A 72089-nucleotide genomic window follows, 5' to 3' on the forward strand; every position below is an offset into this window, starting at 1 on the left:
CACATGTTAGTCCCATAATCAAAGCTCATGTCCATGAATATCATATGGCATTGTGTATACTTTTAGTCCCTAGTATAGGGAGTTCCAGTTTGTGTAGCAGTAAGAACTAGGTTCCATGATCTTAGAAACTCAGAACTCAAGTTATGTAGCTTATGACTCATGCATTCATATTTTACAGTGTGCTCAGTTTCTATGAATCATGCTACACTACTAATGATCAGCTAAATTTTGATTATGTCATGTATATCCTTAGTTAAGATCTCTTGATAAATCCATGATATTAACATTGTATTCCTCATGCCTCAGTTAAGTGTCAAGTTCTGTATAATGTCCATTCATGATTCAGGTCCTCATGTTTTAATCTTTCAATGAACTCTCCTTATGAAATGATGTAGTGATAAGGAATGACCTAGATGGGAGAGAGTTAATATTTCATGTTAAGGAAAACTTATTGCATACTTGTCTTACACAAGGCTGTAGTTATAAAGATAGGCTTGAATGCCATGTTGGTGAGTAAGCGAATAAATGCAATTCACGTAGTAAATGGCTAGTAGGAGGTAGTATTTAGTCATTGAATGAAATCAAAATTATTCAAGTGATGGTAAGTTATGAAATATGAAGAGTATTGAATTCATGTCTCAAACTAGTACAACAGTGTTCTGTGTGCATTTTCTAGATTTGAGTATGCTTGAACATATAGGGAGAATCCATCCAGCTCATACCCTAGTAGGTAGAGTTATCAGTACCCATGTGAATATTTTCAGTAGCCTCAAGTGAAATGTTGTGGTGAAGTAGAAATTTACGGTTGAGGCAATATTTTCAGTGCATAAGGCTTAGTAACTCTATCTCAGATAATATTTCATAGGGCTTGCTCTATATATTATAGAATTGTAGCCACGTGGTGATTCTTATTTAGATGTCCTATTCAGACCATAATAAAATTCATTGCTCCGTAAAGTCATTAGAACTTTATAGGAAGTGTGTCAAGGAAAAGATCCATTCAAATATAGGTTTTCAACATGAGTTAGTCCGTAAAGACAGTAATTTAGTTTAGCAGTCAGGTGGACAAGTTCGTATAGTTTCTCATCTTTCCACTCAATCATCCTATCTGAAGTGTTACGATTATGACCATTCCAAGATGCAGCATCTTGATAGTTTCAAGTTCAACTCAGTTCATGTATCATGCCTCAGTTTTAGATCCCAGATATTCAGTCATGATTCAGTTCATAGGTTTCCCGTGCATCGTCTTAGTTTTTCCATAGTATCTCAGCCAAGTCAGCATTCTTTGGGGGATATAATGTCCCAAGGGGGAGATGTCCTATAACCCTCGAGCTTTCATATCCTAAATCTTCCAGTTTCTTTTCACATCGCGAGATCCAATTTGGAGTAATAGGTACTCATAAGTTGACTCTCTCATTCCGATCTCACTTGTATGACCATTCCCATGTCATGGCATGTATCTAAGGAATTAGCTCAATTTATGATATTCAGTTCATGTATCATAGTTCAGACTTAGTTATGTTCTCATGTTCCCATTCATGCAGGTTCTTTAAATGATATTTGGTTCATCAGTATTCTCAGCTTAAGGAAATATTCTTTCTTAGATTTGCTCAGTTCCATATCAAGTTACGGTTATAAACTTGGTATTCTTTACCGTTGCATATCATCTTCATATTCAGTCATACATTCATGAATCAGTTCAATCATGTACTCATGCATCAGATATGTATGTTCAGTATGAAAACTCAGCTTAGAAATTGCTTCAGTCATGTATTCCATTCATTAGATATGCATGTTTAGTGTATAAACTCAGTCCATCAGTATTTCTCAGTTTAATCAGTCTCATTCAAGGATGAATATTCCCAAGGGGGATATATTGTAATACCCCGTATTTCCCTACCATAACTTAACTCTCAGTATATGAGTAATCCTATATAAATTTTTCTAACTACTATATAATTTTAGTTTAGAGCTTACCATTAAGTAGGAAAGTCATTCATCTTTCCAACGATATTAAATTCACCCAAATCCGATACTCGAGTGAAGAGTTAGAGCCATTTTTGTAAGACAGTACGCCAACTGGCACTTCACCGCATCATAAAGATAAGCCAAACAGCATTCGTCAGTTTTCAGTGGAGCTTCACTCTAATGTCCCAGTTCAAAATTATCTAATTCCAGTGAAGCTCTGTGATTGTACCGAATCACGTCATAGGCCAAATTCCTAGTTGTCCTTTTTAAACAGTTTCTAGTGGAATTCTAGTAGCGTGGCGCGATGGTGGAGCATCGTGCCAAGTTCCTAAATTGGGAATTTTCATTGACAATTTTTAAATATTTTCCAGGGGTTATTAGGTATTCTTCCATAACCCAAATCATCCTTTAACACGAAATTTACCCCTAGTTAACCTAGTGACATCATTATTTACTCATTCTTCTCTAGATTAAAAACATTCTCTCTCAAAGGGGCAAAACACTAGCTTCAAGAAATCAAGAACAAACTCAATAATTCCTCCAAGAACCTTCAAGAATTAATGTACCCAGGTATGTTAGGTGTTCATTCATGGGTTCCTTTCACCCATGAATTCTATGAAACCTTTTTAAACATACAAGATCTCAAATTTATGAACTTCATGCTTGAAAATGATTGTGTTTATCTCCATGATAGTAGTTGGGTTTCAATTCATGATTAACTATAAGTTTCTATGAAATTCAAATAGTTATGTGATGAATTATATAAATTGCAAGCTAAACCCTTGTATTTGTAATTGAGTATTATATTCATGTTGTTCATATGTTGGCCATTACCATGTGAAGTAATTCATATTCCCCAAGTGTTTGCTAAAATGCCTAGGTGAAGTAAATATTGGAATCATGTCATTCATTGTATGGTCCCAATCATTTATAAGCTTATGCCCTACAAGTGTTTGATAAAATGTCTCTATAAATAAACTATGAACAAGTGGACATTGTTATACTTTTCAAGATCATGGCATGCATTACTTTCATACTATTGAGTCCTGGGGGTATTCAATACCTACAAATATAGTTTTTTACCTAGAGCTACAGTAGTTATCGAGTAGTCTCAGTCCTGCCACAAACCAGTAGTACTCAGTCAGTTATAGAATTCAGTATCACTCTAGTTCAGCTCAATATAATCAGTTCAGTGTCTTTTTAGTTGGGAGTAAGATTCACCAGCGAGTGAATTCAATAATGGGGCCTAACCTGCTAGTAGAGGGTGTGGTCTGTAGAAGAAGTCCTTGCATTCTAGAACACATAGCCATCCTAGGTTAAGATATCAACTTGCCAGTTGAGGGTTGATGAGGTATTTTAACCTTCTAGTTAAGGGTTCCACCATTCTCATTAGAGTACCTACCAGATAAGGGTAATTCTTTAGCTTGTCTTTACCCGTGGCACAATACTAACACCCTTCCAGCTGGAGTTACAAGTTGGACCCCATTTATTTTACTGGGAGAATGTCAGTTAGATGATTACTACCCACAATATCAGTTTCAGTCTCAGTATAGAACTCAGTTCAGTTCTACAGAATTAGGACTATCAAATACAGTCTATAGATTTCAGTAACTCAGTTATTAGTAATCTCAGATATCAGTTACTCAATTATCAAAACTCAGAAATCAGTTTCAGTAAAAGCTCAGTTATAGTATACATGTAAACACACAGTATTTCAGACTCAGTATCTACAGTATTTTAAGTTATCCATGAACTCTTATATTCAGTTACTCTATATCTTCATCTAATTATTCTTCTTGCATATGAACCCTTGCATTCAGCCTTACCTCATCTAGCAAACCATTATATTCTATATACTGATGCATACTCTTTCTTTGTGCTATGACGTCTCATATCATAGGTTCGGACGCTCAGGTTCTTAACCCCACATAGATAAATTTAGTTAGCATCAACAGATCCAGTAGTGAGTCCTCATCTATCGAGGATGTGATTTTATTTTAGTTTTTTTAGTATCTTCAGTATTTCAGTAGTCGAAGTTAGTTGGGGGCTTGTCCCATAAACTCTATATTCAGACAGTTCAGTTAGAGAACTTTCAGACTAGACTAGGTCAGACAGTATTTAGATTTCAGATGTTTTATCAGATGTTATTATTTACTAGTATTTTAGATTTTGAACCTTATGGCATTTCAGCCTATTTTCTACATTAATACAATATTATTATTCAGTACTCATAGAAGATACCAGTCATGGGTTAGCTTGTGGTCCATCAGGATCTAAGCATCCTGAGCATCCAGGATACACACTCGGGGCGTTACATCTTGATTTGATCCTTTTGATTTAGGTTGGCCTTTTCAAAGTCAATAAGATCTCCTATGACTTCATCATAGGTCATATTATTTATGATTATACTTTCAAGGGCCACAACCTTAGAAAGCCATAGAGGAGGCAAGCTCCAGAGAACTTTGGTGATCTAATCTACTATAAGGTAAGTTTTTCCTGCAACTTTAAGTTCCAGAATTTTGCCGTATCTGGAAAATGTTTCTTCAATAGACTCACTATATTTCATCTTTCAAAGTTCATAGTCATAGACCGATAAACTTACAAGTGTTTGTTTTACCTTATCAGTCCCTTCTTAGGTCACTTCTAGTTTATCCCATATTTTCTTAGCAGATTCACAACACGAAATTTTTTTGTACTCTTCACCGTTGATAGCATTGTAAAGAAAAGTTTTTTCCCTTAAGTTAATTTGAATAATTTCCATTTGTTCATCAGTATAGTTCTCCAGGGTGGGAGTACTGTCATTAGAAGCTTTACCATTCTCAGGTTTCTTTCCATTTTTGTCTTGATTGGTAGAGATAAGTGGAAGATCACCTAGTTTGATCACTGTTTAGATTTAGGCATCATAAGATTTGATGAAGGTTTCCATCCTTATCTTTTAAAGAGAAAAGTATTTTCCATTGAAGTGAGGAGGATTGGTTTGCGGTGTCCCTTATGAAAATAGAGCTCCAGCAACAAATTAGGCTATGATCTTTCTTCATTGTTGTTAAGAAAATAATAAGAGTCTTTGCTCTAAAATTAATTGAAAGTAGTAAGAGAGGGGTAAATTACTCTTTTTTTTGAATTATCAGTCAACTTATTCAGACAGATAGCAGACTATTGAGAAAGTAAAGTAATGTTCAGTAAATATTGGATTGAAAGAGATTATACTACTTTGTAAATCAAATCAAAGTACAAAGATTGAGTAAAGATTTTTTCTATGACTCACTCTCTTTTTCTTTCTTTCTCATTTTAATACAATGCCTCACCAACTATGTATTTCTCTTCTCTCTTTTTGAATGCACAGTAAACCTCAAGAGAATATAATTCTTGAATAAATTAGAGAAAAGAACTAGAGATGGTTGAGACAAAAGTATATCTCTTCTTTTGTCTTTCAATACTTTAAACAGCAGTTATTGGACTACTACTAGTTGTTGGAAGATTAAATGCAACCGAAAAGGTTGGTTCCTTGAAAATGAGATAAAAAAGATTTGATTTTTAAGATTAAAATAAATCTATAAAAAAAAATAAAGGAGGCATGGATAATCTACACAACGAAATAGAAAATGATATTTCCTTCCTTTGCTGAAGATAATGCATTAAATGAAGAGGAGGGTTAATTTGTTTTTTCCTTTAGAAGTTGATACTCCTCCTTTTTCAATGTTATAAGCCAAGAGTCTTGATTAATTTTTTTCCTTAATTCCTTCAATAATATCATCCATTAAAATAAAACGTTATCATAGGGTACTAATAATAGACTCTTGTTCCCTCTGTTGAACCCCGATGTTTGTAATAAATTTTTGCAGTGTTGAAAATAAATTGCAAGTAAAAAAAATAATTTTAACTAAATTAATCTTGTGAGTACACTGTTTTTGTTCTATTGATTCTTCTCTCCTATGTTTTTCTATGATTCAAGGGCTTTTCGTGGTATGTTCCTCGAATTCTTCTCCCTTAAGCTTTTTCTGAGATTCGAGGGCCTTCCGTTGTGCATTTCTCAAATATAGGATGATTTGAACCTCCTAGAAATATGTTTGGATCTCCAAAAATGTTGGACAAAAATTCATCTTATTGAGTTGATCTTCGGGCAGGACTCCGTTGACTACTCCTTTAAAGAAATATGTAGTTGATGTATATAGTTTTTCCAATGCTTGTTGAATGACCTCACTAAATTATGTCACCCTCATATTTATAGTTGTAAGAGATAGGCAGTCCAACTGTAAATAACCTCTTCTGTCTTCTTCTGATTGGTCTATCAAATTATCAAACTTACCACAAATACTGTGTGTTAAGGTTTCTTCTGATTGGCCATAATTATGTCATTTGAGACACTTGGCAATGTTTCATTGGCTATTAAACTTGACTTCACTTTCCACATTCTTGAATAAATGGACTCGTCTTGTTGGTCTTTAATTTGACTAGGATCCCACATCACTTGACACGTGGTGTGAATTTGGGGTTTAAGGTGAGATGGACCTTGATAAGGAATAAAATAAAATTAGTATTTTTACAAGACAAAATAATTTTAGACAAGAAAATATAGATCAAATTTAAATTTTATATGAATTTGATCTAATAAATTTTACATGTCTACAAATGCCCCCTACTTCAAGGCTTGTTGAGGTGTTTGACTTGTTGGATTTTTTAGAGACAAGATTTGATGTATTCATAGAGATTTTTTTGTATGTATGCACATAATTTAATCCTCCCAAAACATTCAACTATGACAAGAATAAAATTTAACCAAACTCTTCAATTGTGTCTTAATTTCCTTATTGACGTTCTAAAGCCAACAAATTAATACACACCTGAGGCTTCTTTTTTAGAAAGACTTGACCATTTCTTTTTCAAAATCTGACTCCTCCAAGTCATGATCATCTGAGTAGAATAACATAAATCCATTGATTAGAAGTGTAAATTCTATTTAAAACTAAATATATCCAAATCACGTATGATCCAGACATTAGTCTTTTATTAAATTATAATGATTCAATAATGATGTTATCCCTTTTCAAAAAAGGATTAGGAATTTGACTTACTTTTGACACTTAGGCGTCCAAGTCCTTCTTGAAGATAACTTGTTCAACAGATTTCTATTTAATATCAAACTTGAGTGCTTCAGAGTCTATAAAAAAGACATCGTTGCCTCATTAAGTCATTGTTATGCATCTTGACACACAATACAAGTCACGTTCTTCTCCTCTTTTGTTGTGATCTTTCACAATTAAATTTTCAGGTAGTTTGGAGCGTTTGTGGAAAAAATTCATAATGCATTATGGGAGGGTCTAAATCATAAATGACATGCAAAGATAGAAAGTAGACTCATGAGGCTACGTTGTACACAAAAACCATGCTCACATTCTCTCCAAATCTGCCCAAGTATCCATCCAAAATCAGGTTTTTAGCTTTGGTTCGTCACTATTTTGTTTGTTTTGTGCAACCTCACAGAATTTTTTATATCTTGGCTTAAGAACATCAAAATCAGGAGTCATTTTATGTGTTGGAAACTAGACTCGTAGAGCTACATATCAACCATAAATAACAAAAAGATTACACCTGAATCATCCCAGATATTGCCCGAACACTAGTATTCTAATCTTGGTTTGCTAATTTTATCTGTTTTGTGCAGCGTCACGAAAAATTATGTATCTTGACATAGGAGTATCAGAATCAAGAACAATTTTTTTCATTACAAAGTAGATTCAGAGAACTATGCATTACATGGGAACCATAATCATATTACATCTGAATCATCCAGTTATTGATTTGAAACCAGCTTTTGAATTCTGATTCGTCTGTTTTATTAGCTTTGTGTGGCTTCATGAGAAGTCTTGTATCTCGAATTAGGATTATTGAAATATTGAGAGGCTTATGGTGTTAGAATGTAGACTCATATAGATTCATTGTACATGAAAAGCAGATTTAGATAATTACTATATTTTCTTAGATAAATTTATGAAATTCAAGCTTATATATTGTGATAATTTGTTTTTATCACATTTGCACGCTTCATGAATTCCATCTTCTACTTTAAGTTTTGGGTTGCATCACTTATGTAATTTTTGAAGGCCGGACTCGAGAAATAATCAAAGCACTACAAGTCTTTCCTTTGTTAAGAAGACTTTATTTCTTGGGAGATAATAAAGAGTCCTATTTATTTCAAGATGATATCTGTAAAGGACTCCGAATATGCATTCAAGCTTCATGATTTTCTTTCTTTTGCTCTTTCATTTGTTTCCTAACTTTACTTAACATTTATTTTCTTGCAAATTTTCAAATCCAACGAGGGGCACCTATGTCTATGAGGTAAGCTATCTAAAAGTTTTTCAACAGCTTTATGTTGTTGGAATATCTCTCTCCGGTCTGATAGGTAGTATTACCCCAATGTAGACTTGTCCTAGGCTTTAAACCCATTACTTTCTATGATCTCTCAACTCCCTCTCTAGATAGGCCTTTTATAAGTAAATTCGATACATTATCCTTTGAATTCCATAGACAATAGTGATAGTCCACTAGAGAGTAATTTTATAACGGTATTATGTTTTCACTTGATACGATGAGATTTACCATTGTACATCATGCTCTTTGCCCTACCTATTGTTATTTCACTGTCATAGTGTATACATACTGGTGCCAAAGGTTTGGGCCAATAAGGAATATCTTTCAAGAAATTTTGGACTCATTCAACTTCTTCGTCGGCTTTATCTAATGCGTAAATTTAGATTCCATTGTAGAGCAGGCAATACATTTCTGTTGGACGATTTCTAAGAGACTTCTCCTCTACCTAAAGTAAGTACACATCCACTCCTGTATTTTACTTCATTCAATCTGGTAATCTAGTTTGCATCACTATATACTTCAATTATCATTGGATATTTATTATAATGCAAATTATATCCTTAAGTATGCTTTAGATACCCCAAAACTCATTTTATTATCATACAATGAGTTTGATTGGGATTACTCGTGTACCAACTCAACTTACTAATAGCATATGCTATATCTGGTCACGTGCAATTCTTGATATACATCAAGTTTTCCAACACTCTTACATAGTCCAATTGTGAGTCACTTTCACCTTCATTCTTTTAAAGTGCAGATATCACATCTAATGTAGTCTTGGTAATATTGAAACCTAACTACATGAACTTGTCAAGTACCTTTTTAATATAATATGACTGGGACAAAGTCAACCCTTGTGGAGTTTTATGGATTCTTATCCCTAAGATCACATCCAAAACTCAAAGGTCTTTTCTATCAAACTTGCTCTCAATCATTCATTTTATAGTATTTATATCAGAAATGTCTCTACTGATGATCAACATATCATACACATACAAATAAACAATGACCTTACAATTTGAAGTATCTTTAATGCAAACACATTTATCACATTCCTTTATCTTGAAGCCATTTGTCAACATGGTTTGGTCAAAGTTTGCATGTCACTGTTTGGGTGTTTGTTTTAGTCCTTAATGTGACTTACCAAGTTTGTAAACTTTCTTTTCTTTACTAGGAACTACAAAAGCCTCAAGTTTTTCCATGTAAATTTGTTCCTCAAATTTTACATTTAATAATATTGTTTTCACATTCATTTAATGGATTTTAAGACCATATACCATCGCTAAGGCAACTAACATCCGTATGGACATTATATTTGTTATAGGCAAGTGTGTATTAAAATAATTAAGGCCTTCTTTTTCTTTAAATCCTTTTACTACATGTCTTGCCTTGTATTTATCAATAGTACCATTAGTTTTCATTTTCCTTATAAAGATCCATTTAGAACCAAAAGGTTTATTTCCTAGAGAAAGATCAACTAATTCTAAGTGTGGTTGCTAAATATTGAATCAATATCACTACTGAGTACCTCTTTCCAAAAGATGAATCTGAAGACGACTTCTCTTCTTTAAAAATTTGAGGCTCATTTTCTAAAGAAATATTAAAAAATCTAATCCAAAGGAAGTTGACGATCTTTATGTGTACTACATCTTGGATTCTCATCAATATGTACATTCTCACTTGTTTAATCTTATGGTCATTTAGACCCCCCACTAGACTGCTCACGCCTAGTTTTATACAAATAAATATGTTCAAAGAACTCAACATTATCTAATTTAATTATTGTATTATCATTGATATCAGAATTTTAGAATTTATAAACTAAAAACCGACATGATTTACTACTTTTAGCATATCCAAGGGCCATGCAGTTCATAATTTTTGGTCCTATTTTTACCCTTGTATGCATAGAAATCTGGACTTTCTCTAGACACCCCCACACTTTGAAATATTCAAGTTAGGTTTTCTTCCTTTCCATTTTTCATATGGAATTGAATATGTCTTACTATAGGGCACTCTATTGAGTATTCGGTTAGCTGTAAGGATAACTTCTCCCCACAAGTTTTGTAGTAAATCTGAACTTATGAGTAAAACATTCATCAATTCCTTTGATATGCAACTTTTCCTTCTTTCAATCTTATTTGATTTAGGTTAATACATAGCAGTAGTTCGATAGACAATTCCATTTTTCTACACAAATCTCTGCAAAAGGAGATTCATATTATCCACCCCTATCATTTTGATCTTTTTATCCAACTAGTTTTCAACTTCTATTTTATATAGTTTAAGCACATCTATTGCTTCATGCTTACCATTTAGAAAATAAACATAACAATATCTAGTTTAATCGTCATTAAAAGTATAAAATACTATTTTCCACCACAAGATGATGTTGACTTCATATCACAAATGTTTTAATGGATTAAGTCTAAGGGATAGGAATTCCTTTCAAAAGACTTATTCGGATTCTTTGCATACTTCGATTCCACACACGTTTGATACTTTGATTTATTGTGCTTAAAGTTAGGCAAAACTTCTAAGTTAATTAGATTTTGTAATATTTTGTAATTGATATGTCCTAAATGTTTATGCCACAATTTATTTTTCTCAAGCAAGTATGAAGAAGCCTCATCGTTCATTATTTCAATAGTAATTACATCAAGTTTGACAAGGCTCTCATTGTGTTAGCCCTTTCCTGTATATTTGTTCATCTTTCTTATTACACTTTTCAAAAAAAACACTTAAACTTGATTTAGTGAGAAGTGTTGTCCATACGAAGTTCTTCCTTATGTAAAAACATGGAGAACTTTGTTGAGAGTCAATAACATGCCAAAAGTCATTTTTAGGAATATCTTTCCACTTGCTTCAACCTCTCTGTGGCATTATTTCACGTGAATATCACTTCTTTGGGACCAGCGGTATCATAAATAGCAAAAGTTTTTTTTTATGCACAAACATGTCTAGTAGCTCCTGAATTAAACTACCATTCATTTGGATATCCAACTAGATTGCTTTCAGTTATCATAGCACATAGATTTTCAATCTTTACAGTTGTTTCCAACATGCTTATCTGATCACTTTTCTTATTCTATTCAAAACTTGACTATTTAGAGCTTTACGGCTTACATCACTATAATTGTAGCACTTGCCTTTAAATGTTTTCTTGTTCTGCTATATCTTTTGTCCAGAAGACTTCTTCCTCTTCTTATTTTGTGGAGCATCATCCTTAACAGGATTTTCAATCATCATTGATGATTTCTCATTTAATTCATTATCCTCTTTTATCTTGGGAAGACTCACAATATCTTTTAAATTAGACAATTAATTTTGAGTCATTATTATTTTTTGAAATATAAGGATCTATACTGGTGAACATTTGCATGACATCATTTGCTTTCATTCTGTGAAGTTCACACCAAAATATGTTTTGATTTCTTTGTCGTTTTCATTGCTAGAGAAATATCTGAACGACTTAATATCGCAACATTGGTTAGAGTTGGGACAACAACATTTACAATCGAATAAATTTGTTGATCAATTTCATTCATCATTTTCCTGTCAATTTTTGACATACACTTTAGTATTTCAAAATACTAATAATAAAGACTTTAATCTTTAACTAACTTATTTCTAGTCAATAATGATATTTTTATATCTTCAAATCACCAACCGAATGAACTTTGAAACCTGATAAAGATTTTTATACTTCAAATCAGAATCAAATTCAAACATAGTGAAAACCCATAGGTTTTAAACTCTGTAATTCAATACAGAGAGTTTACCAAATTAGTGAAGTTTTTATATTTTCTAGCCGAGGGAGTAGAAATCAAAAGATCTTAGTCTCCACAAAATTCGACCCAATAATGATTAATCAAGTACTTGACTTTTAAATGGTGATAATTTTTTTTCTTTTCACCAAAATTACATATTTTTATTCCTAATTTCCTTAAAATTGCTAGTTTTCTTTAGTTTAGTGAAATTTGTATTTTTCAACAGAAACTTCAAACACATGTTCAATTAATCATATGAGCAATCAAATGAAGTCTACACTTTATATTTATAACTTTGAACTTTTAGCAATAAGTTCAACTTCAAAGTACTTTCTAGAAAATAGCAAAACCAAATGTTAAGGACTTCAACATAAGTTCAACCAACTTACGAACTATTAAAATAGAGTTTCAAGAACTTTAAACACAAGTTCAAACAATTGAAGAAATATCAATATGACGTTCAAACTATTTTCTCGAAAAATAGTAAAACCATCTTTAAGAAAAAAGAGATGTAATAACAAATTCATGTTAATAGAATTCACCGTGTGTCCTTAAGGAAATTCTTCCCCTCAAGTATCCAAGGTTGTTAAATATATCCTCCTACGATAAAACAAGTAACTTTTAAAGAATAGTGTTACCTTATATTCTATCGAACTATGAACACACTCAACGAGAGAAAATCACACTTGAGTTTTTTCAAGAGAAAAAATCATTTTTTTATTCAAAGTTTTATGACTATATCTGAGGAAAAATTTCGGTTTGTATAGTCATCAAGTTGTTTCTTCACAAAGAGAAGTAATTGTTCAGAAAGGTGCATCCTTTCATAAAGGTGCAACTCTTCGAAAAAGGTGTAACTTTTTAGAAAAGTCACAACCTTTTGGAAAGTTCATAACCATCTATTACGAAAAGGTATCTATTCAAATTGCATCCTTTCTCTTGATATCTTACTAGAAAAGAACCTATTCATTTTCCATTCACACATCTTAAAAACACAACAGATGGAACATGAAGTGACAAGGCAAACAAGTTTTTTATCGAGAAAGAATATATATTAATGGGAGAAGACTTGCCAAAGGTGAATTGGAGACTTACATTTTACAATTTTTATCATCCCAAGTTGATATTCTTTTGGAAATTAATGATTATGGATAGGTTTTTACTAGAGAATGACTTATGCAGTGGGGTATAATAGATTCAGCTAGTTATCCCTTGTGTGATCAAGAGACTAAGAGTAATAACCACCTATGTTTTTCTTATTCATACTCATAAAATATTTGGAATAAAATATACGGTGTAAGGGTATTCCCTGAAGGGTCAATACTTGATGAGAGGAGAAGCAATGTGTCATTACATACGCAAATGTACAAAGTACACAAAAAGCAATATACTGAATATACCTAGCCAATGGAAGATCCAGGATTTTCCCTCAGGAGTTTTAAAAAGGAAAAGTATTTTAAGTCTTTCAGCATTGATTTTGTGTTTTAAATTATTATAGCATTTTCTTATTAGCAGAAGTTGTTGTATGCCTATACATGTAGAAGAGAATTCAAAAAAAAAATAAGCCTCATATTTTTTATTCCAGTAGTTCAAAATTAATAAATGTATAGATATATTGATTTTCTACAAAATTATACAACATATTTTTTTGTCTAAGAAGTTTGAGTGAACCCTCTGGCACCCATGTAGATCCGCCCGTATACCTAGCAAGTGTTGTATATCTTATATGGCATGAGAAGAATGTCAGGGTGTTCTTACAAAGTCAAGAGAAAGATTTTCTTTAGTTTAATTTTTGAATTTTATTAGTTATCCATAAAAAATGTGTCTTTACATTAGATGGACCAACCCACTATTATTTAAAACAACTGAGAATGGACCACTACATTTTTAAATATACTTGGCCCAATCCCAATTGCTGTTACATATAAAAATGTCTAAGGGTTTCCTAATATCATCTTCACTCTTCACCATCGCATACCCAATCACTTCAGCTGTGAAATGTTATCGTTTATTGTGAGTAACTTAAAAATCTTCATATATCTTCTGTGGGTTATCAATCAAGTGATATGGACTAAAGCTGCTCATGTGTTTATCAGCACTTAAAAGTTGGTGGCTCCACTTCTGGTATGTTTTTAGTTTTTTCTTATCCACTATTAATAGACTCATTTCTTATTTCTAGGTGTGTTCTTCGGTGGATGGGATGAAGCTCTAATTTTTTGATATGTTGAGGGTCTCAGGTTCCTAGATTATACTTTTGATATGAGTAAGCACTTACTTCTCTCCTTCAATTTCCTTTTCAGCTTCTATGCTTCTTTACCCTACTTATGTTGATCTTTATTGTAGTCTTTGCTGGGATGGAGAAAATGAGATGCTAGACCCACATACTACTAGATTGTAGTAGTCTATCTAAGAGTTTCAGCTGCCAATATCTTACCTGACCCTCCCTTTTTGTTGCGAGTTCTTTTTGAAGGCTGACATAGTATAGGCTAGGGAACTTCTTTTGTCTTTTTGTTAGTTTCCCCATTGTAAATATATGGTTGTGTATCTCTAAACACTATATCCTACTCAATATATTTACTCTCTTGTTGCTCGCATCCTTATGTATGGACGTTTTAATTTGTCACAGTTTAATATTTACCTGCCTATTACCTGTAATTGCTGAAAACTTGAAATCGCAAAATCCCCTCTATCTATGGCTACATTAGCTAGATGATCAGCCAACTGATTTCCCTCTCTTAGAATATTTTTATACTATACTTGCTAACTATAAATTAATTTCCATATTGGCTGAACGTATTCTTTTACATGCCAAGGATAATTCTATTCCCTGATTAGAACTTTTTGCATCAGTAGTGAATCATTTTGAATGATCACTTTACCTGTATGTTGTTGATCTTCACGAATATCTTCTTGTAGAATAGCATTAGCCTCAGCTTTAACATTAGAGGTATTTTCCATCATAGCTCCTTCTACATAAAGTAGATCTTTTTTCTCATCCCTTATAGAAAAGGCATATGAACTGACCCATGGATTATCTCTGGATGCCCCATCTGTGTTGTATATAATCCGACTATTCTCTAGAAACTTTCACAACACTTTAGTAATCTTTATTTTTGGCTTTATTCCTTCTAGTTCCTTAAGTATATCTAGAAGCTACTGGGAAATACTTGTCTTGGATTTCTTACTTTAAGTAATAATCCCATATTTCTGGTAATATTAAATATTACTTTATGTATAGACAAGTTTTTCCCCTCATGCTTGAAGATATTTTTCCTTTTCCAAATTTACCAAATGATCATACCTGGAAGTGACTGAAAGTAAGGCTTGATGCTCCCTTTGACTTCCACATTCCACCATGTAAGAATAGTTTCTCTCAAAGTTAAGTCTTTTAGTAAAATACCTGCATATGAAGCAAAAATAGGATCAAGTCCTATTAGCTAGAGAATATCTGAGAATCACATGATTAATGGTTTCTTGATTAGGATAAGTACAACAACAACATTTAGTTGGTCCTTCCATTTCCCATCTTCTCAGTAGGGACTCCCCTGGCACCTTTCCTCTCTAGAATATCCACATTAGAAATGACATTTTGAAAGGCAATCCCTTAACTTAAATAGATTTGTAAATCATGTTTTTTTCTTGCCTCTGTCTAATATAAGCCTGTGTTGACTTAACTATGAACTTACCAGTAGTTTCCAACATCCAAATAGGAATATCTCTTTTTTCTTAAATAATTATAGGCCTCAACTTAGTTAAAATATGATTGATAACTTCCTATGGCAATATCTGCATTAGTACATGCTCATTCCATTGATATTCAACAATTAAATCCTTGACCACTAGTAGTCTTTCATCCCATCCCTAGGTCTGTAACATGTTATTTAAATCACCAATATCAATTCACTTATCAAACCATATACTAGATTGTTTACCTCTGATCTTTCACAAAATGCAGTGATCAACTAAGTCCTTGTCCTGCAATATATTCTTCCATACCTGAGACCCAGAACCTGTCTTTCATAGTATTTTATTAGAATGTTGTTTCCTACAATATTTGTTATGAATTAACATACTCCATATAGAGTTATTAGTTCAAAACTTCCACCACAACTTGCAAAACAAAGCCATAAATACATCTTGTACCCTTCTAAACCCGAATCCTCCTTTTTCTTCGAGAAAGCATAAAGAACTCCACCTGATCCAATGTCTATTTTCTCCACCTATATTATTTCTCCAAAAAAATCTATCAAAAATTCTATTAATAGAACTTAAGACATTAGAAAAAGGGTTCACTACTGATAGGCAGTGAATGGGGATACTTTGTTAGATATGCTTAATGAGAACTGCTCTATCCCCCGAGGAAGACAATTTCCATTTCCATCCTAGTAGTTTACTGCTAACCTTCTACATAATTGGTTGATAGAAGTATTTCTTCTTCCTAATACAAAAAATATGACACCCTAGATAGGTTAAAGAAAAATCCTTTCTATTTATACTTGTACCTACCTCTGCCATTACCACACTTCCTTGAAACACACCTTTGTTCAAATAATTTGCACTCTTCTCTTTATTGATCTTCTGGCCAGACACTTTTTCATACTTGTCTAGAGTATTAGCTACTTTCTTCAATCTAGTAAGGTAAGCTTTTCAATCGATGATCATATCATCAGTAAAGGCAAAGTGATTCACCTTTGGGCTTCCTCTTGGAATCCCAAAAGGTTTAAAATCTGTTATAAACATCAGTGATTTTAAAGCTATGGAAACCACCTCAGCTATTAATATAAAGAGTGTAGGTGATAAGGGATCACCTTGCTTTCCTTATGTGACCTGAAAAATCCCTTAGGCATCCTATTCAGTTATATTAAATACTAATTGTTTCCAACTAATCTATATACTATATAAATTATCAATTCAATAAACCCAACTTCCTCAATATTTTAGTAAGAAACAACCAGTCCACTCTATCGTAAGCTTTCATCATGTCAAGCTTAATCACCATGTTAGGAATTTTACCTCTTTTCTTAATATCATTTATGATCTCTGGCACCACTAGTATATTTTATTCAATACTGCTTCATTGAACATATTCTCCTTGTTATTCAGAGATAATATCAGGCAACACCTTCTTGATCCTTTCATGAATTATTCTAGAAAATACCTTGTTTACAAAATTACTAAATGAAATAGGTCTAATGTCAGAGAAATTATTTATTACTAACTTTTTGGGTAGAAGTACCAAGTTTGTATGAGTTACAAATTATGGTAGTTCATACCCATAAAAGAAAGAAACCACCATTTTATGCACGTCTTCCTTAATGATATCCCAAGCATCTTAAAAGAATGCTCATGTTATTCCATCTGGTCCTACTGCACTATTTTTATTCAGCCTCAATACAACCTCTTTCACTTCTTGCATTTCTGGTATTTTGTTTAGTTCTTCATTTTGACTGTCATGATGAATTGTTGGTAATTACTCCAATATTCCAAAATCAGTGGTGTCTTCCTCTTTAAAAAACTGCTTTTGAAAGAACTAAGTAGCAGCTTCTGCAATATTATTTAGATCTTTCAACCATTCCCCCTAATTATTTTGTATTGTTTTCAGCTTGATCCTACTTCTTCTACCTTTTACCACTATGTGAAAGAATTTAGTGTTTGTTTCCCCATTCTTAAACCACTCTAAACCAGATTTTTGCTTCCAAAATTCCTCTTTCCCGCCAAGCTGTAAAGTGAGTTCTGCCTAAGCTTTTAACAAGAATTCTCTATTTGCACCTGACAGATTCTCCTTAAATTGTATCTCCCTAACTTTAATAACTTTTTCCAAAGTAGAAATCTCTTGAAAGATGTTACTAAAGCAATCATTGCTCCATTTAGTTAAAGCACATTTCTCTCTTTTCATTTTATGGTGAAACATAATGAAAGGATTTCCCATCACATCAGGCTTCTATTTTTATTGTATTATCTGCAAACAAGACTTATCCTTTAGCCAAATATTTAAGAACCTGAAAGGTTTAAAAATGTTCTCCTTTACAATACTGAAGTTGATTTTTAAAGGAGTGATCAGAACCACTTCTAAATAAATGTTCAACTTCTTGTACTAGAAACATATTATGCAATTTCTCATTAACCTAAAATCTGTCCAGTCTTTTAAAATTACACACTTCATCAGTTCTTCCATTCCACCAAGTGTACTTGTTCCCCTTAAACCCAGGATCTTCTATATTACACATGTTTATACAATGCTTGAAATCTTTAGTTTCTTCTACAGTCACTGGTAAGCCTCCTACCTTCTCTTCCTAATTAGTTATGACATTAAAATCCCCACCTACCAACCAGAGATCTTGAATTCTCTAAGATAATTCTTCAAGTGATTCCTATAACATTAATCTTTCCCCCTGGGTACATTTAGCATAAATTAATGATACTATTACTATCACCCTTGCTTCTTAATTCTCCAACCTTATGGTGATTTGTTGCTCTTCATCTCTTATAATTGTACGTACAATATTAGACTCCATGAATATGCATATTTTTCTAGAAGTATTAGTTATTGAATGTTGCATTCCTAACATTCTCCTATACTCTTTAATGTCTTTATCACCTTTGTGTTTTTTCTTTTGAATATCCTTATTTCCTTTCAACCTATCTATCTTCTTAGGAGATAGATTCCCTTCAATCCCCACTTTGTCATCCGTTTCCTCCAAATCATCTTCATCCATCACTACATTATCTTTGTTACTACATGCCAACTATTTTTCAACTTGGATTTCTAAAGGTAGAATGTCCTCCATCACTTTCATATTATATTTGTCACCCTTAAGTTTCAAAATAGCTAACTGCATATCCCACTTAGCATTTCCTTTTGGAGTTTGCTATGTAGTTGTATCATCACTGAACCCCACCTCTATCTCCTCAACTTTATTTTGTTTGCTCATTTTATCTACTGATTGCTCTGTTGTTATGTCTTACTCTAATTTTTCAAAACTATTAGTAACCCATTATTTTGTACTTTCTTTGTTCGTCTATTGTTTTTCCCCTATGTCAATTGTTTTAACTTTGTTTGACTCAAATTTCTTCTGCTCTTCCACAAGTACCTCAAAGGTATTAGAAACCGGCATCAACTTTGCATCTTCCTCCTCTATTTCGCCCAATATGTGTCCAAACATATCTTTCATATACTTATTATTCCTACTTAGCCATTGGTGCTTATTCATTCTTCTCCTTCTCTGATTATTATACTTTTTTTCTACCTTATTATCTTTGACTGGATCTATCTAAATTTTTGGCTCTTCTTGCTTCTCATTTTTTTTCCTCCATCAACTCTAGATGAACATTCCAACAAGAATTTTCATCATGCCCCTGTAGATAACACACTTTACAATACTTAGGTTTATAGTCATAGTGGATTAGTAACATCATCCTCTTTGTTGATTCTAACTCTCTTTAGAAGGTTAGCTACCAGATCAACTTCAACTTTAACCTTGCACAACTTGGCCTGGTTTGATTCTTAATAGCCATATCCACTGTTAATGGCTTCCCCATGCTGAAGCTATTAAAAAAATATCTTTCTTAGCAAAAATGTTTGGTGGTAAATCAGGCATGGAAATCTATGAAACACCTATCGTAATATCGACATCTGGTTCAAACCAAGGATCCTACTTTAGGGTTCTCATTTGCTAGTACATATCTTTGGCTTTGGTATAGTAAGTAGTTTTTAACATTTTATTGACATAGTCTCCCAGAATATTCAATAGTCTCCCAGAATATTCAATTGAATAAGGATGTCTCTTGTATCAAAAATACCTATATTATAATCTCTTTTGATTCTATATTTTACTGGAACTTGTTTCTGCATCTCCATTATGTCTGATTTTCCATAAGAGAATTTACCAATAATAGCATGTTGTATATTTTCTTGTACAATCATATTCTTATTTCAGATGACTTCTATGTAATACTAGGCTCACCATGCAGCATTATCACAAGCTTTGGTATTATTTTGCTTACTACAATATCACTTGCTTTATTTTTCAACAAACTTTCATACGAAATCTCTTTAGATTCTTCTACTTTTGTACTTCTTTCTATCTCCTTACACTTAGGATTACTTTTTGATGGATTAGTCCCACTGGACGTGGTGGCCATGATGGCCTACTCATAGGCAAACTATGTTTAGGTTTTCTCTTGGATAGAGAGAGAATTTTGGCTAACTCTTTTCCTTAATCGATTTCTTTTCTCATATTTAGAACATATTATTCAAGATGTACATGTTTGAGGCTCCATGATGATCAAGTTAGCCAAGAAGTAGATACTATGAATTACTATGTGTAGGTTCTTCAAATAATTGTAAATGTTAGATTAGGTTGTTGTATTGGTTGATTCAGCTATGAGGCATCTTCTCTAGTTGATGATGAGTTTTGTAATAAATAGTTCATTTGGTAAATAAGACACATTAGTCAACACAAAAAAAAGGTTGTGATAATAACATTCTCTTGCAAGTGAAGTTGTGCGTTAATAATAACAAACACATCTCTTTGAAATAGAAATTGAATAATCTGTAGACTCTTTGTAACTATATCAAGAACTTGATCTAACAAACTAATATTGTCAAATTTCAAGACACTTGGAAGAGAAATTTTCCTTGGCAAAAATAAGAATCTAATCCAATGTGCTTTGTTCGAGCAAGAAGAATATGATCGATCGTAAAATAAGTAGCTAACAGATTATCGTATTAAAGCTACGAAACAATATGCAGAGGTATATTTAACTCCTGGAGAAAGCAAAGGTATTATATTGATTTCTGAGATTACAAGTTAATGAGTATCTTGATAGCTGAGGGTAAGCATTAGTTCAATCATGGTCGGACACCGTCTCAGGTATTTAATTCAAGGAGGTACATGTCACTTTATTTATGTAATAAGTCTTTTTGAATTTTTTTTTAAAAAAAATGTCAAAATTACTTATTTTAGGGAAATATTTTAATAACTGTCAAAAGACTAGAGGACTATTTTTATAGATCAAAAGACAGTTTGACATATGAACGACACTAGAGAAGACAAATGTCAGTTCGAGTCTAGCCAAATCTAGTTCTACCACCGTAACTTCAGGATAGTTAGAGGTTACATTCAGTTAACTTTCTCTAATATGATTCGGGACCAACTGCACTTGTTGTTGCTTGCCTCACTTTAGAGTAAAGTGATTGGGAAGTCATTTGCGATCGATCATGATACACTTCATGGCATAATCGATTTTGAGAAATCGGGGATTCACCCCTGTATTTACACACCCACGTAACAACTTCAATAAGCAAAACCATTTGAAATTTTAATTTTATTTCAAATAATAAAAAATTGATACTTTGTTCAAGTAATTAAAAATTTTAATTCATTTTTATAAAATTGTCCTTTATGTAAAAAATAAAATTTGTGCTATCTTCGGTATTGAATAATTATATAAAGTAGTACTTCCTCCATTCGTTAAATAATTATTTAAAGTAGTACTTCCTCCATTCGTTTTTACTTACTTAATTTGAACTTCGCACGCCCCATAAAGTATAATGATTATTATGGGTTCTTTACCACAATATCTTTATTAATTGATCATGGTCTTGGATATTAGAAAATAATTTGAAAAAATAAAGTAATTAATGTGAAGGGTACAATATGAAAAAATAATTATAGTCTTTTGATATGCTAAAAATAAAAATCTATTTTAGAAAAATTGATGAATAAAGTAAATGGATGGAGCAATAGTTAAATTTAGAGTTAGAGTTCAAAACATCATTAACAAGTTTAGCTTAGCAGAATACAATTCTAATTAAAATATTTGTAAGAATATTTCAGTCAATATGAGTTAGGTAATTTTTATTAAAATTATATTAATCTTTTTCCATAATCAAGGTAAAAGCTAGTAATAATTACATATCACTTGAACTTTTGATAAGGCGGTAAGGATGATAAATAAGATGAACATGAGGGAGTATCTTATATGTAGGTTTGAACTTAAAATTTTTTGGCCTTTTATAGATATTTGCCATAAGAATTTGGGACATTGTCTCCTAAGGCGAAACAAAGCACAAGTGTTGCGCCAGATAGTGAAAAATTTAATTTGAAAGGAAGGTAAAATCATAAAGTCGGGTAAGGATTCAGGTAAGGAGGCTTGTAATTATCAATTTGAAAAAAAAATTACTATATAGAAATATTACGAAAGGAACGCCCACGGATAGTTTTGGTATTCACATCTATTTCATTGTATGTAATGTCCAAAAATATCTTCCCATATTTTCATTTCTCTGCCACATGATGAAAATTATCTATTCATGTGTCTATGACTAGACCACATGCGCATTACATGATTTTTATAGAAGGGACTACTTAGGATAGTTTGGCAGAATACATACGCAAGTCCCTCAAGTACGCATCATTTTTCACTTAGGCACCTCAAGTGGATATTGTTCTATTTCGGCACCTCAAGTAGGTATAAAGTATGTCATTTTGACCCTTTTTATTGAGTTGGTAAGGTGCGTGTGACACACGCATTGAAGGCGCGTTTGGGTGGCATCTTCGTAAATTTTCAGTGGCATTTTTGTAATTTTATTTTTCTTCTCTTTTCTTCTCTTTTCTTTTTCGTCTTTCTTCAATCCAATAACTTACCACCATTTTTTTCCTTAACATATCCTTATGCTAAAATGGTTAAATCAAGAATCTTACATCTTTTATGAAAGAAGAAATCAAAAAACAAGAATGATTAAATCAAGAAATAAGAATGCTTAATTATAAAAAATAAGAATGCTTAAGAAATAAAGTTAAATCAATGAAGAAAAATTGAATTCAAACAAAATCAATAAAAAAGAATTAAAATCGAAGCATAAAAATCAAGAAAAATTAGTGAAGAAAAAATAAAAATTGACGCAAAATTGGTGAAAGAAATTAAAAAATAAAAGCTAAATTCGTGAAGAAAAATTAAAATAGAATAAAATCAATTAAAAAATTAAAAATTGACTAGTGGGGTAGGTGGGGTGGCGGGCATATGGGTGGGTGGGGTAGAAGGGGTGGCGGGATGGGTGGACTAATGGGGTAGGTGGGTGGGTGGGGTGTTTGAAGAAGAAGGTTGGTGGGGTGGGTAGGTTAGGGGGAGGGGGTAATTTTTTTATTTAAAGTAATTATTTATAAATTATTTGAGGTTTTTTTATTTATAATTAATTATTGGAAAAAGGGGTGATTATTTATTTTTTTTTTTGAAAAAAAAAATTAATTAATGATTTTAAAATTATTTTTTAGAGAAATAACATGTGTCAGCATATTATTTTTCACTTTCCATATCATCAGGCGCGTGTAATACACGCACACAATATAAATTTGTTGATTCGGCAAAAGGTGCCAAAGTGGTACACTTGAAGACCGCTTGAGATGCCAAAATGGAACAATGTTCACTTGAGGTGCTTAATTGAAAGATGGTGCATACTTGAGGGACCTACGTATGTATTCTGCCTGATAGTTTTGATATTTCATGAGAAAATACATAATTATCCCTTGATGTTGTTCGAGATTTTCAAAAAGACACCAAAACTTTAACTTCAACCTATTACCCCACAATTCTTCTTTGTTACGTTGCAAACACACCATTTTGGACCTCTACGTATATACACACGCAACAGGCGCATGAAAGGGCTCAAATTTGACTTTTTGACCAATAAAAACTGGCACGTGTAAATAATTAATATATAATTTTTTTTTAAAAATAATATTTATTTACTTTGAAAAATTATCCCTACCCCTCTCCGTACCCCCTCCCCCCACCCACCAGCCACCATTATCTTCTTGTTTTTCGTGTTCCATTTTTATTCTTAACAGATAGAACAAGCATGAAAAGCTCTAAAAAGAAAAAAAATACTCAAAATTTCAAGATATTGGTATTTCACACACACAAAAAATGAGCTATAAATAACTTAATTGAAGGGATTCAACAATGGTGGTGTCTTTGTTTTCTTTCATTTTCTATCTTTTTTTGATTTCTACCTTCTTCATCATCTTCTTCTTCTCCATCAATCTTCATTAATAGTATCTTTGTTTTTTCTCTTCACAACATGGATATATAGAGTTGCGAATTTCAGAAAATTACTCAGTACTAATGAGTAATGAGATTTCAAAAACATTGTCTTCTTCAACTCCTTCGTTAAAGCTCCATTAATGGAGTTTTATGATTCAAATAAATGGTATTGAAGATGAAAAAAATAATCACAAAAAGGAAACTTGATTTCACAACTTTTAAACAAATTAACAAGAAATTAAAGTTAATAACACGATTTTTTTATCCCACTAGTTTGATTTATAAAGGAGAAATTTTTTTTCTTTGAAATTTCCTAGCTTCAAAGGAGAATTGGAGAAAAAAGAGTAATGGCTATTAATGGAGAATTGGAGAGAAAAAGAGATGATGAACGGGTGATAAGTGAAATTAATGGAGATTGAAGATTGATTAATGAAGAATTGGGGAAGAAGAAAATTGATTAATTGATAAATAAAATAAAAAAGGAAAAGTTTATTTAAAAAAATAAAATATGAAATTAAACGTATTTACACGTGGCAGCACCTGATTGGTGCGTATATTTACTCTCTTTGTTGTGACTGAGATTCAGCGAAAAATGGTGTATTTACAACGGATTAAGTAAGAATCGTGTGGTAATAGGTCGAACTCAAAGTTTAGGTGTCTTTTTGAAAAACTCAGCCAATATCAGGGAGGTAATTATGTATTTATTCATACTTCATATATATTTCATTATAATTGTCAAAAAATATATGTCAAGGTTTATATTCTCTCCGTTTCATTTTTATGTGTCGGTATTTTTTTTATTCCCTCTGAAGAAAATATTATTTTTTCTTATTTGACAACTATTAATGACAACATCCTCATTTATTCTTATTGGGTCTCACTTAGTAAGAAAAGACAACTAAAAAATAAATATTAATGTGACTTTAAGAGGGACAATTTTATAAATTATATGAAGTCATTATTTATTTATTAAATTTCATATCTGATTAAATGACGACACATAATATAGAAGAATTATTTCTCTACCACATGAATATCTATCCATGTGTCTATTGCTTCCACCATATGTAAATTGCATGTATTCGGAGACCTCTAGATATTTAGGAATTTGAAAAGTTGTCTCCCATAGAAGAATTAGAAAAATTGCTTGACAAAAAAAATTTTGATTCAAATATTAAACCCATTGATTTATCTAATGCCTTTGTTGTATATTTTAAGGCTTTGTATGTCAGAGATCAATGCATTATTTGATGTAAATACACCCTTCGCATAATAATGAAAGAGTTGTTTTAGGGATGAACAAATCGTTGATAATTTAATTCATTCATCTCTTTGTCATTATCACAGTGTTGTTGTTTTGATGATCATTATCAAATAGTATGATTTAGATTGTTTTGAAGCTTTTTTTAATTTGGATAGTCTATACTATTGCTATTTGTTGTAGTTATCATATTGGCCTGAGGAACATTTATTTTTTTTATACAAGTACCTTCAAAATGTATATTCAAATTATGATGATTAGTATCTAGATGAATTAGATCAACGAAATTGAGAGCAACTAAAAGAATGAAATGGCTTAGTATTAATATATTTAAAACTAAAAGGCTATGTTTGTTTGAGTATCATAGTTCTTCTATTTTTTGATACAAAATGAATATTTTTGTGAATGTATAACTACTTTCTATAGCACATGAGTCGATTTATCTATGTATGTGACTTACAAGTTTGCCTACCATTGTGACAACTAATGTATGGTACTACATTTTTGAGGTAGGTGTTCTTTTTATTATTTTAAAAATTATGCAGAACAATGTGTTCAAATTGTGAAGATCAATGTGTTGTGAGAATACTCGATTAATCATCTAAAATTATCTTTAAAATAAATACTTACGCTAAAATTGTGAATGAGTTGCTTTAATCAATAGTTCTATCTAGAAAATTAGAATGAATTTTCTTAGCTTGTTCTTTTTATGGTTTTATAAATAAAATGCGGAAAAAAGTATAGTAGTTAGAAGATTTAATTACAATATGTAAGTGTGTATGGTTCTGGGCATGGGTTTACGTACCTTTTGATGCTTATAATGTTTTTAGGTTGGCATCTTTTTTTAGGTAGCTAATAGTCTATTGCATGAAGTTTTAATGGATAATAGTATTCTTCAGTAAAACTCTTCTTCTTTAATTGAAGATTTTGGTTCTTTCTTTTCAAGTTTTCCTTGAATTATGTGTTGAATAATATCTAAATCGAGTTGAATAATGATCCTATTTTCTTTATAATTACTTTTTTACATTTTTAGATCTTACATTCAGTCCCCTTTAGGGAATCGGACTTGCCCTTTTTAGATTCTTACTTTCAGAATTGAAATAGAAAAAACGTTGCAAGAAATATGAGGTACAATTAGAAGAGATAGATTAGTTTTAATTAAAAGTTGAAATATTGTTCAAAATGAGTGTGTTACAACATATCACATATGTAAGATTTTATGGAGGAATGTGTGTGTAACCTAGAATTAATCACAAATAAATGTATAACCTAAACCATGAGCAAACATAATATTGCCTTAATCTATTTTAAGATTTATGTTTACGGCATCTAAATATATAAAAAGTTTGAAATCATGTGATCTTTTAAAAATGATTAATATTGTCTTTTACGCCAGCTAAAATGATTAATATTGCTTTTTACGCCAGCTAAGTTGTAGTAGTGAAATCTTCGTCCCTGGATAAGATATTATGCTCATACAACCATTGAAACTTATATGAATCATGCCTGTTTGATTTTCAACTAAATTTGAAGCACGGTAGGCTCAATTATGTAGCCATAACACCTTAACTTACAACTATGACTAAAACATAAAATGTGAGGTGTAACATTATCTCTCCTTGGAACCATTTGTCCTCGAATAAAGGTCTTGTATAGAAGAAATCACATGAGTTTAAACAATTTATTACTGTTGCACTATACTCATCGATCTAGTTAAGCGGTACTTATGACAATGGTTTGATAACCAAGTATTAAGGAATTCAGAATCACAAGTTATAAATACAAGAATTATCACACTAAGGACATGAAACATGTGTCCATAGAATCAAAGACGCATATACATGAGAAACTACATATGAACGTGGCCATGAGTATCGGTTCTATGCAATCTAATGTTACATAACGAGAATCAAGGATGCGGTGAACATAGTTGGATCATTATTTCCACCATAGATGCTATGACTGATAACCCTTTAGCTTAACAAGATTTCTTAACTATGTTTTATCTTCTGAATACGACACATCATCATTTTCATTTATAATCCCCATACGAAGACATAACTGCTAAAGCCTGAGTCTAACCACATGTTGTTTTCCAGTTCAAAACAAACCTAAAGGTACATTAGGCACGGATAATACATATATTTATCACATAAATCATGAAAGGTGAGTCATTCTGGACATAGATAATGAAATAACATGATTTTAAAAATATCAAAAAGTGAGTTCATAGATCTGGACATACTCAAATTCATTTATTCATTAAGTAAGTCTGGGATAATTGAGTGAAGATATTACTTTAATTGTAAGTACTAAGCATGGATGTAAATTTATATGAAGTACATAATCCTAGACCATAGGCATGATGTTAATACGTTGGATATGAGTAGAGTATCTTAATGACATAAGTACAAGGAATATTCTAGGATAAGAATGGGTCGCTTTCTCATTATAGCTCTTTTCTGGAACTCATTATGTTACTATTTGAATCCCAAGATCTGACTTGGTTCTTCACCCTATCATCACCCCCTTTGCTCAAAAATTGATGTTCTAAATTTGTGGACCTATAATCTTAAGTGATCTTATCATCACCTTACTATTCATCAACGGGGTATCACTGTATACATGAATTCTAAACTCTCCTTGATAAAATATATTTATAGATACTTAATCTTTGATAGGACTTCTTTCTAAGATACTTCTCTAAACTTCTTCTTGACTCTATATGGACATCACTCTATAATTTATGCTCCTACTAATATATATAAAGACTTCCTCTAACATTTACAGAAAATTGGTTTTTCTTATTAGTCTACAATGATCACACCTCTAAATTTCTATCCAGCCAATTTTATAGAATTAAAAGTTATATTAAGAGACTCAACATTGCATTGTCTTATCAATAATCTACTGATTCAAATAGTAAAGATACCATATAATTCATGCCTGAAATCTCTCAACCTTACACAATATCAAGTAATAAACTAGGAACATACCATATGTAGGAGTGTAGAATCTCATCTACGATGTATATTTCATGTTTTCTTAGAATTCTTAAGGTTTTCTCATTATCAAATATTGTTTCCTCCATTCACTTATCCATATAGAGCCCGCATATATCACACTTACACTTTTACACTTTTCACAAGTTAACAACTTAATTTCTCACATACGTTAATATATCAAATCATAACTAATATTATCAGTCTCATACTACCCTTCTTCTTACCACAATGATCATCTATGGTAAAACTTAACGGGCTAGTACTAAACAAAGATAACAACACTAATCCACTTATACTACTCAGAATTATTACTACATAAAAGAATTATTAAATAATATATCATTGAGGGCTCATGACAAAATAGTGAATTTTTAATATAATCTCACAACCTATCTAATTACAATCTATCCGCATATTTTCTTCACACACTATTACAACTTATTCAATTACCTACCTATACTATATTAATAGCTCTAAAAAAATTAGGGATACTCTCATTAAAACACAAAGGGTAGCCTAAATTTTTCAATTCCCAACCACTCTATCCTCTTGTTCACAACATGCACTTTATCTTTACTAACACCATGTCACGTCATCCTAACATGCTTCCTAGTTCAAGCACACTTATAAGTCATTATATCCAATAATCCTTTCTCTAATTGAAACTATTAGAATCTATACAAAACTTACACTGTAGCTAACACCTAAGGACATATCACCCCATCAATCACTTAATAGGTACATGACTCTAGCTATATAGTTCGATTAATTTACTATCTTTACATTTAGGCCACTATACATTGACTTCATAATTTTGGCTTTAAAATTCATTATACTACTTATGACTTACAATACCACAAACTATACTATCTCTTAGGTGAAAACACAACCCAAGTATTGAAATATATATTTCCACTTTTAAAGGTGTTATTGGTAATATTGTTTGAAAGGGTTTGAGAGAACATATTACAAAGGGACAAATAGACCATTCATATGAAAAAAGGGTGCATTCTAATAAAATAATGATATTATATACATTAGTGAGCTCCCCTCGAAATTGGTATGGTCTTTTATATTTCTGATGGCTATATATAAGAGCAACACAATGATAGGAATCTAAGAATTACAACTTTTATCACTTTAATAATAAGGTGCAAATGGAGGAGTTGAGCCACACATAAATCTAAGTAATTTTCTTATGGATCCAGTCTATTGTAAGATCTAGAGTGTGAAAAAATATGAAACATCTCCTAAATTCTCCGTAGCCACCCAATTTTAAGTGTAGCATAATTCACACCCATAAAAAGGGCGGTACTAGACACAACTTCAAAGACACCCTAGAAGACACCCTAGGACACTTGAACTATGACCTCTGATACCAAATTAAGTATAACTAATAATAACATCTGAAAATAGAATAACTAACTATGCTAGTTTGAAAGTCTCTAAATATCTGAATATAAAGAAGATGGGACAAACCCCCAACTAATTTCGACTGAAATAACTACTGAACTACTGAAATACTAAAATAGATAAGCTTTTTCTTCAAAATATGAGGACTTACCACTATAACTGCTACTGATAGCCTAAGCTACTAAGTACGATCGAGAATCTGAGCGTCTAAACCTATGATATGAGAAATCATTGTGCAAAGAAAGAGTATGTGTTAGTAATTGGAATATACTGGTATGTTAAGTGAGGTAAGGCTATATACATGGGTTCATATGCATAAAATGATAACCAACTGAATGAATATCATGAAGTAACTGGATAAGAGTACATGCTAAACTGTAACTACTAAACATACTAAATATGCTATACTGCACATATAGGTATACCCCGTGTATCTAAGATTATACTAAAACTGAGTAATGAATTTTGATGGATGAATAACTAATAACTGATAGCCATGTTTCTGTAGAACTTGACTGAGTTCTTTACTGAATACTGAGACAAAAACTGTAACTGTGGAAGTGTTCATCTAACTGATATAACTCGATATAAATTGATTTGGGGTCAAACCTATAACCCCATTTGGAAGGGTATTAGCACCTTGACACGGGATACTAATAATGCTAGGTCAACCCTTATTTGGCAGGAAGACTCATGAAATATATATATGATTTCTTCAACCCTAGTATGGCAAGAGAATGATTTACCCTACACTAGCTTCATAGTTCAATAATGCAGGGACTCCTACTATGGGTCAAATCCTTTGCCGACAGGAATGCCCCCATCTCTGGGTTTGCTCGATGCTGAATCCTACTCCTAACTGAATCAACATTGAATAGATCACTAGACTATACTATGCTTGACTGATCTAAAACTGATCGTGTTGACTGACCGAACTGAACTGAGTTTACTAAGTTCTGTTATCCCTGAGTTTGCTCGGTGCTGAATCCTACTCCCAACTTAATCAACATTAAACATATCACTAGACTTTACTATGCTTGACTAAATTGAAACTGATCGTGTTGACTGACTGAATTGGACTGAGTTTATTGAGATCTATAACTGACTGAGTATTACTGTTCTTGACCTTTACTGGGACTATTCTATAACTACTACAACTATGTAAACAACTAAATTTCAGGTAATAAATATCCCCAAGACTCGATAGCATAATAGATAAAATTATATCACAGCTTTAGAAACACAATAATAGGTTAGCATGAATAAATTACTCATATGGACATTCTATCGAACACTTGGGGAGCATGATTGTTATACATGAGAAATAAACACATAGGGAATCATAACTACAACAAGCAACTTGCAAATTCAAGGGTTTTGATATGAGAGATTCATAATCCAATACACATGCTAACTTAATTTAATGGAACTCATAAATGATCTTAACATTAAACCCATACAACAACACAAACATGAGCATAATTCAATTCATAACATGGAATAAAAATTCAAGTTTTGAAAAGGATTCTTGAACTCCATGGGTGGAAAAAAATCCATGGATGAACACCTAGCATACCTTGATTGTTGATTTTGTGAGAATTATCGGTGAATTCCTAGGACTTAGAATTGTCTTGATTAAACTAGGGCTTTGTTCTTGAAAGTATTTGTGAGATAGTGAGTGAATTTTTCCCTTTGGGAGGTTTAATTTTGTGTTATGGATGAGTATTGCAATGGGAAAATAACCCAATTACCCCCATAAACCTATAAAATAATACACAAATCTTTTCCAGTGATGCGATAGGCAACGTGCTGTGTCGATGGAGTCGACGCGATCACCGACGCATTGCATCGATTTTACTAATGAGATAGCCAATGCAATGCATTATGATCATATTGATTGCTAATTTGGTCACCCAAATGTGGATCAAACAATGTTCAAAAATTCTGAAACTTACCCAAGTTGACCTATAGATGACCCTGATCATGAATCAATTTAAAGATCTATAATCTAAGGCTGGGAAGATCGTGAATGGTATCATTAAAATATTGAGGCAAAAAATTTGACTAAGTGTCAACACTTGGCTGAAATTTTCTAAGTCTCGGACCTCTTAACATGCTGTAAAGGATGGAAATGTCTAGGACTTTGTGAGGTCTTACAATTACACACTATGTAACAATTGGGATAAACAAAATCTGTCCAAAAATCGACTCTTAAGTAGTGATTAATAGCCTAACTAAAATTTAAAAAATTCTATGGAGTATTGCTTTAATTATTGAGGATAGGAATAAATGTATCACAACTCTGTAGTACTTAAATAAAATATATTTATAAAGAAAGTAAATATGCTTGCAGACATCTGGCTAACATGATATTTGATGCTATTGGAAGATTTGAGTTTCCAGATACCTCAAAAATTACCTAGGAAAGCAAATAAAGACACTTAATCAAGACAAACACTGGGTTGCTAATCTACATGTCAAGTGAAAGAGCATTATATCAGATAGTATGTTGAGGGAAGGAGAAGAAGTATTTAACTCATGACTATCAGTATGGTTTAGAATGGTGTCAGTGATATATTTTCCTATCTTAAAGAGGATCACAAACACTCATCATTGGATATTTGAGAACTGAGTTATAGAGTTGCAGATCTAGAAGCATAGAAAAGATATTATTATAAGAAATCTACCGCAATATTAAAGTTGGAGAGTTAACAAGACACTTCATATTAAGTTTTAAGAACACAAAATTTCCTTTCTTTAGCAAGTTCATGCTAATAAATTCAATCTATTTCACAAGTTCAAAGAATTTCAATGAAAGAGTAATCCTTCCTACTTGATAAGAATAAAAAATTTCAGCATGCCAACATATACCCAAACTAGATCAGACATCAACTTAACAGACAAAAAAAAGTTCTTCATCTTTAATTAATCTTAACATCTTTTAAGAAATTTAGAAACAGAAAATACTTATTGAATATTATAGAGATCACCATTTTATTTACTAGATAGGATTCAAATTCCAGATTTAGTCTCAATCTATACATACATTATGAATGCAGAAGCACTTGTTAAGATTTTAAGAGGAAATAAAGCTTAACAGGTTAAAGATGTAAGTTAATAGCTGAATACAAACACACAGACACCATAAATTTGGAAAGAAGATTATAAAATAGAGATTTGGAGAATAGTAAAATATCAAAAAACGTCAACAAAAGATGATTCTACATATCTTAAAATATTTGAAGAACTTGAAATTGGAAAGAAGGAATTTAAACTAAATTCTTAAACCAATTCTTTAGTGTTCCTTAAGATGTGTGTTTGAGATGAGGAATGGGTAGCTGTACTGATGGAAAACATGTAAAAACTGATGAGGATGTGTGGTTTTTAACATATAAACCTTGAAGAAAATATAGGAACTCTTTATAAAGAACCAAATTGATAGAAATAGAGGGTTTGATATTATTTTTATGTATGTGAAAATGTTGAAAGAAAATGGAAATTTATTTACTTAAATAAAATGTTGTTCTATTAAAAATAATGTTTAGAAGTTGAAGAATTAAAAATAAAATAAAAACTTAGGATAAGGTAAAATAAAAAAGATAGAATTTTCCTTAAAGGTACTTGGCAAGTTAACGAGTAGTGGCTTATTGCGTGTTGTCTTCTCCATTCTCCTACACTATTGCTATGTTGAAGCAGTGAAATCTTTATCCCTGGGTATGGTTTTATACCTCTATAATTGTTGAAAGTTATATGAATTATTCTAGTTTGATTTTAAACTAAATTTTAAGCACGACGAGCTCAATTATGTAGCCATAACACCTCAACTTACAATCATGACTAAAACTTAAAATGTGAGATGTAATAATAAATTATAGTGATTGTTGCCTATTTATATTTGTAAATATACTATTTAGAAATTCTACAATAGCAGATGTATTTTACTACTATAATCAATCTCTTAAGCATTCATGATCAAAAATATGTTAAATCTAGTTTAATGATTAAATTAGTTTAGAAGTTTAAAATCTAAGTATAAAACACATTGTTTTCATTAAAAGAATGTATCTCTTTCAAATAATGTCATATGTCCCAGTGGGAGCTTAATGCCCGCCAGTGTAGGTGGATGGAGTTGCTAAAGTACTATGATATGTCTATCTTGTATCATCCGAGTAAGGAAATTATTTTGGTGGATGTAATGTATCGAAAGGCAGTAAATATTGGTGGTTTGGCTTGTATTTCAGTTTCACAAAGGTACTTGGCAACGGACATCCAATCCTTAGCAAATTTAATGGTTCACCTCTATATTTCAGGTCCTATGAGGATTTTGGCTTGTCTGGAGGTGAGGTCCTCGCTATTTGAGAAGATTTCTGACCATCAGTTTGAGGATAGTAAGTTGTGTCTTCTTTATTATCGAGTGGTGATTTGTGTCTTCTTTATTATCGAGTGGTGAGTAGTTAGTCTAGGAGACACACCATGGATTCGGAGGATATATTGAGATTTTTGGGTCGTATTTGTGTACCCCAACTAGATAACTTAATTCAGTCAATTTTGTATAATGCTCATAGTTTTAAATATTTTATTTATCCTGGGATACCACAATGTATAGAGATTTGAGGCAGTTATTCTAGTGGGACTTTATGAAGAAGGATGTGGCAGACTTTGTAACTCGTTACCTATGTTGTCAATAGTTTGAGGCCGAGCATCAATGTCCAGGTGAATTGACTTAGAGATTTCCCATTCCCAAATGGAAATGGGAAAGTATAACCATGGATTTCATTAGTGGCTTGTCTCGTACTTCTTGTGGTCACAATGGTATTTAGGTTATTATGGATCGTTTGACCAAGTTAGCTTATTTTTTTCCTGTTTAAATGACCTTCGCTGCTGAGAGATTAGCCCAGATTTATGTTTGAGAGATAGTTCATTTGCATGGGGTCCTTATGTTTATTATATCAGATCATGGTTCTATGTTTACTTTGAGGTTTAGGAGAGTATTTAAGGATGAGTTGGGTACTCGAGTGGATTTGAATACAACCTTTCATCCACAGACAAATGGTCAATCTGAGTGGACTATTTAAGTGCTTGAGGATATTCTTTGAGCTTATGTTATAGACTTTGGAGGTTAGTAGGATCAGTTCTTAGCATTGGTAGAGTTTGCCTACAACAATAGTTATTATTCAAGAATTGAGATTGAACCTTATGAGTCTTTATATGGTAGGCGGTGTCGTTCCCCTATTGGATGGCTTGACACTTTCGAGGTTAGACCCTACGATATAGATTTGCTTGAAGACTTGTTGGCTAGGGTCAGGGTAATTTGAGATAGGATAAGAGTAGCCCAGAGTAGGCAGAAGACCTATGCCAACAGTAGACTCCGTGCCTAGATATTAGGATTTAGTGACCGTGTATTCCTTCGTGTTTCACCAATGAGATATGGTAAGATTTGGGAGGAAGGGTAACTTTATCCCTTACTATATTAGTTCTTTTGAGATTCTCTGAGTACTTGGCGAGTTGGCTTATAAGTTGGCTTTTCCTCTACACATCACTACTGTTCAATTAGTTTTCCATGTCTTTATATTATGGAAGTATATTCCTAATTCTTCTTATGTGCTAAGGTGGGACTTGGTCCAGTTGGACAATCAATTGACCTTTGTGGGGGAGCCCATGCTTATTTTGGATAGTGATGTAAGGCGATTGCATACTAGGGAGAATTTGGTGGTCGAGATTCAGTTGAGGCATCACCCAGTAGAAGAGGCTACTTGGGAGGTCAAGAGTGAGATGCAAACCCTGTTCCTTACTTGTTCAATATTTCATGTACTTGCATGTCTTTAACTTTTGGGGATGAAAGTTCCTTAGTAGTGGATGTTGTAATGACCCGTTAATTCATTTTTTGCGTTCTTTCTTATTTTTACAGATAGAATTCTACATAGCCACCCTAAGTCATTAGTGACTTCCCAGAACCGATAGATCAGTTACCTAGCATTTCATTTGGTTCCTTGAACCACTTCCTCAATTTGAATTCTTCATTGTTCCTAATTAAGAACTAAGTAGAAACCTTGGTAAAACAGTGGGTTGGTCTTGCGAACTCATTTCCAAAGGTGAAACCTACTTAGGGTTTTGGTTTCCTTTTGATCCCACGGAACAATGGTACCATAATTGGTATTGTCATTCTTGTTGTTTTGCTTATATTGTATTATTTATAGCTTTGCTCATGGAAAAAAGAGGCTTCACCAAAAAGAAAGAAAAAACTTGGTTCATGATTTTCTTGAACTGAAGGTAGGTTAGGCTTACTTATAGATAGATTGAGCTTGATTATAGTGTAATTGTTGATATCTTGTGAGAGTGGGCGAGGTTTAGATGATAAATGGTCAAATGGTGATAGTTGGGAATGGTTGGTTTTTATAGGTTATTGAACTTGGAAGTTGTGATTCTTGACCCTTAGCCTAGAACCTTGAATAATCTACTTGTAGTTTCATGAATAGTATGGTAATACTCTAGTTTCTTTAATAGATGAGAATAGAGTTGCTCCCTAACCTTAGGAGTATGTTGACCTTGCTAGTGATTAGTTAGGAAATAATCTTAGTATTGGGTTGACTGAGGAAGAAAACTTGTAGAAGATTTCCGCGATAAGCTTAGTACGGATTGATAAGCCATTATGATACAATTTAGAAAATTTAGCCTAATCCAGTTAGATGTTAGAATTATGATGGTGGACTTTGGCATTCTTGGAATTTAGGAGTGGGACTTGACTCACCTTAAGTTTGAACTATGAATTCCCTTTGATACCTAGATTCTATATGAATGTCTAAATTACGTTGTTGAGCTTATTAATGGTTAAACCTTAGTTGTTAGGTTATTGATCTTGGACGTATTTATATGTCCAAACACTGCTATTCACCCATATTTGGACTTGTTTTGTGAAAATAAATTGTGCTAATTATATTGAATTGTAAGCAAAATTATGTTTCGTGGCTAACCGATGTGATTAGATATACAGGGTAAATTTCCCATAGATTTGGATAAAAATTGGATACATATCATGAAGATATGGAAGACTATATTGATAAAGTCCAAGGACATGTGTAGATTCATGAGAGCAAGGATTAAAAAAATGAGTTGAAGATTTACGAGAGTTAAGTGAAGAAATGAAGTAAAATTATAGTGATGCGACGCTAACTCGACGCGTATTGTTGACTGGTAAATGTTGTGCCTTAGACACAATTTCATGAGCAACTTCCAGTGCATCGACGCGAAGTCAATGCGTTGCGTCGAGGTGTAAGTTTTGAGACTTAGTCAAATTTTGAGATGACAATTTCAATGACACGACGTGATGTTGATGCGTCGCATCGTGTGTTGAAGAATTAGACTTAGTTAGATTTTTAAAGGGAAATTGCAGTACATCAATGCGATATTGACACAACGTGTTGGCTTGATAAACACGATTAGCGATGCGCTGGATCAAGTGTGTAGATCTGGTGAAATTTTCCCAAGTATAAAAGAAACACATAAGCACAATTTCAAACACTTTTTGGCAACCATAGAAGTGGCAGGAAAAACACAGAATTCTTTCTTTTAGGGTTCTTATTATATCTTTTGAACTACTTTACTTCTTGATTAATTTTGGGTATGATTAATTACTTATTTTGATGTTTAATTCAAACATGAGTGACTAAACACCTTGTTCTGGGTTAAGGCCAAGAACATGATTACTCTTTGATATTCTTTATAGTAGTTTCTTTTTGGATTATCATCTAGGTTGTTCTTAATTTCTTGAGCTTACTATTTTGATGTGTAGCCACCACTAGATTAAATCTATATTTCTATGTGAATTTGGGAGGGGATCGTAGGATAGAACGAAGAAATTAAGGAGCAAGGTTTTTACCCTTTTTATAAAATAAGGGGTATAAATTTGCATCTAGGATAAGGATATACCTAGAAGCCTTGTTTTGTTCAATTGCAAGAAGATTACTTTATGAATCTAGAAGAATTGATGTATCTCTGCGGGAGTTGTAGCTGCATTATTCAATAGATAGAAGATTTGAGGTCGGGAGACCAAAACTGTAGCCTTAACCTTGCAAACCAACAACCCGATAACCAATTAGACAGCTATAAGAATAGAGATTTGTATGATTGTCAAAAAAAAAGCCTCAACCCTGGAATTCTTATCATTATTATTTACAACCGTTGTTTGCTTTGCTCTATTCATAAAATTTTAATTCTTATATATTAATTTACATTTTTGTTCTTAATTTCAAAATCATCGTGATACTTTACAACACTTAATACTCATTGTCTAAAACTAAAAGCTGGTTAAATTTCTAGTTGCTTAGTCCACGTGGGAACGATATCTGATTGTCAAAATCACTAATTTACTGGTACGATCACGTACACTTGCGTATGCATCTGAGTTGCAACAAGTTTTCGGCGTCGTTGCCGAGGACTAATATAATTAGTGAATTGCTAAATTTTTGGTTTTTGATATTAATTTTTAGTGTTTACAAATTGATCTTAGTGGCTGAATTTTTGCAGGTTTAGCTCAATACAGGACTTGCGAGAGACAAAGAATTGGTAGAGCCTTTTGTAGAACCTGAATAGATCTTTCAAGTGACGAATTGTTGAACAAAGAAATAAACTAGTTGATCCAAATGCTGGAAATATCCCACCTCTAGTTATTCCAGTTGTTCCTGCTCAACCAGCTGCTAGACCTATTTGTGAGGTTGAAATCCCACTCACAAACAATGTGACGAACAGTATTCGCAAGCTCGAACCAGGTCTTCAATTTGAATTAAAGCGGAATATGGTGCTATTTTTGAATTCAACAGGGCAATTTCATGGCCTTTCATATGAAGATCCACAGAAGCATATATAGATCTTCCTAGAAATAAGCGATACTTACATTTCTGAAGGGGTGAGTTCTGATTATATTAGATTGACACTCTTTTCTTTTTTCCCAATGGTGGAAGCAAAAAGTTGGTTATATGCTGAACTACCACTCTCCATCACTTCATGGGAAGATCTAGCTCAGAGGTTTCTTATTTGATTCTTTCCATCTGGGAAGACTGCACGCTTGAGGGGTGAGATCTTGAGTTTAAGGTAGAAAGACGGAGAGAATCTCTACCAAGCCTGGGAGAGATTTAAGCGTATGATTAAAAATTTCCCTCACCATCATTAGTCCAATAATGTTATTGTTCATAATTTCATTGAGGGACTAGATCCACACACAAAGATTCTCTTGGATTCAGCAACAGGTGGACAGGCTCTTGAGAAGACGTATGAAGAATTGTACACACTGCTAAATTGGATTTCACAAGGGAATCCTGATTGGCATGCTGATTCGAGGAGTGCTCTTAGGAAGGTTGTAGGGGTATTATAGGTAGACCAGTTCACTGCATTATAAGCACAGATTGCAGCCATGCAAAATCATATGATTACTAAGCTTAATAATATAAAGTTAGGAGTTACACAAACACCAGCCACAACTAATGCAGTCCATATGATGAATTCTTGGTGTGAGGTTTGTGGAAGTGGTGATCATGTAGCAGATACTTATACGGCTAATCCAAATTCTATCAACTACGTGGGAAATGCAAATCGTCAAGGGCAATAGAATTTTAGTAAAACGTATAATCCAAACTGTAGGAACCATCCTAATTTCTCATGAGGTGAAAATCAGGCGTAGAATGTAAATTAGTACAAGGGACCAGTGCAACCAAATCAATATCCGATTTAGAAAAATCAAGCTACTGCCAAGATAGCAATATAGAGGATTTAATGTAGTTTATGGCTCAGCAAGCACAATTTTCAATAGAAATAAAGACTCAACAGGCACAGTTTGGAGCGAAATTAAAGAGTCAACAATTCCTTACTAGAAATCTAAAGTTGCAACTGGGTCAAATTGCAAGAGCATAGATTATAAGACCTCAAGGAGAATCACCTAGAGTTACAGAGGTAAATCCTAATAAGGTGAATGCAGTTACAACAAGGAGTAGGATACAAACTAAGGAGACAGTTCAGGAGCAAGTAAGTCCCACATTCACTGATGCAGTTCTAAAGACAATGCGGAGAAAGAAGTCAAGGAAAAAATGGCAAGTGATGAAATTCACATGGACAAGAAGACTCTTCCCTTACCCTTTTCTCAAAGGGTGATGCACCAGGAGGAGACAAGTTACAGAAAGTTCTTAGATCTTCTAAAGCAGTTTCAAGTAAATATTCCTCTTATTGGTATTTTGCAAAGTATGCCAAAATAAGCAAAATACTTGAAGGATATAGTTTCAAATAAGAACAAGTTGACTGAATATGCTACAGTTGCACTTACTGAAGAGTGCAACTCCAAGATTCACAACAAATTACCCATGAAGCTAAAGGATCCAGGTAGTTTTACTTTACAGATTACCATTGGACAGATCGTTAGTGTACGTGGACTGTGTGATTTGGGGGCTAGCATTAATCTTATGCCCACATCGTGGTACCGAAAGATGGGTCTTGGGAGTCCCAAACCCACTATTGTTTTGCAATTAGCTGATAGGTCTCTTGCTAGGCCTGATGGTATTATCGAATATGTTTTGCAATTGGCAGATACGTCCCTTACTAGGCTTGATGGTACTATCGAATATGTCTTGCTGCAAGTAGGATCCTTAATATTTTTGGTGGATTTTGTAATTCTTGACTTTGAAGCAGATATTATTGTTCCATTTATTTTGGGATGACCTTTCTTAGCAACAAGACAATCATTAATTGATGTAGCAACAGGGAAAATGACAATAAGAGTGTACAATAAAGTAGAGGTTTTTGATGTGTATAAAGCGCTAAAATTTGTAGCTATATATGAGGAGTTATCGGCTATATTTTTTATCGATTTTAAGTCTGATCAGAGGCTGCTATAGTAAGATGATCCCTTACAGAGACCTTTGGTAGGTTGTGATCTTTATGGAGATGTGGAAGAATTAGCGTTAGTCCAAGTCATGAATTCGGCGCTCATTGAAAGAAGAAAAGTGCCTTTTGATCCATTAAATAGGTTAATTGGTCCATCCCCCAAAGCTTTAATTGATGAAGTTCCAAAATTGGAGTTTTAGGTTCTTCATCCTCACTTGAAATATGTTTACCTTAATGATAATGATACTTTTCCTGTTATTTTATCGATAGGATTATCTGATATACATGTATAGGAAGAAATGATAATGTTAAAAAGGAGAAAGAAGGTGATCGATTGGTAAATGTCTGACATTAAAGGAATAAATCCAACTCTTTGCATGAACATAATACATATGAAGAAAGGTTCAAGCCAAAAGTGCAACAACAATGTTTTTTGAGTCCAGTGATGAAAGACGTGGTGCTGAAAGAGGTCATTAAGTGGCTTAATAATGGGATTGTTTATGTAATTTCAGATAGCAAGTGGGTGAACCCAATAAAATATACCCCAAAGAAATGTGGGATGACCATGGTTACGAATGAAGTAAATGAGCTAATCCCCATATGTGTGGAGACTGGATGGTGAATTTGTATCGATTATCGGATGCTAAATGAAAACTCAAGAAAAGATCACTATCCTATTATTTTCATTGATCACATGCTGGATAGGTTGGTATGGCAGGAGTATTATTGCTTTCTTGATGGTTACTTAGGATATAATCAAATCACCATTACTCCCGAGGATCAAGACAAGATGACTTTTACTTGCCCATATGGTACTTATGCCTTCAGATGTATGCCCTTTGGCCTCTGTAATGCACCTGTGATGTTTTAGTGTGTATGATAACAATCTTCTATGACATGGTGAAAGAATTTGTTGAGGTATTCATGGAAAATTTCTCTGTTTAGGGTGATTCTTTTGATAAATGCTTAAAGAATTTAGATTAAGTCCTAGTTTGATATGAAGAGATAAATTTAGTGCTGAACTAGGAGAAGTTCCACTTTTTGGTAAAGGAAGGAATTGTACTTGGCCACAAAGTGTCATGCAGAGGACTTGAAGTAGATCAGTCCAAAATTAAAGTGATTGAATAGTTGCCACATCCATTCACAGTGAATGGAGTGCGGAGCTTCTTAGGGAATGCAGGTTTCTATAGGCATTTTATTCAGGATTTATCAAAGATTGCAAGCCTTATGTGCAAATTATTAGAAAAAGAGGCCAAGTTTGACTTTGATGGGGATTGTAAAGAAGCATTGGAGAAACTGAAAAAGAAGATAATTGAAGCACCTATTTTGATTTCTCACGATTTGGAATTATCATTTGAATTTATGTGTGATGCTAGTAATGTGGATGTAGGAGCTATTTTTGGGAAAAGAAAAGATAAGGTATTTCTCTCTATTTACTATGCTAGTAACGTCTTGAACGATGCCTAAATAAAATATACAATTACTGAAAAGGAGATATTAATGGTGGTGTATGCATTTAATAAATTTAGAGAGTATTTGGTGGGCACAAAGGTTATTATTCGCATTGACCATGTTGCCATAAAATATCTCTTCACTAAAAAGGATGCAAAGCCTCGATTTTTTTATTGCAAGAGTTTGACTTAGAGGTTTGTGAATGTAAAAGAGCAGAAAAATCAAGTTGTAGACCATTTTCAAGGTTAGAAACTCATGATCATGTGGTTGATGACTCTCTGAAGTTTGGAAGAATTTTCAGATGAAAAATTATTGTCTATAAAGGAGTGTAAAGTTCCTTGGTATGCGGACTTTGTAAATTTATTGGCAAGTAGCTTTTATCCTCCTAAAAGTACAATTCAACAGAGGAAGAAACTACTTCATGATTTTTGTGCTTTTATATAGGACAATCCTTATCTTTTTAAGCAGGGTTTGGATGGTATAATATGAAGATGTGTTCCGGAAGCTGAATTCACACAAGTACTACAAAAGTGTCATTTATCCCCTAATGGTGGCCATGACTGGGGTGAAAGAAATGCAAGAAAAGTGTTGCAATCCAGTTTCTTTTAGCCAACATTGTTTTGAGATGTAGTAGTATTTGTAAAAAGTTGTGATCAATGCCAAAGGTTGGGAAAGATTTCAAGGCATAATGAGATGCCTCTAAACAACATCCTAGAAGTAGAAGTATTCGATGTTTGGGGGATTGATTTTATGTGACCATTCCCACCATCAAATAGTAATTATTACATCATAGTGGTAGTTGATTATGTATCTAAATGGGTGGAAGCTACAGTTTGTCCTACTAATGATGCAAGAGTAGTTTGGCACTCCTAGAGCTATAATCAGTGATGGAGGTATACACTTTATTCACACTGGTTTAAGAATTTTTTAGCTAAATATGGTGTTAGGCATAAGGTGGCCACTGCGTATCATCCATAAATAAGTGTACAAGTTAAGGTTTCCAACTGGGAGATCAAGAAAATACTATAGAAGACAGTTAATAGGTAACGAAAGGATTAGGCTGAGAAGTTAGATGATGCATTGTGGGCATACCGAACGGCTTATTAAAAGCCTATTGGTACCTCCCCATATCATTTGGTATACAGGAAAACATGTCATTTTCCTGTTGAGATTTAGCATCAAGCTTAGTGGGCTATTAAAAAGTGAATCTTGAGATGAAACCCAAAGGAGAGAAGAGATTATTGTAGCTTATTAAATTAGATAAATTTTTCCTCAATGCTTATGAGAACGTAAAGTTGTACAAAGAGAAAACTAAGAGATGTCATGATAAACAGATTCAAGATAGAGTGTTTAAACCCGAACAACTTGTTTTACTATTTAAATTGAGATTAAAGTTATTTCCAACCATATTACGATCTAAGTGGTATAGACCTTTCAAAGTAGTACAAATGACACCTTATGGAGGGGTTGATTCGTGGAACAAAGAAAAGACTGAGAAGTTTCTAGTGAATGGACAATGTGTGAAGCATTACTAGGTTGATCATGGAGACAAGCACAACGTGTCCATAACTTTCGTTGAGGAGTGAGACTAAGCTAAGTCATGCCACGATGTAAAATAAGGCACTATATGGGATGCAACCCACAAATGTAATGTAATAGGTAGTTTAATTGTTAGTTGTTAAGGATAAAAAAAATATAAAATGCTGAGTCATGCCACGAACGAAAATAAGGCACTTGGTGGGAGGAAACCCATTTATTCTTACATGATTTTATTATTTTTGATTAATATGTAGAAATAAGAAATGTGGTGGAGATAGAGAAGATGAAAAGAGGGTGAACATCAATCTTTGAGTAAGTGAATAGGTGATACATGGAGAAAAAGGTAAGGGGTAAGAAAAGATGCCTTAAAATTTGGGAAGTTAAGCCTTAGAAAATTTTTTGGATGTAATTTCCAGTGGATCGACTCTAAGTTAATGCGTCACGTCGATGTGCATCATGCCCACACTTTGAAAATTTTTCTGAGGTTATTTCCAATAAACTATTGCAATGTCAACGCGTCGCGTCAGCCTTATCAACACGTTTACCATAGCGCCGCATCGGTGGTCATACAGGTAACACTTAGAGTAATTATATGATATAACTTCTAGTGAAACGACATGAACTCGATGTGTCTCTTCGCTTCTTCAATGCGATACTAGACGCATCACGTCGATATCCCATTTTTGTGTAAATTTAACCCTAGACGAAACCTTCACTTTCACCCCTATATATATAACTTTAAATTCATTCACCCATTACACTTACCCTAGCCTCCGCCCTAAAATTTACCCAATTTGAAAATAATCTCTTTCAATTATTACTCTTGTGGTACCAAAAATCACACTCCATTATTTCTTTTCTTCATCAAGTCAAAGGTAAGTCTTTCATTTTTCTCATTTGCTCAAAGTTGCTTTATATGATAAAAAATATTTTGAGTGATAAATAGTTCTTAATTTAGAGAGTGACTTAGTTCTTGTTTTGTGGAAGATTAAATAATAAATGGCATATATAATTGAATTAGTGGAGTTGATTGTGTTGATTGGGAGATTTTTAATTGAACTCAATTTGAAAATCCTTTGTGGCACTTTGATGAAATTATTTGGCTGTGTTTTAGTTCATGTGTAGTATATGTGTGGATGATGTTAAGCTGTCTGGAGATATGCTTGCTTATGTGTTTTATCTAGTTGAATTAATGAATTGCACTTTAAAATGGACTTAGTTTCTGCATAAATGAGTTGTTTTGCTGAATCATGAGGTGAATTTCAAAAATGTTGGGGTGTTGATGTTTAATACATGATGGCAACTAAGTATGGGGTGGATGTCAATCCCACACCACCTTAGTGGTAGCTCTTAGGTTTGACACGTTGAATCCATACATAGGACAATATTGAAGAGTGATAATGTGTGAATGAATTGTTATCTATTTTGTACAAGCTAATAGTCCATTAAGTTGTCGAGATAAGATTTTGAATTGACACTCTTCTAAAATATTTTTTTATGTAATGGTGGATGCTTAAGGATAGTAATGGCATTTAACAAGGGAAGTATGAGTACCTTGGGTCCCTCTTTTATGAACCTTTGCTAGCAACTAAGTGTGGGGTAAATTTCACACTTAGTGGTTTCTAGTTGCTAAGGTGCTTGCTTTATGTATTATGGGTTGTTATGCTTGATAGGTACAATGTTGAGCAATCAACAGAGAAGCAAGGGGAAGAATGCAACTGGTATGTCTTAGCCCAGGCACAAAAGAAGTCGTCAACCTGATCGTGTTCCCTCAAGCCCGCATATTTCCCTAGGTCAAATGAGGTTCAGGACTAAGGCTATGGTTGAAGTAGGGCGAAAATGGTATTCCCAGCACAAAGAGTCAAAGTACTCAGCTGATCAATTCATTGAAAGAGCAAGTCTAACAAAAGAGTATCCTAGCATGGTGCAAAAAATAGAGGAGATAAACATGAATTTCTAATTTGAACAACCAACTGACTGCAACTGAAGCCTTTAGAGGGAATTCTATGCGAATTGGAACTCATAAAACTCTAAGGTTGAGGTACGAGGTCATGAAATCACTTTTACTGCTAAAACTGAATAAGCTGCTAGGTACACCCTTTGTGGATGTGGAGCCATTGAAGAGGATGATTATTAAGCCACCATATCAGCAAATCTGTCATCTCCTTTACAAAACTCGTTCGATAGCTAGGTTGATTCTCCACAAAGAGGGTGGTACTCAAGTATTACTCTCATTTGTTCATTTGGACAGAAAGGGTCATTTATAGGTGAAAATCATTGATGCCTACCTTGTTCACGATACTTATTTGACGGAAATGACTAGTGATAGGGTTTGTATTACCTATGCTCTGATGAGTGAAGATATGGAGTTGATTATTGGTTCTATTATCTTTTTTACGATGAGGAAAGCAAAATTTTTAGGGGGTCGTAGATATAGTATCAGTGGGCTGCTGACTAGATTTCTAAGGCATCAGGGTGTCCCTAAGGAGGAGGTTGATTATAGACCACTTGTTGGTCACAGGCCATTGGATTTTTCCCATACTAAGGGTCCTTCTCCTCATGGTGTAAATTTGCTTAAGCCTTGTAAGGGAATTCTATGCCAAATTAGAACTCAAAAAAATTTGAGGTTGAGGTAAGGGGTCATGAGATCATTTTTACTACAAAAATTGTGAATGAGATACTAGGTACAACCTTTGTGGATGCAAAGCCATTAATGAGGATGATTATTGATCCACAATATCAGTACATCCGTCATCTCCTTTGTAGCACTCGTTTGACAGCAAGGTGGATTTGCCACAAAGAGGGTGGTACTTATGTATCTCACCCATTTGCTTATTTAAACAGGGAGGCTTATTTATGGGCAAAAATTATTTATGCCTGCTTTATTCAAGGTACTCATTAGATAGAGGTGACTCGTGATAAGGTTTGTATTATCTATGCTCTGATGCGAGAAGATATGGAGTTAAATATTGGTGCTATTATCTTTTCTGCGATGAGGAAAGCTAGATGTTTAGGGGGTTGTAGATATAGTTTTAGTGGGTTGCTGACTAGATTTATGAGGCAATAGGGTGTGCTCGAGGAGGAAGTTGATTATGGACCACCTGGTGGTCACAGGCCATTGGATTTTTCCTGCACTAAGGGTCCTGCTCCTCATGGTGTAAATTTGACTATGTCCGAGCATCAGGATCAAAATGATAAGATCATCACCCATGTGTAAGGTCTCACTATGTTGCAGCTAAAGATTGGGTGTGTCCATCTACCGAACAGGAGATTAGTGTGATTGAGTTGGACTACCCACTAGGACCTCATGCTTGGACTATTCTATGAATTGAACTAGATTTTGATGAGCCATTGGATGATGACGTCCCCACGGATGATGAGAAGCGCATGGGTTATTCTGATGATGAGTCCGTAGATGAAGAATTGTCGGATAAAGGTGACTCAGGTGATGACTTTGGTGATAATGATAGTGCTGATAATGATGATATGGCTTTGGTATTATTTGATTGAGCAGGGAGTACTATGCCACCCTGCCTTATGCTTATTACTAGCACTGGGACAGTGCTGAGTTTAAGTGTGGGGTGATTAATCTTTGATCTTCATCTTTATCTCCTTCATCTTCAATTTCTATACTATGCTAGTTTTTTATTAAACAATTTCTATTAGTGTTATGTTTTTATGCTTTGTTGGGTTGTAAGTTCACAATTTGAATTATTTCCCTTTTTGGAAAGATTATTGCCCTCTTTTGCAAATTTAGTTTAAAGTGTTTGTTTTCTTTTCACCCTTCGTGGTAATTTTCAAATTACAGTAATTATGTGTGCCCTTTTTGGTAATTCTCATTTTGCAAAGTCATAGTTAGTTTCCTTCCCCTATGATAGATTGATGATGACCATCTTAAATGGAGTGGGACTTTAGAAGCTGAGAAAATGATAGGACCCGGATTGTGACCTTTATGAAATGCTGTGTGTTAGGCAAGATGTTTTATTTTGTGACTATAAATGAAATTTTGTTGAAACAAAAGAATCAGATATTTTTAAATGTTAAATTCCAACAAGTGTAGTTTGATTTGATTGACTTAATGTTGAAATTGATAAAGAGAAATATCGGAAACCGTAAGGATCTGAGTTGATTCTTAGCGTACACCTAGTGAGTGAGTAGTTTTTTATATTCTACATGTATAAGAATGACTAGAACTTGCCCGGTGTGTTTACAAAGTGAAATAAAGGGTGTTGGGTGTAGGAAGTGATTTAGGCATTTTTTTTTGTGAACCGAATTTTTATCCTTACTCTCATGCATCTAAACAAGTTCTTGGACTTGATCGACATGGTCTTCCACATATTCATGATATGTATCTAATTTTCCTCCGAATCCATGGGAAATTTACCCAGTATCTTTGATCACATCGGTTAGCCACGAAACACAATTTTTCTCATAATTCAATGTAATTAACAAAATTTCTATTCTCAAAACAAGTCTAAATATGGGTGAATAAAAATGTTTGGACATATAAATACACCCAAGATCACCACCCCACACTTAAAACCTTGTTCATACTCAAACAACTTCAAGCAACACAATCACCAAACCTTTTGATTACAACCTATGAATCATGATAGCGTTGGGCACATGAACACTTTATTTCACACTTCATCATCCCAACAGTGACATTCAATTTTTTTAAAAACTCAATAAAAGCACACAATCAAGAAACACAATAAGTAGTCTGGACTTTTATCCATATGCACCCTCACAACAAGAAAGTTTTCCCAAAATCACTCACAATTTTTCAATCTATAACATGCGGGGAATATCAAAATTCAATCACTCAGTCATAACAAAGAATTCATACATAATAGGTGATGAACCATAAGCTTGCCCTTAGTGTAATACTCCACTAAAAGTCAGATGTTGAAATGTAGGATCAATTAGGTCTTTCATGGTTGTAATGCAGGCTAAAGGACGGGTAGAAACTATTTGGTAAATGGTGACTAATCTCCCTAAGAACTTTAATAAAAAAGCATCTTCAATCAAAATCACATTTTATCAACCCAAATTTTCATTTCATTATCTTTACACATCTATTGTTTTACCCCCAATCCTTTTATTTATCACACTACCAATACTACCGTATAAGTATTTTTCTTTGTACATTATAATTCAATTCTCAACTTTTCTTCACACTCCAATTCTTGTAATGCACCCCTATAGTATCCACCCTCAACCTAAGTGATTTTCCTTGGTTAAGGTGCACATTGTCCTAAATAGACCAGGGTCAAAATAGGTTCATTGTAATAAAAACCAGGCAACAATAACTGAGACTTTCATTACAATTTTTTTCTAAATCCTAACCGGCACAATTAAACACACAATGAACACTTCTTTAGAGAATCATTTTCACTTTTTTTTCTTCTTAAATTTCACATTCCCCTCTTATCCCATTATCTCTATTAAAGTTCTTAGGAACTATGGACTGAATTAAGGTTTATCAAAGAATGGATTTGGCTATGGATGAGGTTAACAAAGAAATTAGGGTATAGGCTCAACGGGGATAACTAAAGACACGTACAAGGGTAGGTAAATAAAGTCTTAAAAATTTGGTTCACAAAAAAAAAAAGCCTAAATCACTTCCTACAACCAACATCCTTTATTTCGCTTTGTAAACACATCGGGCAAGTTCTAGTCATTCCTATTCATGTAGAATATAAACAAATACTCACTCACTCATTGGATGCTAAGAATCAAGTTGGATCCTTACGGTTTTCGATATTGCTCTTTATTAAATTCAACATTAAGCCAATAAAATCAAACTACACTTGTTGGGATTTAACTATGAAAAATATTTCATTCTTTTGTTTCAACATAATTTCATTTATTGTCACAAAATAAAATATCTTGCCCAACACACAACATTTCTCAAAGGTCCCAATCGAGGTCCTATCATTTTTCAGCTTCTAATAACGCACTCCCCTTAAGATGGTCGTCATTCATCTATCATAGGGAAAGGTAACTAACTATGACATTGCAAAATGAGAATTGACAAAAAGGGCATACATAATTACTGTAATCTTAAAATTACCATGAAAGGGTGAAAATAAAACAAACACTTTAAACAAAATTTGCCAAAGAGGCAATAATTTTGCCAAAAAGGGAAATAATTTAAATTGTCAACTTACAACCCAACAAAATATGATAACATAATAGAAATAGAAATTGTTCAACCAAAAACTAGCATAGTTCAGAAATTGAAGATGAAGGAGATAAAGATAAAGATCAAAGATCAGTTATACATGTGGATAATGGTCGGTTGATATATATAATTAATGGATTACCCAGTGATCATGATATGGGTTGCCTTGGGAAAGTGATGATTGTAAATATCATATAGATACTCCTACTCATGTTTATACTCATTTTATAAGGTAATGATTAATAGTAAAGTAGGATGATACATGTTCTCTTACTACTTTATTATTGTTACCTTGTATTTGCTTATTGATTTGGATATGTACGTGTATGTATGTTACCTTGAGAAATATGAAATGGCATGATGATGCTAGGTGAATCTGAAAGATGGGTTGATATTATGATAATACCCAGTGAATTTGGAAGAAGTAATGATGCGCGATGTTGCCCGGTGAATTCAGAGGATATGTTGATGTCATGATGTTACCCATTGAATTTGATGGATATGTTGATGTAATTTTGATACCTGATAAATCCAGAAGAGGTGAGGATGTAATAATGATACCCGGTGAATCTAGAGGATATGTTGATACCTAGTGAATCCGAAAGGCTTGTTGATATTATGATTGATACCCAATGAATTTGGATGATATGGTAATCATATATTGATACCAGTGAATCTAGAAAAGGTAAAGATTTTATTATGCCATGTGGGGCGAATTTACATAAATACATTGATAGTTGTTAGGTTGGGATGTGTGGGGCTAAACCTCTTATGTACGTGGGATATGATGTCTTCTTTGGTAAATAGTTATTCATTCCTTGTCCTTATTAACTAAATGAGAGGTGTGACCCTTGTTTACCCTAATTGGTAACTAGAAGTAACTTATTCCTATTAATGGGTTAAGTATTTGGTATATGAAACCTTGTGTAGAACCAAAGGCTTACCTAGAAAATCTAGTCTACTTTGAATAATAGTTATGTTATGGAATTTCGCCAAGTTATGTGGCTCATGCGATATCTAGTTATTTCTAATAAATGACTATGACTTGAATACTAGAATTCTAGTCTAGTTGGTGGACCTTACTTTCTTGAAATATGGGAACTAGTCTTTAAGGTTATAACATGCCCAGTGATAATAGGCTTAGTATTACATGATGAATAACTTAGATGACTTCAAATATGTAATGTCATGGTGTCTTAGTTGATGACTTTTATAATGAGAGTGCTAACTAGAAAATGCCCTAGTTATAGGCGAATAATTGATAGTAGTGGTAACTTGTAGCTTTTCTCTATTTGATACCTAGTAACTATAAGGCTTATAACCTAGTGTCTTATGGAAATAGAGGTTAACTAGTTTAGATCTCACATGGAGTTTAGTGAAAAAATGGAGGATAAGTAATTATATGATTATGCTATAATAAAATTGGTTTTGTTGTTATTAAATTATTGTATGGATAATGATTGTGGACGTTGGTATAAGCCATGGAGGGGTTGTGCTACCCTCGGCTCTGGTTAATGGTTGAGTACTTGTACTTTGATGTATTATTGGTTGAAATTTTGGTGTACTTTCCTTTTTGATGGGATGTCGTGATGTGTTATTGTATTGTATTCCCTGGTGTACTCTCCAGTGGTTTGGTACGTCGTGACAAGTTCCTTGTGGTGTTCTTTTTAGTGCACTTCCCGGTGGTATGGGACGTCTTAGTAAGTTCTTGTACTTTGTGTTCTAAAGATGGTTGGTGATGATTATGAAAGACAAATGCTTGTTATTGTACATGTGACTTTATGCTTCCAAAATGATACTTAGTTGGTATAGTAATTATGAAGTATATTGATATAGTATGTCATGCTATTGCCTTAGTAGTATAGATATTATTCAGTGATATTGGAGGAGATTTAGTTTTGATCCAATAGCTTGACTTTAAGTTATTGTCTTACTTTATATCATCTTTATATTATAATTTAGCTCAGTCTGCTGATGATGCCTATGGAGTACTCATTTTTCATACTTATACTACACTTCTATACCTTTTTTGTACAGACCCAGGTTTGAGTTGTTGTCGTTGAGCTAGTTTATATTGCATTGACTATTTGGAGATAGGGTAAGCTCTTATAGTTTGAGTTGCCCTCTTTTCTCTTTATTTGTTTTTTTTGAGACACAATGTATGAGACTATCTAAGACAGTTTATACTTTGAAATTGTAAATTTCTATTATCAAGTTTAGAAGCTTTTGTATTAATAATATAAGTTCATGGGATTTATGTTTGATTATCGGTTGTCACTAGTTGTGAAACATTGTTATTTATATATTGTATCCTTATATAGGGTCCATGTTGGACTTCCTTACCAAGGTAACCCATTGCATTAGCTCTGGGTTACAATATCGGCTTACCAACTGATGGGATATGGTCAGTACCATGATGACTAGAAAATCAGGTCATGACAAAATCGTATTAGAGCCTAGGTTTAACTATTATTATTGGTACAAAAGCAAGTGTCTAATAGAGTCCTACATATTAGAATGTTTACGTGCGTTTCTTATCTTCGAGAGGCTATGAGACATTCTTAAGATTCCTTAACTTATTTTAATTACATCATAATAAGAGTCTGAGTTGGTTTGTAGGATATTCTATTTACTTTACTCTTTCATAGATGCCCAGGACATGTGCTTTAGTAATATATGAGCAGGGTCCTAAGACCTAGACTCGTGATTTATCCTAAGTTAGGGATTAGGTTGTAGCTCCCCAGGATTATATTCCTGTACTCAAGTAATAGACTCCTCTACCTCAGCCAGCAGTGGGCCAGGGACCAGCCCAGTTTCCATAAGGATTTATCCTATTTTCTTTGCTTGAGGATACTTTAGTTCAGCTGGTGGGTATTGTTGATAGTTTGCAGTCTTTTGAAGCAGGAGTGCAGCCTACAACTGCAGCTCTTAGAGTTGAGGTTTCTTCTATTCTGACTGTTGTTCAGTCTACATTTGTTTAGCCAATTGTGACCCAGTCTGCTATGTCTACTGAGGAGCAGAAGATACTGGGTAGGATCTTATAGTTTGCTCCACGTAGAATTTTTGGTTCTCCTTGAGAGAATGTATTTGAGTTTTTGACTTCTTGTGATGATAGGCTTCATGGGTTAGGCCTTGTTGAGACTCATGGTGTGGACTATACCATATTTTAGTTAGACTTATCTGTTAGACACTGGTGAAAGGGTTTTATGAGTTCTAGACTAGTTAGATCTTCCCCTCTCTCTTGGGCTTAGTTCTCCAAGATGATCTTAGAGAAGTTCATGTCACGTAGCCTCAGAGATCATTTGAGAGATCAGTTCACTAGGTTGGAGAAGGGTTCTATGACAGTTGCTGAGTTTGAGGCTCGTTTCCATGAATTGGCTAGGCATGCGACTTCTATATATGATATTGAGTATGAGTGTATTTTCTACTATGTGAGAGGATTGAGACTTCCTATTTGGATGGATACTCAAAGTTTTGTTCCTACCGGTAGGACCTTCTTTTAGGGTGATTATCATTCTAAAGTGGTGGAGGACATACAACATGACGGTCATGATAAAGGGCCCAAGTATTAGGGCAAATTTGGTGGGAGCCATAGTAGTTCCCGATTTAGAGGTGGTATTCCTTATGCTGGACATCCTTCGCATCTATATTTTTTGCCACAAGGTTAGATTAGTCGACCAGTACAGGCAACAGATTAGGACCCATTTATTTTTAGTTTCCCCCTAATAGAGGCGGTGATCAGTCTATAAAGGGTTTATCTGTGGGCCATGATAGGCATGGTAACTATGCCGGATCAGCCTAATTTGTGAGTTATAGTTTTTCTCATAAGTCTTGTTTAACCTGTGGACTTCCTAGTTATTTCTCTAGAGAGAGCCTTAGTCGACGGGTTATGGTTGTTTTTGCCTAGGGAGCTACACCTATTACGGAAATTCTTCCTTCAGGTAGGGTTCGTACGTGAGGTCGTAGAGGTGGTTACCTGGGTTCTCGAGTTGGTAATCAGGAATTCAAGGTAGGTGGTTATTCAGGTGCCCAGCCAGGTGGCGGGCGTGGTCAATTGTATGTAGTACCTTCTAGGCTTGAGGCTGAGACTTTAGATATAGTAGTCACAGGTACGATCTTGGTATGCCATAAGTTCAATCTTGTTTTATTTGTTATTGGATCCACTTATTCTTATATATTTCCTTATTATGCATAATGGTTAAAGTTATAGTGACTTTTACCTTTGCCATTGCATATATCTACTTTTGTAAATGATTCTTTAGTAGTGGATCGGGTATTCAGATCATGTGTTATGACAGTTAGTGATGTTGATAGTTATGCTGATCTTATTATTCGGGATATATTGGATTTTGATGTAATTCTTGACATAGATTAGTTATCCCACTATAATGTGGTTATGAATTATTTTTCCAAGAATGTTACCTTAGCCATGCCTGATGTACCCCCAGTCGTGTAGAAAGAAGCGATTAGTCATGAGTCAACAGGAATTATTTATTATGTTTGTGCTAGATGGCTTATGTCTAGGGGTTGTGAGTCTTATCTTGCCTATGTATGTGATACCCTGTACAGAGTCTGATGTTTCAATCTGCTTCTATTGGGTGTCATTTTCTTGGCAATTTCTTGATAATCTGCCTGGTATCCCCCCTGACCATGAGATTGAGTTTGCTAATGACCTTGAGCCTGGTACTCGACCTATTTGTATGACACCTTTACTTATGGATCCTGCAGGATCTTCTTGGCAGGGGGTTTATTAGACCGAGTGTGTCCCTATGCGGAGCCCCTATTTTTTTTGTAAAGAAGAAAGATGGTTTGATGCGGATGTGTATTGACTATAGATAGCTTAGTAAGGTGATGGTAAAAAACTATTATCCTATGCCTCACATTGATGATTTGTTTGATCAGCTTCAGGGCACAACTATCTTCTGTAAAATAGAATTGAGGTCCAGTTATCATAAGTGGAGGATTCGTGCTGAGGATATCCTGAAAATAGTTCTTAGGACCCATTATGGTCTCTATGAGTTTTTGGTTATGTCCCAACAACGTTTATGAACTAGATGAACCTTGTGTTCATACCTTATCTAGACTCCTTATTTATTATGTTCATTGATGATATCATTTTGTTTTTGAGTAGTATTGAGGTACATGCAAAACATTTGAGGATTGTGCTCCAAGTTTTGGAAGAGCATGTGCTTTTCACCAAGTTCTCCATGTACAAGTTTTGGCTTGAGTTAGTATTTTTTCTCGGATATGTGATGTCCAAGATGGGTATTATGGTAGACTCGGCTATAATTTCAGTGATTATTGATTAGGCTAGACCTACATCTCCAATTAAAGTTCGTATTTTTATCAGTTTGGCTGGTTATTATAGGAGCTCTGTTAAGAGCTTTGCTACATTATCATCCCCTATTACTAGATTGACCCGAAATGAAGTTCCCTTCCGATGGTCCAAGAAGTGTGAGTTGATCTTTGAAAAGTTCAAGGATTGTCTCACTTCAGCCCCGATATTAGCTCTTCTAGTTATGGGCGAGGGATTTATTTTGTTTTGTGATCCTTCTGGTATTGGTCATGGATATGTTTTGATGCAGTGGGGTCGTTTCATTTCCTATACTTCTAGACAACTTAAGGTGCATGAGTGCAACTACCCCACTTATGATTTAGAGTTGGCGATGGTAGTTTTCGCGCTCAAGATTTGGAGGCATTACTTGTATAGTGTGCGTTGTGAGATTTTCATCAATCATCATAGTCTTCAGGATCTTATGACCTAGCAGGAGCTTATTTTCACCAATCATCATTGTATTCAATATCTTATGACCCAATGGGAGCTTAATCCCCACCAGCATAGGTGGATGGAGTTGCTAAAGGAATATGATATGTCTATCTTGTATCGTCTAGGTAAGAAGAATCTTATGGTGGATTCCTTGAGTCAAAAGGTAGTGAGTATGAGTAGTTTGGCTTGCATTTTAGTTTTTCGGAGGCCCTTGGCATGGGATATTCAGTCCTTAGCTAATATGATGGTTCACCTCAATATTTCAGATCCTATGAGGATTTTGGCTTATGTGGAGGTGAGATACTCACTATTTGAGCAGATTCATGACCATTAGTTTGAGGATAGTAAGTTATGCCTTTTCTGTGATTGGGTGGTGAGTGGTGAATCTGGAAGACACACTGTGGATTCTGAGGGTATCTTAAGATTTTAGGGTCTTATTTATGTACCCCAACTTGATGACTTTTATAAATCAATTCCGCGTGAGGCTTATAGTTCTAGATATTCTATTCATCCCAATATAGCCAAGATGTATAGAGATTTGAAGCAGTTGTACTGGTGGGATGGTATGAAGGAGGATGTGGCATACTTTTTAGCTCATTACCTATGTTGTCAGTGGGTTAAGGCCGAGCATCAGCTTCCAGGCAGATTGACTTAGAGATTGCCTATTCCTGAGTGAAAATAAGAAAAGATTACCTTGGATTTCCTTATTGTATTTCCTTATACTTCCCATTGTCTCGATGGTATTTTGGTTATTGTGGATTGTTTGACCAAGTTGACACATTTTATTTTTATTCAAATGGCCTTCAGTGTTGAGAGATTAGCCTAGATTTATGTTTAGGAGATAGTTTGTTCATATGGGGTCCTTGCATCGATCATATCAGATTGTTGTTCTATGTTTACGTTGAGGTTTTAGATAGCATTTTAGGAGAAGTTGGGTAATTTACTGGATTTGACTATAGCTTTTAATCCATATGCGGATGGTCAATATGAGTGGACTATTCAGCTGCTTGAGGATATGCTTTGAGCTTGTCTTATTGACTTTGAAGGTCAGTAGGATCCGCACTTAGCATTGGTAGAGTTCGCTTACCACAATAATTATTATTCGAGAATTGAGATTGTCCCTTATGAGGCTTTATATGGTAGGCGGTATAATTGCCCTATTGGATGGTTTGAGACTTCGAAAGTTAGACCCTACGATACAAATTTGCTTCAGGACTCATTGGATAGGGTAAGGGTGATTCAGGATAGGCTGAGAACGACCCAGAGTAGGCAGAAGGCCTATGTAGACCTTAGACTCTGTGCCTTGAGATTTGGAGTTGGTGACTATGTAATCCTTCGTGTTTCACCAATGGGAGGTGTGGTAAGATTTGGGAGAAAGCATATCACTCGCTATTTGGTCCTTTTAAGATTCTTCGAGTAGTTAGCGAGGTGGCCTATAAGTTGTCTTTACCTCCATACTTCGCTGATGTTCATCCAGTTTTCCATTTCTCAATATTATGGAAGTATATTACCAATCCTTCTCATGTGCTTAGATGGGACTCAGTCTAGTTGGACGATTAGTTGACCTTTGTAGAGGAGCCCATGCTTTCTTTAGCTAATGATGTAAGGCGACTACGTGCTAGGGATATTTCGGTGTCAAATGTTTAGTGAAGGCATTACCTAGTAGAGGAGGCTACTTAGGAGGTCGGGAGTGAGATGTGGGCCCTGTATCCTCACTTGTTAGAGAATTCATGTAATTTTTTGTCGTTAACTTTCAAGGATGAAAGTTCCTTAGTAGTGGATATTGTAATGACCCTTTATATCATTTTCGGTGTTCTTTCTTTTTTCGCTGATAGAGCTTCTCCATAGTCGCCCAAAATCATTAGTGACTCGCCCGGACCATTAGATTGGTTACCAGGCGGTTTGTTTTGTTCCTTGAACCACTTCCTAAATTTGAAGTCAGCATTTGTCCTAATTGACCACTAAGGAAAAACCTTGGTAAAACATCCTCGTATGCAAAATTTGACTTCTCCAATGTATATGGAACATCGAAAACTATAGGGTTACATATCCTGTTTGTTCTAAACGGACCACGGATGCATCTTGAGGCATTGGCCGAAGCTTAGAACCAAGTTATAAGATTCAGTCATTTCTTGTGTTGACCGAGATGCCATGATCGCAATGGATAATACGCGATCGCGATGCCACAATTGTGGCTAGGTGGGTGGCGTGACCTCGAGACCCGAGGGCTGGGCAAGCCTTTTTAAAGGCTCCTTTCTGTAAAATTTATATCATTTTGTGCCTCCCTCTAGACCTACAAGCCTAAATGGGGTGTGAAATCTTCTAAGTAAGTCTTATTGATTTCATAATTTCTTGAATCAAAACCCCTATATCATTTGGGCTTAAGTTTAGCCCAAAATTTGATTGATTGACTTAAATAGCTTCAAGGTTATATGTCCCTAAAGGTAGTTGAACAATAGGATGGTCTTGGAAACTCATTTCCAAAGTAGAAACCTACTTGGGGGTTTGGTGTCCTATTGAACCCATAGCACAATGGTGCCATAATGGGTATTGTCATTCTTTTTGTAATGCTTTGATTGTATTTTTGATAGCTTTTCTCTTGGAAAAAGAGGCTTTGTCAAAAGGAAAGGAAAAGCTTGTTGGCTCGTGAATTGCTTGGACTCAAGGTAGGTTAGGCTAACTTGTAGTTAGATTGAGCTTGATTGTAGTATAATTGTTTACATCTTGTGAGATTGGGTGGTGTTTAGATAATAAATGGTCGAATGGTGATAATTTGGATTAGTTGGTTCTTATAGGTTATTAAACTTGCAAGGTGTGATGCTTCACCTTTAGCCTAGAACCTTGGATAGTGTACTTGTACAAGTCTCATGAAAAGTATGATAATACTCTAGTTTCTCTAATAGATAAGAATAAAGTTTCTCCCTAACCTTAGGAGTATGTTGAACTTGCTAGTGCTTAGTTAGGAAATGACCTTGGTGTTGGGCTGACTTAGAAGGAATACTTGAAGAACATTTCCCAGATAGGCTTAGTAAGGATTGATAACCCATTATGATATGATTTAGACAACTTAGCATAATCTGGGCAGATGTTAGACTTGTAATGGTGGACTTTGGCATTCTTGGAATTTAGGAGCAAGACTTGACCCACCTTAAGCTTGAACTATGAATTCACTTACAGACCTAGATACCTAGATACTAGATGAATGTCTAAATTACGTTGTTGAGATTATTTATCGATAAACCTCGATTGTAGGTTATACATGTGGATAATGGTTGGTTAATATGTATATTTGATGGATTATCTTGTGGTCACGATATAGATAGCCTTGGGAAATTGATGATTGTATATATCATATGGATACTCATTTTCATGTTTATGCTCATGTTATATGGTAATGCATCATAGTAAAGTAGGATGATATATGTTCTCTTACATCCTTATTACTCTATTATTGTGAGCTTATATTTGCTTATTGATTTGGCTATGTACGTGTATGTAAGATTTTTCCTTTAGAAATATGAAATGGCATGATGATGCCCAGTGAATTCGAAAGATATGTTGATATGATGATAATACACGGTGAATCCATAAGAGGTAATGATGTACGATGTTACCTAGTGAATCCGAAGGATCTGTTAATGTTTATGTTTATGCTCGGTGAATCTGAAAGAGGTAAGGATGCTATGATGTTGTGGGGAAAATTTACATACATGTATTGATACTTGTGAGGTTGGGCCGTGTAGGACAAAACCACTTATGTACGTGGGACATTATGTCTCCTTTGCTAAATGGTTATTCATTCATTGTCTTTTTTCACTAAATGAGAGGTGTGACCCTTGTTGCCTAATTGGTAGCCAGAATTAACTTATGCCTATAAATGGGTTAAGGCTAATTGGTATATGAAACCTTGTGTAGAACCAAAGGCTTACTTAGAAAATCTATTAGACTTGGAATAATGGTTATGTGATGGAATTTTTCCTAGTTAAGTTGTTCATGTGATATCTAGATATTTCTAATAAAGGACTACGACTTGAATACTAGAAGTCTTGTGAACTAGTTGGTGGACCTTACTTACTTAAAATATGGGAACTAGTCTTTAACGTTATAACATGCCTAATGATATTAGGCTTAGTATTGCATGATGAATAACTAGGATGACTTCAAATATGTAATGTCATGGTGGCTTAGTTGACGACTTCTATAATGAGAATGCTAACTAGAAAATGGCCTAGCGATAGGCGGATAATTGATAGTAGTGATAACTTGTAGCTTTTCTCTATTTGATACCTAGTAACTATAAGGCTTGTAACCTAGTGGTTTATGGAAATAGAGGTTAGCTAGTTTATACCTCACATGGAGTTTAGTGGAATATTAGAGGATAACTAATTATATGATTATGCTATAACAATATTGATTTTATTGTGGTTAAATTGTGGTATGGATAATGATTATGGACCTTGGTTAAGCAATGATGGGGTTGTGCTACCCACGTCTACTGTTAATGGTTGAGTAGTTTTACTTTGACATATTATTGGTTGAACTTTTGGTGAACTCTCCGGTGGTAGGGGATGCCGTGATGAGTTTTTCTATTGTATTCCTTGGTGTACTCTCCAGTTGTATGCAATGCCATGATAAGTTCTTTGTTGTGTTCTTTTTCGTGTACTTCCCGATGGTATAAGACGTCATGGTAAGTTCTTGTGTTTTGTGTTCTAAAGATGGTTAATGATGAATAGGGTAGACATATGCTTGTTATTGTACATGTGACTTTACGCTTCCAAAAGGATACATAGTTGGTATGGAGATTATGGAGTATATTGATATAGTATGTCGTGCTATTGCCTTAGTTGTATAGATATTATTACAGTGATACAGGTTTGATCCTATACCTTGACTTGTTGCCTACTGAGTACTAATGTTTTGATACTCATACTACACTTCTGTACATTTTTTGGTGCAAACCCAGGTTCTAGTTGTCATTATTGATCTAGTTCGTGCCGCATTGACTATTTGGAGACAAGATGAGTTCGAGTTTCCCTCTTCCCCTCTATCTTTATTTGTCTTTTCCTTTTGAGACAAATGTAAGAGACTTTCTAAGAATGTTTAGACTTTGAGATTATAAATTCCTATTGTCAAGTTTAAAAGCTCTTGTATTAATACTATCAGGTCATGGGATTTGTGTATGATTATCAGTTGTATTTAGTTGAGAAACATTGTTGTTTATACATTATATCCTTATATAGGGTCCATGTTGGATGTTCTTACCAAGGTAACCGATTGCAGTAGCTCGAGTTACGGTATCCGCTTACCTAACGGTGGGTTGTGATAGGTTCCATCATACTCGAAGATCAGGCCGTGACACATTATTATCCACTTAAACAAATATCCACCATTAATCCTCATTTAGCACAAATCATCAACTATACCGGTTTATAAACACTTATCACTTTCGGGCTACAACCGTCATCCCTAATATCAACTTCACCACAATTACACATAAGTATATATATATATATATATAAGCATATAATACAATATAAGCATATAATTTGTGATACATAGGGCTAGCCAGACTCGAACCGGTAGATGTATACATAGGCACATCAATATAATCATCCTTTGGCCTTGCTGGGTATAGATATCATCACAATGTCCTCTGGCCTTGCGGGTTATCAATATATCATTATAATGTCCTCCGGAATTTCCGGTTATCACATATCATCATAACATTCTCTGGCCTTGATGAGTATCATCATATCATCATAATATCCTCTGGCGTTGCCGGGTACCATCATATAATTATAATGTCCTCCAGCCTTCCCGGATATCAATTCAAGTATATAATCATAATAAGTGTTAAAATATATAGCACAAGAAATCATATAATGAAGTATTATGATTTCAAATATATTAATGGCATAAATACCCAATATAGTCAATAAAAATGACTTCTAACATATACCTTGGCACAATATCTAATATTATCATTTGGAATTTTTTCTAGCATGATCAAAATCATAAGCAATATCGTAAACAATGACTCATCAATTAAAGCTTGAGCAATAGATAGTCCATGGAATAATCTATAGCTTATTTATAGAGTAGTTAATAACATAATGTATGGCTTGGATAATATCATAGTCAAGGGCTCATTCAATAGGATATTCGGTAGCCCAATAAATAGCCAAAATAATAACATAATCAATAACTTATAACGAACTTAACCAATAAATCATACATATGTCATAATCGTTAGGTATTACTTATAACATCATTCATCATGACTAAAAGGTATCAAGGTTCCTCGATATTGCCTAAAAGGGTAATTCTACAGGCATTTAATAAGCATACAAAGGATTTCGAGATAGCTATCATCAATCTTCACTTAAGGTGGGTCTAGATTCCAATTCTAAATCCCCAAAATACATTTTAAATCGATTTCTATTCCGGACTAGGATAAGGTATCTAATTTCACTCGTAGATGTATCACAAGCCACAATTAGCCCTAAGGTAGAGATTCTACTCAAGCACTTTAACTAAGTGCAATAGACTAAAAGCAACCTTCAATAGTGTAAGCAACTAATGCCAAACATACTCTAAGCATGAACAATTAGAGCATTCTACTTAATTTAGGGCAAACTAAGGCATTATCATGATAAACATGAGTAATGAAGACTAATGAACTAAGGTTTAAGGCAACAAGCTAAGTATTTCATCTCCACAATTTCAATATAACCAGAACGATCCAACTAAACCTAGGTCTTGCCTTTCATAAATCCAACACCTAAAACCCATTCCAAATCCAACACAATATCATAAGAATACTATTGCATAACTCAATCTAATAAGGGATACACCTAGCCTACCTCGACGTTGAAGAAAGCTCAATAAACCACAAAGCCTTCACTTTTCCCTTCTGAGAAGCCTCCTTAAGATGTCAAGTTTTAAAAAAATACATTCTATTCATCAATACAATAAAATCTATACCCATATTCCACTATTGTGCTTCAGGTACAAAAATCACCTCAAAATCACCATTTAGGTCCCACTTGCAGAAATCACATTTTTGAAATCAACCTAACATAATATCAAGTGCATGGAATCATTAACCTCATAAATGGGTGAAAATGAAGATAATTTAGGGTTAAAATCACGCTCTAAGGGTTTTGGAGTTTTGAGAATAAAACCAAGAAATTTCTCCATGAAAAGGGTAAATATTACCTTAAATCAGATGATAATCAAGAAAATAGATATTAATCTAGCTTCCCAAGCTCCCACGAGTTTCAATTTTTAGCTAACACATTATTTTAGGGTTTTGGGTTCTCAAGACAAGAGTAAGGATGGGCAAAATAACAAACTAAGGGGTCTTTTTATACACAGTCCAGGCCCGTAGAAGTGGCTTTCGGGATCTACATGTCTGGAATCGCCACATCTTGTGGCTGTACATGTGAAGTGTGATAGCACACTAGGCTCCATGACCACACCTTATCCTCTTCACAAAGATTCCTAATTGCAGTGCACCCTAACACCTAATGCATCAGATTTTGGAACTCAAAAATGGTCTAGACCGGGGGCTTGAGATTCATTCAAAATCTCGTATACACAAATGAACTATGTAACCACACTAAATTCGATGTTTTGGACTCAATGGAAAAACAGATTTTCCATCTGAGGTCGTTTCAACAAAATGTGGGTTCCATACCTAAATTTCTAATTTTTCAACTTTTTAACTAATAGGTCAAAATAAGCTCGGGTGCCTTGGGACCCGAACCAAAGGTCTACCTAGCCTAAAATTTATATTCTCGAGCTGCTAGCATAGTCAGAATTCGTATACAAGCTCACTTTACAAAATTTTTTATCTTGCAGCCATTTGGAACCAACGAAGAATTCAAAATAGGGAATTGGGTATAAAAACCAAAGGAACTGCCCAGTAATCGAACTGTCAGTACTTGTAAGTCATAAATGACTTGGGGAAGCTATGGATAAGTTCTAATAGAAAATAAGGCTGAAATAGGGAAAATGAACTGAAGGGTCATTATAATTTCCACTACTAAAGGAACTTTCATCCCCAAAAGTTAATGATTATATTATACCTAAAGTCTTAAATAGGTGAGGAGACTAGGTCCTCATCTCTCTCGATCTCCCAAGTGACCTCCTCTACAGGGTGGTTCCTCCACTGAACCGTAACTATAGAAATCTCTCTATCACGTAACCACCGAATGTCACTAGTTAAAATATGCATGTAATGCCCCATAAGATCCTAATCTCATTTCATTCGTAGTTGCATGTTTAAATGGGGTCTAAGGCTTTAAATTTTCATTAAATATTAAGGACTTATTCATTTTCAAGACCCCTAAAACTTCGATGTTTTTATTTTGGCCTTCCCAACCTTGAGACATAGTTTTTTAAATTTGTTCATGTTTGGAGTGTTCAAAGGTATGTCTCAGGGGAGTTTTGGCATTTTTAGATGGGTGTAGGGGAGTATTTGGAAAATAAAATTAGAAGATCAATCGTAATGGGCCTACAACGTGGAGCTTGATCTGTTGGACTATGTGTCGCAGCACGGGGCTTGCTCCACTGGACTAAAGCCCGCGACATAGGGCTTGATCCACTAGAATGAAGCCCATGGCATGTGAGTTCTATTCTGTCCAGCCCCTTGGTCATTAAACTAAGGGGTATTTGAGTCATTTCCCTCAACCTAATTCATCCTTAACACAATTTGGGACTTCTAAATGGGCATTATTTCCCTCTTTCACTCAAAATTACTCTCAAGAAACCGTCCTCTTCTCCTAAGAACAGAACCCAAGATCTTTCTCAAGAAATCAATAGTTAAAACTTCCAAGTTCTAGAAACTCTCAAGAAATCTTCAAGAAACTATCTATTGAGCTATGTGGGTATTCATCGAAGGGTCCGTTTTACCCATTGAGCCCAATAAAACTCTACTTTACTTAAAAGTACAAATCTTATCTTACTTTATGAAATTAATCCATGAATTTTATGCTAAATTGATTAAGGGTTACGCCTACAAGTGTCTCAAAGTAAATTACGCTATTTCATGTTTTGAAGAGCAAGTCTCCATGTCATAGTCCATTGATTTCATGTTAAATCCCCAAATTTTGAATTGAGCCATGTAATCATTTTGTTTTCTCATGTTTAAGACATACCCATGTTCAAGTTCATGCTTCTCACTTGTTTTGTAAAATGTTCATTTTTTGGGTCTTTGAAACACGATTTGATACTATAGTTTTATTCTTTGATTTCTGGATTTATGATTATTCAGTGTTGGATGGTTATGAACATCCGATACCTATGTGTTTTATATGATTTTAAATTTTCAGGTAATAAGTTGGTTAAGCCATGAACCTTATCATTTTGCTCAGATATTGGTGATCATGATGAGCACTGTCAAAAATAATGCCCAATAAAATTTAGTTCATTTGAGTACCAGTTTCATTCAGTTAGGAGTAGGATTTAGCACTGAGCGAACCTTGGGATAGGGGCACACCCGTCAGTTAGGACTGGGTCCTTAGTAGAAGTTCCTAAGTTCCAGAACTATGTAGCCAGCGTAAGATTATGAGATGACACCCACCAGATTAGGAATAACACTCTCGGGGTCACCCGCCAGTTTAAGACTGACTCCCTAGTACTTTGGGGCTCATGATTAGTGGATCCACATAACCATTGTTAGTATCCATGGCACGGTTCTTACATTCTTCCAACTAGGGTTACAGGTTGGACCCTGATTAGCTTAGATTAGAGCATGTCGGTTACATGATACATCCCACAGTTACAGTCAGTATTTTAGTGTATGTTAGCCTAGGTTTGCTTCACCAAGTGTACAGAGTATTAGTTATTTAGTTATATAGATTTTAGTCTTTCAGATTATAGATTTTTTAGTAATATATTTATACTTGGTCTTGCATTCTAAGATATTACATGTTTATTCATTCATGCTCAGTTATTTAATGTATTTTAGTTAGTCCTTATCTCACATACCTGTAAATTCAAAGTATTGACCCCATTCTTTTAATTTGCGCTATGTTATCTTATAACATAGGTTCAGATGCTCAGTTTCCCAACTATTCAGCAGTGGTAGTGGTGAGTCCTCATCCATCGAGGACAGGATATGCTTATATAGTTGTGTTAGTAATTTCTTATGTTTAGTCAGTCAGAGTTAGTTGAGAGTTTGTTCCATCAACTCCCCATGACGTTTAGAGGCTTTAAGATAATTAGTTAGGCCATCAGTCAATTCTTCCAATATTTTTATTAGATATTTAAGACATGTCATTGGTATGTATTTTGGTATTTAGATTTACAATATATTATCATCTTATCTTCTACACATGTTTGTATTTCTATTTTTCTCATTACTCACAACAGGTACTAGCTCATAGGTTAGCTTGTGGTCACTTGTGGTCGTAAGCCACGTTGTCTCGCTTTGGTGTAGCCTTGGGTCATGACAACACATCATCTTCTCTACAAAGGTCAAATGCTCATCCAACTAGACTGAGTCCCATCTAAGAACATGAGACGGATCAGGAATATATCGACGCAAAATTGAGACATGGATAATTGGATGATCAACGGCAAAATCTAAAGGCAGAGCTAACTCATAAGCTATAGCACCAACTTTGCGATGAGTCTCAAAAGTTCCAATATATCTATTACTAAACCTGCAATTCCTCCCGAACATCATCACACCCTTCATGGGAAATATATGGAGGAATACACGATCACCAACTCTAAATCTCTAGACATGAAACCTATGGTCAACATAGGCCTTCTGCCTACTCTGAGCCATTCTCAACCTATCCAGAATCATCTTGACTCTATCCAATGAATCCTGAAGTAATTCAATGCCAGAGGTCCTAACCTCGGAAGTCTCAAACCATCCAATCAGAGAATGGCATCTCCTACCATACGAAGCCTCAAAAGGCACCATCTCAATAATCGAATGATAACTGTTATTATAAGAAGTGCTCCTCTCACTGGCCTCCAAAATCGATAACATAGCATCTGAACAATCCCCGAGGACCTAAATAGTCCTCTACAATTGGCCATCTGTCTGCGAATAAAAGGATTTTCTAAGATCCTTCTTAGCACCCAACTCCTCATGAAAAGCTTCCCAAAACCTCAAAATGAACACAGAACCATAGTCTGACATGATAGAAATAGGTACACCATGCAAATAGACTATCTTTAAAAAATAGATATGGGCTAGTCTCTCAACATTGAAGAATATTTGAATAGGAATGAACTATGCTATATTGGTCAAACGATCTATAATGTCTCAAATACCATTGAAACCATAGGAAGTACAATGCAAACTACTAACAAAATTTATGGTAATCTACTCCTATTTCCACTCGAGAATAGGCAGCCAACGAGTTAATCCACCTGGTCCCGGATGATTAACCTTAACTAGCTGTCAACATAGCTAACAAGCTACAAAGTCTACCATGTCTATCTTCATACCACTCCTCCAATAGCGTTGTCTCAAATCTCTATATATCTTGGTTGTGTCAGGGTGAATAGAATATCTAGAGTAATAAGCCGTATACAATCAATTGAATCAATTCATCGATCTGTGGAACACAAATGCAACCATCAAATCTCAAAATACCCCTAGAATCTATGGTGACCCTCTAAGACTAATCACTCAACACTTTATCACAAAGAAAGTGAAGCTTTCTATCCCAAACTGACGATAACGAATTTGCTAAAATAATGAGGACCTCACCTCCACACTAGCTAAAATCCTCCTAGGATGCAAAATATCAAGGCAGACAGTCAAGTTGGCTAAGGACTGAGTGCCGTGTTCCAACAACCACTGAGAAATTAAAATATCAGCAACGATACCTATACTCACTACCTTCCAACTCAAGGCATATGCTAGCATATTTGCCTTGCTCATATGATGCAAGATGGACATATCATAATCCTTAAGCAACTTTATTTATCTACTCTATCTAGCATTAAGCTCTCTCTAGGTCATAAGATGCTGAAGACTGTGATGGTCAGTGAAAATCTCATAATGCACACCATAAGGATAATTCTTCCAAATCTTAAGCATGAAAATGACTGTCACCAACTAAAATCATGAGTAAGGTGGTTGTGATCAAGCACCTTAAGTTGTCTTAAAGCATAACCAACAACATGACACAGCTGCATCAATACATAACCGAGACCAACACCAGAAGCATCATAAAACACGGTGTATCCCTCACCATCAATAGGAAGAGCTAAAATAGCCACTGAAGTAAGGAAGTCCTTGAGCTTTCCAAATCTCTACTCACACTCCTTATACCATCAAAAAGGAACTTTTATTCGAGTCAATCTGGTCATAGAGGCTAAAATAGTAACAAAGACCTCGACAGAATATCTATTATAACCGTCCAAACCAATGAAGCTATGAACCTCCATCGGAGATGTAGGTTTAACCCAATCACAAATTACCTTAATCTTAGCTGGGTCTAACATAATCTTATCCTTTAAAATCACATGTCCAAGGAATATCACCGACTCAAGCCAAAAATCACACTTAGAGAACATGGCAAAAAGCACATGATCTCTCAAAGTGTGGAGCACGATCCTCAAAAGTTGCATGCTCCTCTCTACTCTTTAAACACACAAGGATATTTTCGATGAACACAATGAAAAAAGAATTCAAATAAGGCCTGAATACTCGATTCATCAAATCCATGAATGTGGTTGGGGCATTAGTCAAACCAAATGACATCACTAAGAACTCATAATGAACATGATGTGTCCTAAAGGTTGTCTTTGGGATATCTTCAGCCTAAATCATCAACTGATGGTAACAAGATCTCAAATAAATCTTAGAAAACATTGCCGCATCCTGAAGATGGTCAAACTAATCATCAATGTGATGCATAGGATAATAATTCTTCATGTCACCTTACTAAGTTACCTATAATTAATACACATAAACATCCTGTCCTCTTTCTTCTTTAGAAAAAATTATAGAAACAACCTAAGGAGATATGCTCAACCTAAAAAACCCTTACTAAGAAGATTCTGAGGCTGAGAATTCAACTACTTAAGCTCAACAGGAGCCCTACGGTAAGGTGTCATTGAAATACGTTAGGTGTTTGGCTAGAGATCAATAGCAAACTCAATCTCACGAATAGGGGAAATACCAGGTAGGTTAGTAGGGATCACATCAGGAAACTCACAAACAACAGGAACAGAGTCAAGCGCCGGACTCTCCACACTAGTATCACAAATATAAGTGAGGTAAGACTTACAACCCCTCAAAATAAGTCTCATAGAACACATATAAGAAATAATCACCATTAGCTCACGGCTAATATCTTTCAGCCACACAATTGGGGATATACCATGCATGGCTAAGGTAATAGTCTTAGCAAAAAAACCATGACAGTATGATTGTGGGACAACCAGTCTTTGCCATGAATCATATCGAAATCCCCCACATCTAGAATAATAAGATCATCTCTAGCAGTCATAATACATGATCCAAAAACTTGATCCACTACTAAAGAATCATCCATGGGAGTAGATATGCATAATAGCTCAGATAATAAATCACAAGACAACTCCAACTGTGGTACATAATATGCAGATATATAAGAATAAGTGGATTCTGGATCAAATAAAGTAAGGGCCGATTGGTGAAACACCAAAATCGTACATATAACAATATAATCTAAAGTCCCAGCCTCTATTTTGGCAGGTACTACATATAACTCACCACGCCCACCACCTGGCTGGGCACATGACTGATCTCTTGTCTTGCCTGCCTGAGAACCTTCTTGAGTATCATGGAAACCATCAATGCGATCATAAAAACCACCTCTAACTGAGGGATAAACTAATATAATAGGGGAATACTCTGAGCTAAAGTAATAATCATCCTACGACTCGGGCAATCTCATGTATAGTAACTAGGAAGTCCACAACTAAAACATGAAACATGAGTTGAACCAAAATAAATAGGTCCAGCTAACCCAGAGTAACCACCACGACTAGTATAACCATAAGATGATCCTCCTGAGGACTAACCATTACCCTTATCATGGCGATCACTAGCACTATACTGACCTATGCTAATAATCTAAAGTGCTACTTGAATAGATCGACTAGGATGACTCTTAGACTGATAAGATGGATATGGAGGATACCATCTCTGAGAAATTCTATCTCTAGGCTAGAAACTATGATGACTCCCACTGAATCTTCCCTGAAACCTAGGCCTCTTATCACAGCCCTCGCAATCCTCATAGTATATCTCCTCTATTATACTAGTATGATCTAACACCTTAATAAAAGACCTACCCTTAACAATCCATCTTTGTGTAGCCATACAAATACGAAGTCTCAACCCTATAACAAAGTAGTGAACCCTCTCAAACTTAGTATCTAGGATAAAAGTTGCATGCCTAGACAACCCATGAAAATAAGCCTCATGCTCTGCAACTGTCATGGAGCCCTAGTCCAATCTAGAGAGTTGATCCCTCAAACAATCTCCAAGGCTATGAGACATGTACTTGTCCAAAAATATCTTGGAGAACTGAGTCCATGTCATAGAAGAAGATCTATCTAGTCTAGAATCCATATAACCTCTCCATCAATGTCGAGTAGCCAAATCAAACTAAAATATGGTGTACTCCATACCACGAGTCTCAACAAGGCCCAAATTATGGAGCCTATACCCACAAGAAATTAAAAACTCATATGTATCCTCACTCGGAGCACCAGAAAACCTATGTAGAGCCAATATCAGAATCTACCCAACATATTTTTCTTCATAAAAGACATAGTAGGATGGTCAACCATTGGTTGAGCAACTACCAACTAATCAACCACCAGTGTAAGAGAAACCTTAACTCTATGAGCCTTAGCTATAGGTTGTGCCCCCACCTCAATACCATTCGTATTTATAGACTGTGCACCATTAAATGGTGCAGCATCATCTAAACCCAAAAGCTAAACCAATGCATCTTTGAGCATTGAAGAGAAAATAAACCCTGGTGGAGCCTGGGATGGTCCTTGGACCACCACTAGTTGGGCAAAATAATCTCTGGCTCAGGAGTGAGAATAGGGTCTAGAAAAGATGGCCTATCCTGACCCGTAGGTGGGGACACATTATGTGACTATACATGAACTCTAGTTCATCTACATAAGGAGAAATATCCCTAGGCTTAGTCTCGGGACCCTCTTCTTGTGTATTGGTAGCATGTGTCCTAGCCACCTGTAAAAGAGTAAAGTCAAGGGAATACTTTGACAAACCAACTCGAACTCTTAGTAAGATATGAGTGAAAGAAGTGAAAAACTCCTAAAATTTTCCCATAGCCTCTTGTAGATAGGAAACAGACATTATTTTTGATCTGTAGGACTCTACTAAACACTTGCTCTTGTAACAACAATACAAATGAAACCTATCTCTGATACTATTTTGTCATAAACTAATTTGATGACACCTGTTAAATCTAGCCAGTAAGAAATCCACAACCATAACCTTGAGCTAACATAATGGGTTAATTTGGTAGGAAATGCCCATTATAGGGAAAATTCAAGAACACAACATATAAATAAGCAATGGTTCTAAATAGATAAAGACAGTCAATACAAGATACCAATTCCAAAACCTAGTATAGCCAGTATAGGTGTATCTAATAGTACCAATACAACCCAAAGTCTAGAATAGTCAATACACATGTCTTGATAAAAAGATAGAAAATCAAGATAGAGGGAAAGGGGTGACTCGAACTCCAAGAGCTCACCCTATCTTTGAAAATCAGTCACCACACAAACAATGATCAACGGTGATAACTAGTACTCAGATCTACACAAAAAAGGTATAGAAGTAAAGTTCGAGTACCAAAATAATGGGTACTCAATAGGTATCATCGGCCGACTGAGCTATATCATGATGTAATTATGATAAAGTGTAAGATAGCATAACTAAGTCCAAGTACAAAAATGAACATGTATCATCTCTAACATTATTATACGTAATACGTAATTAAACCCAAATAACAGTATAACATAAGGTATCAACACATTCTAATATTTCCGTACATAAATAGTAAATAATTCCAAATAATAACCTATCATAAAACCTCATCACAAGTAATTAGAAACTGCAAATTGGCTCCTATATGCCAATTGGTCCAGAAAAGTAAAGAACTCGTCACAACATCCTATACGACTGGAGAGTACAACCAAGAGAAGATAAAATATTCAACTAATATTAGAGCTAACTTTCATCGTCATATAACTATCATTCCACAATTAATATCCTCTAGTTATTTACTGATATTTCATAATTCACCAACATTAGACAATGTACTCACATTCCAAAATACTATCATCAATTAGAAATCTTAGCCTCAATATATACTAGTCATTGTTTTCTAGCTAGCCATCTCTTTTTACTAGTCCATTTGACTACTAGTCATCT

General features: G+C 34.3%; 1 long non-coding RNA gene and 2 other non-coding genes across 3 annotated transcripts; 2 read left to right on the top strand and 1 right to left on the bottom strand.

Annotated features, from left to right (window-relative positions):
- The first annotated feature begins 14061 nt into the window (after positions 1-14061).
- On the top strand, positions 14062-14735 carry LOC107879624. Its single transcript, XR_001677024.2, has 3 exons — positions 14062-14215; positions 14290-14373; positions 14454-14735. It is a non-coding gene; the product is annotated as an uncharacterized LOC107879624 (long non-coding RNA).
- Positions 14736-25439: 10704 nt separating this feature from the next.
- LOC124886903 lies at positions 25440-25540 on the top strand. Its single transcript, XR_007044304.1, has one exon. It is a non-coding gene; the product is annotated as a small nucleolar RNA snoR99 (small nucleolar RNA).
- Positions 25541-38892: 13352 nt separating this feature from the next.
- Positions 38893-38999, bottom strand: LOC124886800. The gene has a single exon (XR_007044208.1). It is a non-coding gene; the product is annotated as a small nucleolar RNA R71 (small nucleolar RNA).
- Positions 39000-72089: the final 33090 nt, after the last annotated feature.

The sequence above is a fragment of the Capsicum annuum genome, chromosome 8, assembly GCF_002878395.1.
Source record: "Capsicum annuum cultivar UCD-10X-F1 chromosome 8, UCD10Xv1.1, whole genome shotgun sequence".
Taxonomy (NCBI): Eukaryota; Viridiplantae; Streptophyta; class Magnoliopsida; order Solanales; family Solanaceae; genus Capsicum; species Capsicum annuum.